This window comes from Camelus dromedarius, chromosome 11 (genome assembly GCF_036321535.1).
Source record: "Camelus dromedarius isolate mCamDro1 chromosome 11, mCamDro1.pat, whole genome shotgun sequence".
In the NCBI taxonomy this organism is placed as follows: Eukaryota; Metazoa; Chordata; class Mammalia; order Artiodactyla; family Camelidae; genus Camelus; species Camelus dromedarius.
The window spans coordinates 45,566,101-45,638,189 of NC_087446.1; the positions used below are offsets into that span (position 1 = coordinate 45,566,101).

General features: G+C 42.5%; 1 protein-coding gene and 1 pseudogene across 1 annotated transcript; one reads left to right on the forward strand and one right to left on the reverse strand.

Moving 5' to 3' along the window:
• The first annotated feature begins 12,692 nt into the window (after positions 1-12,692).
• LOC105089268 (transport and Golgi organization protein 1 homolog) lies at positions 12,693-42,203 on the forward strand. Its single transcript, XM_064491747.1, has 16 exons — positions 12,693-12,940; positions 15,728-15,850; positions 16,279-16,407; positions 17,613-17,754; positions 19,559-19,699; positions 27,054-27,185; positions 28,063-28,084; positions 29,574-29,662; positions 30,117-30,194; positions 32,068-32,140; positions 34,196-34,322; positions 35,722-35,820; positions 36,521-36,581; positions 36,694-36,729; positions 36,805-36,872; positions 37,180-42,203. The coding sequence occupies exons 9-16, from the start codon at positions 30,165-30,167 to the stop codon at positions 37,187-37,189; spliced, it is 504 nt and encodes a 167-aa protein (XP_064347817.1). The 5' UTR covers positions 12,693-12,940; positions 15,728-15,850; positions 16,279-16,407; positions 17,613-17,754; positions 19,559-19,699; positions 27,054-27,185; positions 28,063-28,084; positions 29,574-29,662; positions 30,117-30,164; the 3' UTR covers positions 37,190-42,203.
• A 12,640-nt stretch (positions 42,204-54,843) lies between these two features.
• On the reverse strand, positions 54,844-55,783 carry LOC105089269 (calponin-2-like; annotated as a pseudogene).
• Between the last annotated feature and the right edge of the window lie 16,306 nt (positions 55,784-72,089).

The window sequence follows — 72,089 nt, forward strand, 5'->3', positions numbered from 1 at the left end:
AAGAACAAATATTGCCTCATACATTCCTGGTCTTAATTACACACATTATTAGGTTACCAATATGATTTGGAGGTGGGAGCAGAGGACTAGAGGGCTGGAAGGTGGAAGGAGGAAGAAGCTAAATGCATGTAGGAAAAAAATGACTGAATGAAGAAAACAATTTTACAATATCATCACATTTATACATCTGTAAAATTAGCATATGTATGTAAAACCATTTTTGATAAAAAGAAAATTAAGTACTATAAGAAAATATATTGGAACCTTTAAAAATTGGTTTCTCCCACACTAAGAGAAAACTGTCTTAATTATAACTAATTCAGTTATAATTATATATATATATATAACTATAACTGTAGTTCCTACTTTTATTAATATTTCATTCAGTCAACAAATATTTAATGAGCACCTACTATATGCCAGGCAGTATAACAGATGCTGGGCTAAACGGTGAGTAAGATATAGCCTCGATCTACTCAAGGCATGGACAGTAGCAAGAGATGGAGATCACCAAATTTGCCATATAATGAAATTGCGCGGCCCTCCACACACCTGTAACCTCACCAGGACAGATATTTGTTTTCAAGTCACACTAAAAAAATAATAATAATGTGTACATTGATATCTGTGAATCAAGTATGCTAGCCACTTACCACTGCTAACTTTCCTCAATTCCTCCTACTAAACCTTTCTAGGCAGCTAGGTTCAACTGTACTAGACTGTACTACAGGTGTACCTAGCTAGCATTAACCCCACAGGCTCCAGTGAACATAAAACCTAAACCAAAAGGGAATAAAAACAAGAAGAAAATAATACTTGATTTGTAAGTCTTTTTGCAATTTCTCAGGTTCAGTCCACGATCAGAGCTTTGGCCATAGCAGTAAAAAAAGAAGTCATATATACATATTTACATCTCCTTTGATCCAGGATTTAAGTTAAGTGGTTTGGATTTATACACAGAGGCTAAACCCATAAATGCACAAATCTATGCTGATCCCATTTGGATGGAGACCTTCTGCAGTGTCATTTATCAGGGTTCACACAGGGATTGGTCAGAGACTCTCTTCAGAACCACTCTTCAAATTACTTTATACATTGAAGCCGATTATACTAACAAAGTATTTGCTGAATGAGTGTCTCAGAATACTAAATGCTGTCTTTGCAAAAACCCTGGCAATTATAATCCCTTTGTGGAAGCCAAAAATCTGCCAAGCAAGGGTGCATTTGATTATTAGAGACTCACTGGAACAAACTGCTCGTATTCATTCCTATTTCATAAACTGCCTTTAAAACAGGCATGGAATCATGTTCTAGGGTTTTTTCTTTTTCTATGAAAGTACATTAAGGCAAAATAAGGTCATGAAGTGCCTCAGTGCAGAACAAGCAAGAGAGAAACAAGAGACTGAGGCTCGTTGGGTGGGGCATTTTCTCTCTTCAATTTTATATTTCTGGGCAATATTGCAAATGAGCCAACTAGAGAAAGAAGGTATAGAACTTTCCACTGAAGCAGCTCCTAGGGCATTGACTGGCATGGCATATTTAATCTTTTTTTTCTTTTTTGAATAAATGACTGGTTCGCCAACTGCTTCTCCTACCACTTACCTTATTTCTCTTGACAATCCAGTCACATGGTTTCTTTTTGTTGGTCCTGTCCCTATCTACCTCAGGGCCTTTGCACTTGCAGACCTCACCAAGAATCCATCCCTGATTTTCTCCAGCTCTCTACTCCTACTTCACGTTTGAAAGAGTCCTTCCCTGGCTACTTTCTCTGAAAGAATCCCACCCTCCAGATTTACATCCTTTCCCTTTCCCCTGCTCTGCTTCCTACAACAGGCCCCCTCTCTGTGGTTCTCGTCTTCATTTCTTTTTGACTTGTTTATTGCCTGTGTCTCTCCCTGTAGGAGGTGAGCTCCGTGAGAGCAGAGCCTTGCCTGGTTGAGTCACTCACCACTCTATTCCTGGTGCCTCACACTGTGCCAGGCACGTGATAAGACACTCAACCAGTATTTGTCAAATCAATGAAGGCACGAATGAGGACACAGAGACTGCTCATGCCTGTCTAGCTCCGGTGAGATACTCTTATTGGATTTTCTTTGCAAATCCACTGAAATATTTAATGTAGACTCAGAAATCATCCTTTTTTTTTTAATTAGGTGACTACATCCTGCTGGGTTTTGCCACTTGAATATCAACAGGCCCACAGCCATTTTGTGCCCCAGTGCCAGCAAATGGAAATTAACCTGAATTTATAAAAATAAGTATGATTTAAATAAGAGGGAATAAGGGAGGGTATAAAGAAGATGGTCACTGAGAATGTGATGAATGGAAGCCCATGTCTTGCAACAGGATGAAGAGGAGAGAGAGAGAGAAAGAAAAAGTTGGGAAGAGAGGCAGTGAGAGAGAGACAGAGAGAAAGATGTTTCAGTCTCAGGCTTCAAATTACAAAAGGATGCTAAAAGCACCCCTTCACAAGTACACGCTCCCCAACACCTCCAGCCATTGAGCTGAAAAACAATTAATTTGAGACTACTTGAGATGCTGAAATGTCAGTGGTTACCATTGCTTGACTACTGAAGTGTATTTGGAATTGTTAAGAGATGGAATCATTCTCAGTAGGAGTCCTACTGAAATGCAGTAATGTTGTTTCATACTTTTCAGATTCTTCATGTTTTTAAGAGTCTCAGACAATCTTTCACACCCCAGTGCCTCATTCTGATGTTGGTGTCTTCTAGAATCCAGCCCTACACCTGGTCTGTCTTTTCCTCTGTGGTTGCTCTGTCCCTCCATTCTCTTAAGGGTTACCTCAAACAGTTCCCCATAAAAGTAAACCAGACATTCTCACCTCTTCCTTTTAAAAGATATTTATGGTTTATCAAATAAATATGTGTATATAGTTTTAATTCATAGGCAGTATCAGAGGGACCATAACAAGAAATAGCAGCGCCCTGCCTCACACCTTCCCACCCGAGTGCTGCTCTGCTCACTAACAACTTAACTGCCCATTTCTGAACCGTAATAATAGAACTTCAGAAGATGTGTATATATATGTGTGTGTGTGTGTGTGTGTGTGTGTGTGTGTGTATTCATACATACACAATGGAATATTACTCAGCCTTGAGAAAAAAGGAAATCCTGCCTTTCCATGGATGGACTTGAAAGGCATTATGCTACATGAAATAAGACAGGCAGAGAAAGACAAATGCTACATGGTATCACTAACATGTAGAATCTAAAAAGAAAAAAAAAAAAGTCAAATTCTTAGAAACGGAGAGTAAAAAGAGGTTGCCGGGGCTGGGGCTGGGGGAAATAGGGAGACAATGGTAAGAGAGTTCAAACTTTCAGCTCTGCAGTGAACAAGGTCTAAGGAGTTAATGCAAACCATGGTGACCACAGTTGATGACACTGGACTGTATAACTGAAATTTGCTAAGAGAGTACAACTTAAATGTTCTCACCAAAAAACAAAAGAAAAACAAAAACCCAGGACTTCAAGTTCCCACCACATCTCCCACCTACCACTGTTTCTCCTATTACTCTGGATAAGCTTGGATGAGGCCAGGCCCCAGTCTGTGCACCAGACCCTGTCCCCTTTCACTGCTCAATAACAACAACCCTCTCTCTCCTGCAGCATCCATTTTTCCCCTCTCTACCAAAACATTCCTGTTAGCACATAAACACGCCATTAATCTTTCCACCTAAAAAAATTGAAACTTATTTTGACCCCGTCTGCTACCTCCAAGTTCCACTGCTTTTCTCTTTTTTGGTCACACACACCCATAAAAAACACCAGAAACAGTTGTCCATACTCACTGTCTCCCATTCTCTCCTCCTGCCTCTCTTGAACCCAAATGCAGCCAGACTTTCACACAATCCACTCCACTGAAATTGCTCTCATCAGCTTAACAAGGACAATCTGATGCCACATTCCTCTCCTAAATTGACCTGGCAGCAGTGTTCAGCACAGCTGATCGCTCTCCTTCTGGAAATACTGTCTTCACTTGGCTTCCAGAACACCACACTCCTCTGGTTTCTTCTCCTCCCTCTCGGTCCTTTCCTTCTCAATCTCTTGCTCTTCGTCTGACATTTCAGTGTTGGAGTTCCTTTAGGTCCAGTCCCTAGACCTCCCATTTTACCTGCCTGCATGCATTTCCTGCATAATCCCATACAAGGCTTTAAGTCCATCTATGCATTGATGACTGCCAAATTTTTATCTCCAACCCAAACCTGTTCCCTTAAACTCCAGACTCATCTCTAGCCAACCGTCTACTTGGTATCTTCACGAGACAAACTCAATTCATTCAAACCTGACTTCCTGACTTTCCCTGGCACCTTGTCTTCCAGCATCTGCTCCCCATCTCACTCACTGGCCCCCTATTCTTCCAGCTGCTCAGACAATAACCACAGAGTCACCATTAAATTCTTTTCTACATCTCAAATCAAATCCATCAATAACCCTTGTAAGATTTACCTTCTAATTACATCCAGAATTCAGCCATGTCTCACCATGCTCACTGTCACCGCCTAAATCAGTTCAACAGCCTCCTACCTAGAGTCTCCCCATCAATAGCCTCCCACACTTCTGTCCTTTTCCCTTCCAGTTTAGTCTTAACAGAGAGGCCCTTTTAAAGCACCAAGCAGGTCACGATATTCTCGTGTTTGCAGCCCTCCAAGGGCATCTCCTCTCACACAGTGCAAACCAAAGTCCTCACTAAACCATTAAAGCCCTTTCGTCTAGCCCTCCAGGGCCTCCCTGCGTCACCTGCTTCTCCTCCCATCCATCTACTTAAGCTTCTTCAACCATGCTGGCCTTCCTGAACTTCTGTACAGCCCAGACATGATCTCACCTTGGTGTCTTTGTATTTACCACTTCCTCTGCTCTGACTGCCCCTCCCCAAACATCCACAGGGCTAGTTGCCTTACTTCTTGCAAGCTCTGTGCAGGTATTTTCTGTGAGGCTTTCCCTGGCTATGCTATCCAAAAGTTCAGTTTTCCCTCCTGACACGTCCTCTTACCTTTGGCTGCTTTATTAATTTTTTTCCTTGCCACTTATCTAACATACTAAATACTTTACTTTGTTCTCATGTTTCTTGTAGGTTTTTCTGATTAAAATGTAAGCTCCCTCATAGCAGGGATTCTCTGATTTGGATTCCTGCTGCTTCTCAGGCATACTGAACAGTGCCTGTACACAGGAACTCAATCTTGGTCAGAGTCATACATTACAGTTCTCTATTTGATAGACTGAAAAACTGGTGCACACACAAGAAAACAAATGTTGCCCAAGGTAAATGGCAAAGCCTGAATTGGAACATGAGTCCTGACTCCCAAGGCTGAGCTTTTTCCATTTTGCCAAGATATTTTCCACCATTATATTTAGACTTTTCTACATAAATGTCACTTGACAATGGAAGAAATCAGCTCCAGTTAGAAGATGAGCAACACTTTCCCCTCTGATTGGTTCTGTTCATACATTTAAATTGTTGCTTCATATTTGTACAATTACATGAAAACAAACACACACAAAGATGATCACCACAACAGAGCAGAAATTGGAAAATCCTGAACATTCATCAATAGAAGACTGGTTAAATAAATTACGTTATATTCATGCAGTGGAATACTTCTGCAGACACAAAAAAGATCGAAGTAAATCTATAAGTACTGATTTGGCAATCATATCTCCAAGGTATATTACATGTGCTAACAATTTCTTATCCACAATTCCAAAATCCAAAACACACACTGGAAACTAAAAGTTTTGTAATTTAACTGGGGGCAAAACCTCACCAGTCCTAAACTCACTTGACAGCAAATATTTACCTGTCTTGAAGTGAAGATATGTACAGTCTCACTTGGTGTGCATAGAATATTCATACTTTCCAGTGCAAAAACCATTTATTGTGTTTAATTATGGGGTGCCGCCTCAGACCAGCTGTATTATGTGAAATTTGGTGTAAGCACTATATCAGTACTCTAAAATCCAAAAGACTCTGAGCTCCTAAACTCAACTGGCCCCAAAGCTCCCAACAAGGAATTACAGCCTACACGAAGTGAACACACAAGATGCAGAAGAGTGTCTGTGGAATGAACCAATTTGCAGAATTTAAAAAAGACACATACACTGGTTTACGCCTGGAAATTCTGAAATGAGTATGTCTTTTTCATAAAGAAAGAATTGACATTGATTATTTCTAAGGATCGGAACAGAAGGAAGTGCTGAACATCTATCATCACAGAAACCAGCTCATCTCCTAGGGCCTGGGGCAGCAGGAGGGAGCTTCGGGGTTTCTCCCTGCAGGGCTGCCATGAGATGATTTGACTACAAGCACCTTGTGTCCCTGTGTGTTTCAACTAAAGATCTCAGGCTCTAGCAACAGAAGCTGATGGACCCATCTTCAGTCACATCCCCTGTGGGTGTGGGCAGGGTGGAGAGGTGGGAGGAAGTCTCCTTCGACTGGTGGTGCAGTTGGTACCTCCCTGAAGGAGGCAGTGATAAGGCTCTTATACAAGGGAGAGGAATGACCTGGTGGGCAGACAACGAAAACAAAAGTAACACAGTAACACAGGAGGTGGGACCTGACCTGAATACATACCTATCACCAGCTACTTGCCTGTGAGTCACTGGGTAAACTTCTTAATCCTTCTGGGCTTTGCTTTCTCACTGACGAGGAAGAGAGATCTCCACGCTCTAACAGTTTGCTGCTGGACTAGACACAAGGTCTCTTAGACTTGAAAATGCATACAAACCACCTAGGGATCTTGTTAAAAATACAGATTCTGTCTCAGCAGGTCTGGAGTGGTTTGCACAAGCTCCCAGGTGATGTTGAAGGTGCTGGTCAATTAGACCACACTTTCAGCAGCAAAGCCGCCAGAGGACTGTGCTGTGGCTTGCAGGTGATGAGACACTAAACCCAAGTGAGCAAAATTGGAGCTCTGAAGGATCTACTTTATAGTAATGATACTCGGTTCAAAACTTCCTTTGTGGCCCAGTTTATTGCAAATATTGAAAGTAGGGACAGCACCACTAATGGGGTTTGTCCTTTGTGAAAGCAAGCAACTTTCATTTCATCATGATTCTAATCATTAAACAATAAACCAAGAATTTGTCCACTTAATAATACTCTGAAGCATAACCTAAGAGCTTTACCATCAACCATATTAGGTACTTAAGAAACAAATGATTCTAACTTTTGCATAGAGCTAATACAAAAGATAATCACTTTTCAAGGTTTTCATAATTAATATAAGATTCAGAGAATTTTTTTGAGCTATGGACCAAGCCATCCTCCAATCATACCAGGATATTAACCAACAGAATTTAGCTTGGGAGGTCTCTGGGAAAGGCCTAGGTTTTCATTTATGGCTGTGTAGAGTCAAGTACACAGATGGGTTTCAATAAATAATCAAATATAATGGAAATGGGGGGCTCTGAGTTGAGTACAAGTCCTAAAGGGATCGCAATGAGTTTATTTAAGGTTTTGCCTGCATTAGGAAGTCAAATCCCCCTCTGATAGGCTTGATGTTGTTTAGTCTACATTAGGTATAATTTTAGAAGTCAAGTACTCTCATGTCAGACAGTTTCCTTTTAGACCAGAAACCACATCAGAAACCCGAACTGACTGTGACATTAATTACCCCCCAATCAAACATTTCCGTCCTCCGCCGGCTTCCTTGATTCTGTGTCCTCTCACTGGCAGGACCCTGGCATGCCTGGGGAACACAGGAGGCTGGGAGAGCCAAATAAGATAATCACGTGCGAATTATTGAATAGGATGGTGTCCTGGACATTTCCAGTTATAATTCACCTTTCACACACAAAGCAGTTGACATTTTATTAAAATCCTCAAAAGGCAGCATTTTGTCCCAAGTGGACAGCTTAAAATCTCAGGTGCTGTAGAACACTAGACAGGGAGAGCTAAAAATAACTATAAGGACGGGGCTTCTAAGTAGTAAGAAACAAAAATAAAAACAAATGAATAAATATTTAATGTGACAAATGGTCACAAGGGACATCTGGAAGCACTCAGTCCAAAAGGCAAGTTTTTCCCGTCAAACCCTCGGTCACTGGTTATGGCAGGTGTTTCCAGAAGGCTTTCAAGGTAGCCAGAGCAACACAGCGGAGTCCGCCGGAGAAGCGGTGCCCCTCCAGCAGGTGAAAAGTGGAGGGGCACTGAAGGTCTCCTCACCTGACTTTCAAGAATATATTTGTTAATCCTAATCCCAGTGCTGTGCGTCACGTCCCCAGAATTTACTCATCTTCTCTCTGGAAGTTTGTGCCCTTTGACTAACCTCTCGCCATTTCTCCCATTTCTCCCACCCCTCCCCCAGCCCCTGGTAACCACCATTCTACCCTTTGTTTCTATGTGTTCGGCTTTTATCTTACAGGCAGCAGAGAAGGCAGCAGCTTGGTAAAGTCGCCTCCGCTGGTAACACGATAAAATTGTCCGAAAGCAGCTGGGACCCTGACGGCTGGCTGGAGTCTGCGCAGGGCTGACTTGCTTGCGCCGTTGGTGACCTTTGACCTAATTTGCATTGCACATGTTTCATACCAACGTCCACGGAAGGTGCACGTGACCCTTTAAGGATGAAGCTCTGTTTGCGCCTGCGCATAAGAATGCATCGCGCTCTCAAACTTTGCAACCAACCGATTTTTTTCCCCTTTTCTTCACCGCCCCCAAACTCTTAAGTGTTAAACTACCCACCTCACCTTGCTGTCAGGGAGACAGATTTGAGCCCTGCCGCCTGTCTCCTTGCTGGTGGACTTCAGAATAAAGCTTTTCGTTTCTCAAAAGCTGGTGCCTTAGTACTGGCTTCTATGCGCCCCAGGCAGTGAGAGCTTTGTTCAGTAACAACAGGGTATTTGTCTTTGACTTCCTTCACTTAGCATGATGACCTCCAGGTCCATGTTGTCACAAAGGCGGGATTTCCTTCTTTCTCGTGGCTTAATAATATTCCATTGTATTTGAATACTATTCTGTTATCCATTCATCTGAAAGTCATCAAGAAAGTAGATCTAAAACAGCATGATATTGGTACAAAAACAGACATATGGACCAGTGGAACAGAATAGAGAGACCAGAAATGAACCCACAAACTTTTGTTCAACTAATCTTCGACAAAGGAGGCAAGAATATACAATGGAATAAAGACAGTCTCTTCAGCAAATGGTGTTGGGAAAACTGGACAGCAGCATGTAAATGAATGAAGCTAGAACACTCCCTTATGCCATACACAAAAATAAACTGAAAATGGATCTAAGACTTAAACATAAGACAAGATACAATAAACCTCCTAGAAGAAAATATAGGCAAAACATTATCTGACATACATCTCAAAAATGTTTTCCTAGGGCAGTCTACCCAAGCAATAGAAATAAAAGCAAGAATAAACAAATGGGACCTAACTAAGCTTACAAGCTTCTACACAGCAAAGGAAACCATAAGTAAAACAAAACGACAACCTATGGAATGGGAGAAAATTTTTGCAAATGAAACCAACAAAGGCTTGATCTCCAGAATATTTAAGCAGCTCATACGACTTAATAAGAAAAAAACAAACAACCCAATCCAAAAATGGTTAGAAAACCTAAACAAGCAATTTTCCAAGGAAGAAATACAGATGATCAATAGGCACATGAAAAAATGCTCAATATCACTAATTATGAGAGAAATGCAACTCAAAACTACAATGATGTATCACCTCACACCAGTCAGAATGGCTATCATTCAAAAGTCCACAAATGACAAATGCTGGAGAGGCTGTGGAGAAAAGGGAACCCTCCTACACTGCTGGTGGAAATTCAGTTTGGTGCAGCCACTGTGGAAAACAGTATGGAGATTCCTCAAAAGACTAGGAATAGACTTACCATATGACCCAGGAATCCCACTCCTGGGCATATATCCAGAAGGAACCCTACTTCAAAAAGACACCTGCACCCCAATGTTCATAGCGGCATTACTTACAATAGCCAAGACATGGAGACAGCCTAAATGTCCATCAACAGCTGACTGGATAAAGAAGCTGTGGTAATATTTATACAATGGAATACTATTCAGCCATAAAAACCGACAACATAACACAATTTGCAGCAACATGGATGTTCCTGGAGAATGTCATTCTAAGTAAAGTAAGCCAGAAAGAGAAAGAAATATACCATATGAGATCATTCATATGTGAAATCTAAAAAAAAAAAAAAAAAAAAAAAAGACCATAAATACAAAACAGAAACAGACTCATAGACATAGAACACAAACTTGTGGTTGCCAAGATGGATGGGTGTGGGAAGGGATAGACTAGGAGTTCAAAATTTGTAGATACTGACAGGCATATGTAGAATAGATAAACAAAATTATACTGTATAGCACAGGGAAATATATACAAGATCTTGTGGTAGCTCACAGCGAAAAAAAATGTGACAATGAATATATGTATGTTCATGTATAACTGAAAAATTGTGCTCTACACTGGAATTTGACACAACATTGTAAAATGACTATAACTCAATAAAAAATGTTTAAAAAAAGAAAGTAGATTTTTTTTTAGGTTTCTTCTGTATAGCACAAGGAACTATGTTCAATATCTTGTAATAACTTCTAACGGAAAAAATATGGAAATTAATATACGTATGTATATGCATGACTGGAATATTGTGCTGTACACCAGAGATTGACACATTGTAACTGACTATACTTCAGTTTTAAAAAATAAATAAATAAAAAAGAAAGTAGACCTTAAGTGTTCTCACCACACACACACACACACAGAAGGTCATTGTGTAATGTAATGTGATAGAGGTGTTAGCTCACACTATAGTGTGTTGGTTCGAAAACTCAGAAGTTCCCCGAATCAAATCTGAAACTGGCCCCCATATATGGATGGCAAGGAGAGACAGAAGGAAGAGGCAGACCACTCCAGACTGGTACAAAGCAGGTTTAACAAGCAAGGGAACTTACACACGAGGCTTGTCTTGGGCGGTCTCAAGATGAGGAGATCTCCATACCCACCCGCCAGAATCTTAAAGGTTTCTGTAGAGGCCTTACCAGGATTTAGTTGCATATTCAGTACACGTGACCTCAACAACACATTATTTTCTAAAGGCTTCACCCTTGAAAATGTCTCCTACTGTGGGCACGGTGGACAGAAGATACATTCCAAGGACAAGGGAGGGGGTGACGAGCCTTCGATGCCTGGGTGCAGCTCATGGGTCAAAAGGCAGTGACGTCGTCTTGATTACCTCGGGTAATCATCTTGTAATATACAAGTGTGTGCCTTAAGCTTACACAATGTACTATGTCAATTATAGCTCAATGAAGCTGGAAAAAAAGTTTTAAATCGAATATATAAACAAATATACACACGTTCTACAACCTGTAATTTCCATCTCCATATAGATTCTTTTCTGTAAACTGGAGGAAACTGAACACATCTGCATAAGGGAATGTGTACAAGGAAGTTTACTGAAGCTTTCTTTATAAAATATGGAAATTATCCTTATTGCCAATAAACAGAAGATGGATGACAATCTAAGGCATATTCATGTAATGGGAAGCTATTTAGTAGATAAAATTTACGACATACAGCCACAAGAATATGTGTAGAGAAACCTTTAAAACAATACTGGGGGGAAAAAGCTTCCTGCTATGGTAAACTGAAAACATCAATTCCCTGCCACATCTCATGGCCTTTCTCTCGCCTTTTGAAACAGCCGACATTCTACGCAGTGTGTATCTCTCTAAATAAATCTACCTTAGTAAACAAATATAAATAAATAAATTCCCTATATTGATGAAACACATAGATGTAGTGAATGGGGTAAAAACATTGGTGGAAATGTTGCCGGTAGATGCAACCGGTGTTCCAAGTTCTTGTCCCGTCCCAGAAAGAATTCAGAGACGAGATGCAGTGGTTAAAAAAGTAAAGTGAGGATTTATTAAAGGATGGATAGTACACTCTCAAGGGTCAGGCAGGCTCAGGTGAGCAGCTGCCCTGTTTCTTTGGCAAATTAGCTACATAGGGTGTAAAAATGAATGGGCGGAATATTATTGGGGAGGGAACGGTTTGGGGTCGCATTCTCTGATTATTGTCCCAACTCCACCTTCCCAAAGGGCGAAGGGATTTTTGTCTTTAGTCAGGCTTGGAAGTGTCATGGCATCAGTGCATGATGGGTACTCTTAATCTGCCAGGCTAATTTTATTGAAATGAAGGCATAATGAGCAAAAGGTTACATTCGGACACTGGAAATTCCTACCTTTTCTTAACTTTCTTTGTTCATTATCAGCCCAAAGGTTCCTGCTTTTCTTTATCCGTCCAGGGACCCCTGGTGCTTACATAATGTGTCGTTTCCAGCATTTGGCCTGTGCCCCTCCTTTCTGCCCAATTCCTGCCATTTGGTCTGTGTCCCCCTTTCTCTGCTCATATCTAGCTATCTGCCTGCTCTAACAGGGCAGCAAGTACTCCGGGAATTTTCTCCTGAACCCTTCAGTCTGCCAGCCCAGAGGCCCTCCATGCTGCCTCAGCTCCAACCTGCCAGAGCTCCTAGCACCTTGGGGCCTTATGGCTGGCGCCTGCGCACTGGGCGCCCCTGAGGCACTGCGCTCAGGGGGCGGGGGGCAGGTAGCGGCATCCTTGGGTGTCTGGAGAATCGGGCTTTCCCCGCCTTACCGGCGTCCCCCACACAACAGTTTGTGGGCTGGAAAGTGCGAGCGCTCCCAAGACAGAGTCTGCCAAGTGTGCTGGGCGGCCAGGGTGAATGCGAGTGCCTGGGTAACGGACTGGAGGCCTGACGCTCTCCCACGCGCGAGCCCCGCCCCTGTACAGACTTCCTCTCGCGCTGGCGTCCCCGTCTATGCGCCGTGCTCCGTGCCTCCCCGTGAGCCCAGTGCTTAGGCGCCAGGCATAAAGCCAGAAGGTACAGGGAACCCCAGCAGGTCAGAGTGGCAGCAGCGGTGAGTATCTCTGGGCTGGCTGACTGATGTAGGATCGGGCCATGTCCTTGGGCATCTGCTGAACTGGAGCGCCCCCCTCCAGGATGTCTACACTGAGGAAGGCGCGAGTCATCGGGCCAAAATGGCGCGAGGACTCCGTTAGGTGCGCGGGAGCCGTTGGGGGTTGAAGGGTGGGGGAGTGCTGCACCACTGGACGGACAGCTGGGGCACCGGGAGGGCGGCTGGGTTGGGGGCGGGGAACCCGGGTCAGCCTTGCGCGTGGACCCTGCACCCGGATGCGGGAGCGAGCACCAAGCAAAGCTCCGCAGAGAGGACCCGCGGAGACCCGGGAGGGGCGCCGGCCAGCGAGGGGCTGGGCGCCCCGGTCAAGTTAGGCACCTCGAGGGGGTGGGGGCGGCAGCAAACTGCACCCTGTCTCTGTGTCCAGCGCCGGCCTGTAAGCCGACAGCTCCTGGGAATGGATGGAAGGCGCCGGGAGCCTGGGCTGCGTGCAGGGGGCACAGAGTGCCCTGAGGGTGGGGGGCGCGGCTGGGAGGAGGGAGGGGTCACTCCTGCTGGGTGCACCTTCCGCCTCAACCAGGGGTCTGACTGACCGCCCCGGTAATGCAGCCAGGGGCTCTCAAAGTGGAAGGGGAGTACGGAGGCTTTTTCAGGGGTGGTTGCTGAGTGAGACTCAGAATCCAGTAAGGACCCTCCCCTGGCAGCAGCGGCTGTTTCCTTTCTGGGCTGGCTGGCTAAGGGTAGCATGAAGATGTAATTATTACAGTCTTCCCAGAGATGGGTGGGGGCGGCAGGCATGGTGGCCCCTGCCTGGCCAGGTGTGTGCCCGTGCTCCTGGCCCCCTGGTTGGGAGTGCTGCAGCGGAGAGACGTGGAGCAGAGTACATGTGATCCAGGAGGGGCGGGAAAAGAATCCGAGGTAGAGAGGGGCGGCAGGGCGCAGAGCCCAGGCTCTGCGGTTTTGCAGGGGGAGAGCACAGGAGAATAAGCCTGGAGGGGCGACTCGTGTCAGAAACTCAGGAGCGGCTCCCTTGGCGCTCGCTCTCCTCCTAGAAGTGTTCTGGCTGACAGCCTCTCACTTCCCCCATGAATGGCGATTTGGCGCGTCTCCGGATTCGGACTTTTCTGAGCGACTGGCTTCTATGGAGCAAAAATAAACTGATCCGCAGTGATTCCTTCCTGTGATTAATGCTGCCAGTTCAGGCTGTGGGTGGTTTTTGAGCCAGAAATGTAAAGCACCTGCTTTTTCTGTCATCCATGGAGTCCAGACAATGGCTTTCCTGAGGGGCCTTAGCCCCTGGGGTCTTGGGGCTTTGTTCACAGTAGCCGTGCATCCTGGTGAACAGTGTGTGTGATTGGAACTCACAGGCCTGGTAACCTGTGACTTCAAGAGGACTCTTATTTGCAGATGTGCATTAATTGTATTAGTTACTAGAAAATCCTCCGGCATCTCAGCATGGCCTGAAGAAGCCCAAGAGCCTCAACCAAAAGGAGTCTTTGACTCCCTCAATGCTGACACCACAGAACGCTTTCCCCTTTTCCACACCTTGGAAGGAACAGCATTTGGATTTGAGGTTAATGTACATTAAAAACAGCATTTTCATTTTACTTCCTTTATATTATCTGCAGAAGATAATAGATAACCAAAACAAAAAATGGTGACATGATGAAAACATGGTCATTTTTGGCAGGTCAAATTGTTACTCTGGTGTTTTTAAAAAGTCATTAATCAGGATTTTCCAGTAGGCAAACTATCTGGTGCAGGCAGCTGGGTGACTCACAGATGTGGCTCTGATAGTAATTGTAGACTGTGTGACTTTCTCATGGCTTGGGAGGGAATGACTTAGAATGTTTCATACCCCACATCTGGCAGCATGACCAGCAGGCTGTGGGGAATACTCTGTCTAGGCGCAGTTGGGCTGGGAGGGCTATAGACCTACTGAACCGGAAGTACTAAACACTCCTATCCTGGAGCACACTGCCCCTTTCCCACACCACCTCGAGTACTGTCCGAGGTCAGGAGTTCCACATGTGAGAACCTTCATTCTCCCTGATCACCTGTCAAGGGAGACAGCTTTGTGTCTGTGAGCCCCTCCTGCCCCTTGTGGCCTCCCCTCACTAATTTCCTCTGCTCTTGGTTAAGAAGTCGATAAGCATTGAATGACTTACCCCAGTGATCAGGGTTAGCTTCAAGAGAACTGTGAATTCTTTATCAGTTCATATAAAGTGATGACATAATTGGAGGTTTCTCACCACAAAGATACTTTCTGAAATATGATGTCTAAGTCAGCTTTCAATGCTGTTAATCATTTTCTCCCTTTCCTTCCAAAGAGCTTTGCACTTACAGTGAAATAAACATGGATTTATTTAGCAATCTTTTTGTGAGCTTTAGGTTTCCTGAGTTGTAAATGAATTAATAACAAACTTTATTTTTATGAAGTTCAGATTACTTTGCATGACTTCTCCCCCTAAGATCTTAATTGTCTTTAATATCCTTACTGGGCTTATCTGTCTCTGGTCTTGGAGAAAGGTGCTTATTACTTTCTAGGATAGCACAGACAAATAAACAAACTATGCTCTGGGGACAAAATACCTTGTGGAGGGTTGAGACATGACCCAGATGATCACAGACATTTTTTCCCTTATTCACTACTTCTGCAGATATTTGTGGGTGCCTGCTACAGGGATCCTGCTGTGTTCTAGGGTTCCCGGGACCCCTCAGTAAACCTGGGCTTCAGGTGTGCTGGGCTGTTAGGATCATATGTGATGTGCTTTCTGTGCATTTCAGAACCTCTGACTACTGTGAGGAACCTCAGAGCGTATGACCCTGCCACCAACACTTTGAACATTCTCTGGGACCGTGTGGAGGGAAATCCTCATCAGTACAAGCTCTTCTATGCACCACCAGCAGGTAGTCTGGAGGAACTGGTCATTTTTTCCTGTAGAGAAAAGTGCATGTTTCAGCTGTAGATTGCAAAGTGGAGATTGAGTCAATCAGCTTACAGTAGTGCTGAGTAAGTTCATGTTCCTTCAGTAGAACTTGACTGAGCGTAGTTGGTTGGTGCCTTAGAGCCTGGGTGATGGGGGCTTTTGAGAGATTGGGGCTGGGGAATTGAATCATTCCAGGGACTTTTCAAGAAGGAGCTAGGATGTGTGCAGAGAATTCTTCATCAGCTCTTACAATAGTTTGTATGGGGGCACATCCTTAGGTCCCAGGATTGCAGAACCTGCTTCTTGACTTGGTCTTGAGTTAATATTTTGAGTATTTTATTGTTTGAAGTATTATTTCTTGCACAAGTTTTTCAAATCAAGTACTTTACATTTTATTAAAATCTTTAGGTGCAATCCCTGGGAATTTCAATTATGCTATTCTTAGGAATCTGCAGCCAGATACCACACACACCGTTACAGTAGTTCCTGTTTATCCTGAGGGCGTTGGAGGGCATACACCAGACGCTGGAAGGACATGTAAGTAAGAAAGCAGGAAAATTTAGCTTTTTCATGATGCATTTTGCTTTTCAGTATACAGGCCATATAGGCCCATTAAAGAAAATTTGAGAATTTCATGATGGAATAAAAATGTAACAATTACCCATAGTTTACCTCCCAACTCCCATCAGTTGTTAATATTTTGGTGTATGAGATAAAAAATGTATAATGACATTCTTCTGAAATGATAACTTCAGGATTTGTAGGTGTGTATACAGTTATCAGTGTACTTTTTCACTGACAAATGTTCATGAGCTTTGCTTTGTGCTTGATAAACTTGTGTGAAGCAGTGTTTTGTCACTGGCTTTCAGTGTCAGTTGTTGAAATCTGTTCATCACGTTACTTGACAGCACATTTCTCTGTTTGCCAATAAAGTGCTTTTTGGCACTGAAAATCTGTGTGCTTTCATTTGCTATTAACATCTTCAGAAACCAGTTTATAGTGGTTTTATAATTCTTTGTAGTGTTTAAAGGCTTTGGTGCATACCTCTAAATATTTTTTTGGCTTAAAAATATACGTACTGATGGCTAAAAGAAAGCAGGTGTGGATGACTTCTTTTAACAAAAGATTAGTGGTCTAGAAAAATGATGTTATTGGCTAAACTGGAGTTTGGGGTTAATACATGGATTTAATTTGTATGTCTTTCTAAGTCCTTATTGGGGCAGTTATTTGAGAACTGAGTGTATCTTTAACTTCTCCCTGTGTTTGCCTTTTCTTTTAATCACACAAGACTCAGTATCTGTTTGTTGAATGAGAAGAAATGAATGATTGAAACCAGCTAACCTAGCTGCCTGGATTAGATGGGCATCCTCGGTGTTGTCAGTTTTCATTTAGAGGCAGAAATGATAGAATCCTCTTGTCTATCTCTCTGTGACCTGTGTTTGAAAGCTGAAGCTTTTCCAGTTTCTTGCCCTTGTCCTTTGTTCTTTTATGGCCAATGCAGTATTAGTACTTTTACTCCCTTGTTTTTATTGGCACCAACTTAGCTTCTGTATAGGCCAAGGCCCTAGTTGGCTAAGTTTGGCTAAATATGGATTTGGAGAGTTTTTGTGTGTAGATAATTCAAAGTTTAAGGAGGACAGTATTTTATCCTACTACAGAGTGGAATTTGAGACGAAGTGATAACAAAAGTTCAACATGTATAAATAGACATAAAAAATATGTGTTGGCTTTTCTTTCCTCAGTGGTGAGAGGACTGGCCAGAAATGTCCAAGTGTACAATCTGATGCCAAACAGCATGGATGTTCGCTGGGAATCTGCCCCGGACCGGTGCAGCAGTACCGTGTTCTGTGTTCTCACCTGGCTGGCATGAGACCCTCGGAACCTGTAAGTACTGTTGTCAGCTGAGAGCTCAGCAGAAGAATTTTGCAGATTTTGTGGTGCCTCTTGCTGTAGTTGCTGGCACAGGACAGTAGATGAGTTGGTGTGGCACTGGGTCACATGCACACTCATTTCCTGATGAACTTAGTCTTATGTTTGTGTCATGCTTGGCAGCCTGTGAGAATGCAGGCCATGAACATGCCTGCGTACAATGCTTAAGTGATTGCTTTTGATGAATTAAGTCATAAGAGTATTAACTGTAGGGTTAGTAAGCAAAAATGAATTTGGGGAAAATGCAAATTAGCTATATGAGTTAAAAAAACCCAGTAGTAAATGCAAATCATTCATAGACCTTGTCAATATGGGCTTTTATTATAACACACACCTCTTTGTTAGGAAGCTACCTGAAAGTTTGCCTGCATTATCTCTTAACAGAGTGCTCATCTATCTTAGTATTATTCCATTTTCTAAGTAGATTGATAATATAGAGAGCAGAAATTACCAATGTGAGTAGGGAGAGTATCAGAGCACCTGAGGGAAAGCAAGTTTACAAGACTTTACAAAAAGCAGCAAGGACCATGCACAAAGATAAACACATGATAAGCATGTCTGAGTGTTGATTTGCATCCTTGTGTGTGGCAGGACGTGTTCAGACAACACTGCCCTTATCCATCGCATGGAGGAGCTCTCTATTTTATTAGAAAATCTCTCCTCGAGAAGTGTATCTTATGTGTCTCTAACATTCGGGGTGCTTTTTTACTATTGTAAGCCCTGGATGTTGTAGTTGAGAGCCTCCCCAAGGGACCTAAATGGGAGGTTGTTGAAGTTGCTAAGCGTCAAGTGTGAGTTCACATTTGTGTGGGAGAGGGAATTCCCAAGGGTATCTGCATCTAACGCTGTGGCTTGGGCAGATGTCATGAGGTAGCACAGAGGTTGGCTTCTGCTGTGTCTGGGCTCAGCCCTTTACTATAAATGTTATTATGCTGACTAACAGAAGACTCGGTAAGCATTTGGGTTGTTGTCAGAATTTGGCATGTCCTCCCCTCCAGATTTTGGTGCCAGGAAACACCCACATGGGGCACTTGGAGTGGCTGATTCCAGACACATCTTTTTCTGTGAACGTCATTGCCCTCCACTCAGATAGGGAGGGGAATCCCAGCCCCACCCAGGGCCAAACACATGAGGCTGAAATCCTTTCAACCCAGGTCCCTTGTGACTCAGTGAGGAAGGCTGGGCAGGTGGGTGGTGAGGGAGGGGTGCTGAGAGCTGCCTCCACCTTGTGCAGGTGAGGGGAGGCCTGGCGCCCACTTCTGCCTGGGTTTCCCACGTTCACATTCAGGCTGAAGGCCCTCTGGGCTGAGTGAGTGTCATTGGGCCATTTTCTCATCTGGGACCTGGGTTAAGGAGAGGTTTCTTCCTTTCTCCTGCCCTGCCATGAGTCTTCTCACCAACTGGGCACTTTTGAAACATGAAGGCTCGGCCTCTGTGTTTCATTAAACAGGAAGCGGTCAGAGTAGTTAAAATCCCTTTCTCTCCCAGTCTGCACATTTAGGTTCCAACCTAGTCTCTGTCCCGGGAAGCGCAGCACATAACCGTAGCTCTGAATGGAGCACTTTCTACTGCTTATGGGTCCACGTGAGAAAGGTAGGAGATGCGGATTTTATCACAAGGAAGGAAACACCCCAGAGAGTGGTGAAACCCCTGGGTGCATGACTCTGACCTGCTTACAGTTCTTTCATACCCCTCCCTCCACCCCATGTCCATCATGCTTACAGACAGGCCACTGACTCTATTGTGTTGATTTATTTAGGACCATGAAGTGGACTGAGGAATCTGAGTCTCTGGGGAGACAACCAACAGCATCTCCACACCCTGGGATCACACTGATGGGCCAGTTCAGCAGTACAGGATCACTTTTTCTCCCACCATTGGTGACCCAGTCAGTGAATATGTGAGTCTGATACTCATTCGTTTGAGCATTTTGTAACCTCTTGCCTGGTTGGAGGGTGAAATTAAGCTTTCTTCTTTAGGAAGTGCTGTGATGACAGTTGAGCCCTCCCCTCTTATCTGGCAGTCTTAAAGTCTCTCCTGTGTGACTCTTGTGTGACAGTCTAATTTTATATGACTTTCTCTGACCTGGCCAATCAGAATCCTCCCCAGCTTGAGGGTGGTGACTTGGGGCTGTGCATGGCAGTGCAGTGAAGTTCTAAGCCCCACATCAGGCTCTCCAGCCTGGGGTTCTGGCATTGGAAGTAGGAGGAGACCCCAGGACATCTAGTTTTGAAGGCTAGCAGGGCTTAGCTCTAGGAGCCCCAAAGGACTGGGGGAGACAGAGACTTCATTCTCCTTGGAAGCATACACACAATCTCATGTGCACCAGATCCAGTTTGTCATGGACGAATGCAGTGCATCCATTTATAGTTCATAAAGTTATTTATATTTTAAATAAAAAGTACTCATATGTATGATGGATTTTATATTTTTACTTTTATTTACCTTGGTGCCCGACTTAATGATATTAGAAGACCCATTTCCTGAGACAAAGTTGACTAGCTGTTAGGAGTCAGGATCACTCATGAACACATCCTCACCCTGTTTGTCCTGACTGATGTGTGACCTCATGTCATTGGAAGAGGAATTTTCCAAGATAAAACCAACAATCTTCCTAAAAACCTCAGGAAACAGGTCACAGGATGGGCTCCAGGTGGAATCCCTTTCCAAGGTAGAGCTTGGTTCAAGGTAAAGTTACAGCATTCACCAGCCCTGAGACCCTTAGGCGGTTCACATCCCCTCTGTCTTCTCACTCATAAAATGGATTATTGAGAATGTTGCATAATTGGAAAACTGCACTTTGAATTTGATCAGTTGGCACATTTTATTGCTCAATGTGAGACCTCAATACCTTTGATCTGATGTTAATTTGTAATTTATCAGGGGTCCCTGCTCCTGAGAGTTGGAGGGAATTTTTGTTGACATTAGGAGGAGACCCCGTATCCTTGAAGCCTGCTCACCCTGGATGGGATTCAGTCCCTCCAGGCTGGGGGATCCTGGGGCCAGCACAGCGCCTGAAGCCCGGCTGTGAGACCAGGAAGGCCCAGCAGTGTGGTTGGAAACCAGCACCGCTGGGTCTGTGAGGAGTCGGGGATATCGGGGATATCAACTCCCCACAGGGCAGGATCTGGAGTTTCCTCCCAAAGGGCAGCCCACTCTCCTGGAAGTCAGCCCTGACAGGGACAGACATAGAGGCTGGGACCAGCAGTCCCAAGAAAAATGGGACTTTCCAAGTATGGTGACCCCTGGGGAGCTCAGCTCCAGGGAGATCAGAGCCTCATAGTGGGAGGGATTGTGATGCCAGGATTCCTGCCTTTACTGCCCCCTCCACTCTCAGCCCCTTCCCAGAGTCGCTCCACCCTGGCCCTTCGTCCCCACCATGCACCCTGGCTCCCTCTTTCCTTCTTGCCTCATCTTGTCTCTGCTTATCCCTATCCAGTCCCCCTCTGTCTCCTCCTGTCACTCTCTAGGATTTGAGCCCCACCTCTCTCTCTCAATCACTCACACACTGTCCCTCTCCCTGCCTGTCTCTTTCTCTGTCTCTCCCCTAGGCCTCAGGCCCTGGGCTCTGGTCCAGCCCTGTCCAGGGCCACAGGGCCCCACCTCTCCCAGCCCTCCCACCCTCACTGCTGCGTTGTGGCCCCGGCCCTGCTCACAGTGGAGGACCCAGTTACAGAGGCTGCTCATGCTGGTATTTACTGCTGCACCACTGTTCCCCCTCCTCCTGGGCAGCACAGCCCCACCTTGACCTGTTGGTGGCCCAGCCTGGACCCCAGCGCTGCTGCAGGGCTGGCTGCCTCCCCCAGCTGGAAGGAGTGAGGGGCCTGTGGGCTTAGGGGGCTACTGGGGATTGGACTGAGGGACCTGTGAGGAGCCAGATATTTTCACCCAACTCCTCTATGTGAATGGCAGAGAGTCCCAAACCACTGACTGTCCCCTGTCCGTTTCTCACTAAGAAAATTATGGGCAGATTATGGGAGCTCCTGAGACAGGAGGGAGCTGCTGCCCTCAGTCCCCCTCAGAGTTTGCCTGGAATCAGGGCTCCTGGGGGCAGCTGGCAGGGCCGGGCCGGGGCACAAAGCCTGGACTAGTGCGGGACCCTCTCACTGGATTCTCACAGCCACTCCTGGCACCTCATCCTTTCCTCACCGTCAGCAGTTGCCCACTTCACGAGGACAGATATGAGGGTCTCTCTGACCCTTGGGACTAGCAGGCCCTGCATGCTCAGTATTTCTTGATTGAATGAACACAACCACCCCCCATATCTAGACACCAAATCTTCCCACCACTCCAGAAGGATTTCTCAGGCCCCCTCACAGCCAATGCTACCCCAAAGCCTAACTTTGCTCCTGCCCCACCCGGGTAGTTTCTGCCTCTTTGGACCTGTTTGTACATGAATCACCCAAGTGCAATGTAGGTGGTGTGACAATATATAATTATATTTTATAGTTATATATATTTTTGGCCATAATAATAGGGTTTATTTTCATGTATGTATCATGTACCTAAGGTTAATGTGTCATCTACTGGTGTACTACAGATAAGGATGGCCATATAGGTGTGGCAATGTGGTTAAGATGGTTTGCTGTTAAGATCTTCTCCATCTTGTGAACGCTGTGTCTGCCTTTTGTATGAAGTGCTGAGCGAGGGGGAGTGAAGACCTCCCACTCTGCTTGTGTAATTGATTCCTCTTTGTTCTGTCATTCTTTACATGTTTTTCAGCCACTGCCCAAGGGAAACCCTGGGAATTTGGAGAAGGAAGGAGCACCCAGAAGTAGGGAGCAGGGGACCAGGGTTGGGAAGGACAAGAAAGCATAAGGTCGGAAAAGTTTGCATTGAGGACCCAGGGTTGGATGGCAGTTGGTGGTGGGGGATCAGGTAGGGGGGGCCCATTCTAAAAGTGAGGTCACCCGGAATGTCCACTGTGAGGTGCCAGCGGTGAAGGCAGGTGATTGGTTGAAAGAGAGTATAAAGCATCATCCCCTCCAACTGCTCCTGAGAGTCCGTTTGACCTGCTTACCGGCTGACCTACTGACCTGACTGAACCCTCCTTCCTCCCCTCAAGAGCTTGATTGACCTTCATCCTTTCTGTGCCCCCTTCTTCTCCTACTAAGTGCCCAACCCCTCTTCCTGTCACACTCCCTCCCCAGTCCCATCCCCAACCCCTCCCCTCCCCCCTGCTCCCCTACCCCTTCCTTCTTCCCCTCCCCTCCCACCCTTCCTCCTGCATGGGGACCTGAGGGCCCCTGAGAGGACCAGGACATGGAGGGGATGAGGTCCCACTTGCTGGGGTATCCCACATCTGTGAGTAACCCATACCCCGTGAGCTGTGAGTAAACATTGGGCGTCAGGGGCTTCCTCCTTTTCCCTGGGCTCTTTCACGCTGTGGTTAAGTAACTGCTTTCTCATGGGGTCCTTGATGGGAACTCATCATTGGTGAAGACTGAGGCCCTCAGGACAGGTTTCTTGACCAGCCTGAAGTAGCCCTGGCCACCGGCGTCCTCATCAAGATCTGGGTCCTGTCAGGACCTCTTGGGCCAAACACAGCACGGTTGACGGGATGAAACCTGAAATTGTTACTTTATTGCAGCAAAGAAGGAAGTGTGAATATACTAAAAGCCATTGAGTTGTATGTCTAAAATGGGGGGATGTGTTAATTATATCTCAATAAAGCTGTTTTTTAAAAAGTGAGCAACTCTTATTTACTAGAAGTCATAGTTAGACTGGCTCCTGGAAAGCTTGTGAAGATCCTGCTTCAAGCTGTACACATTTGGGGTCCAGCCCCTGTGCAGTGTGTGTTCCTTGGAGCACACTCTTCCTAGTGGTGAAGCTCGGCAGCCCTGGGAGCAGTGGGATCTAAGCATTGGGTTTGTGCTAGTCTGTTAAACAGTGAAATGTCATTTGTGCTCTGTGCTTTCCGGTTTGTTAACATCTAACAACTGTTTTTTTTCTCTTTGAAGTGTGTTCTTTCCAGAAATTTTAATGTAATGAAAATATTCAATAGCCCTATAATTTAAAAAATATTTTTATTGAAGTATAGTTAGTTTACAATGTTGTGTCAATTTCTGGTATACAACAGAATGCTTCAGTCATATAGGAACATACATATATTCATTTTCATATTCCTTTTTACCATAAATTACTACAAGATATTGAATATAGTTCCCTGTGCTCTACAGTATAAGCTAGTTGTTCATCTACTTTATATAGAGAAGTATCCATGAATCTCAAACTCCCAAGTTTTCCCTACTCACCCCTTTCCACCCCTGGTAACCATAAGTTTGTTTTCTATGTCTGTGAGTCTGTTTTTGTTTTGTAAATAAGTTCATTTGTCTTTTTTTTTTTTTTTGATTCCACATATAAGTGATATCATATGGTATTTTTTCTTTTGCTTTCTGACTTACTTCACTTAGAATGACATTCTCCAGGTCCATCCATGTTGGTATAAATGGCATCATTTTATTATTTTTTATGGCCAAGTAGTATTCCATTGCATGAATATGCCACAGCTTCTTTATCCTGTCATCTGTCAATGGACACATAGGTTGTTTTCATGTCTTTGCTATTATAAATCATGCTGCTATGAACATTGGGGTGCAGGTGTCTCTTTGAATTAAGGTTCCCTCTGGATATATGCCCAAGAGTGGGATTGCTTGATCATATGTTAAGTCTATATTTAGTCTTTTGACAAATCTCCATACTATTTTCCATAATGGCTGCACCAAACTACATTCCTACCAGCAGTGTAGGAGGATTCCCTTTTCTCCACACCCTCTTCAGCATTTACTGTTTGTGGACTTTTGAATGATGGCCCTTCTGACTGGTGTAAGGTGATACCTCATTGTAGTTTTGATTTTCATTTCTCTCATAATTAGTGATATTGAGCATTTTTTCATGTGTCTATTGGCCATTTGTATGTCTTCCTTGGAGAATTGCTTGTTTAGGTCTTCTGCCCATTTTTGGATTGGCTTGTTTGTTTTTTTTCTTATTCAGTTGTGTGACCTATTTATATATTCTGGCAATTAAGCCCATGTCAGTCTCATCTTTTGCAAATATTTTCTCCCATTCCATAGGTTGTCTTTTTGTTTTGCTTATTATTTCCTTTACTATGCAAAAGCTTCCAAGTTTAATTAAGTTCCATATGTTTATTTTTGCTTTTATTTCTATCAGACTTCTAGCAAATTCTGGGTCACCCCTTTCCTTCTCATCTTGGAGGCTGCCCCCAGGGACTCTGTGTCCAACTAGGTTGATGGGAGCCTTGAGAGCCCAGTCAATGTGAAAATCAGTGGCAACAACCTGCTGGGATATTTATAATGGGGAAATGCCTAGGAGTGACATGACCAGGAGGTGGACGAGTTGTCCTCCCTTTAGTGAAGTGTCCATGTGCAGAGAGTTGATTTCCCCAAAGCAGAGAGTGTCCTTTATGTCCTTAGAATTGTCCAAATATAAAGAAAATTCAGGTACATACTGTGAAATTTTCACTCTGTCAGGAAAAAACACCTCCACACCCAAGAAAAAGAGACTGAGAACACCTCATGGATTAAAGTGGGTTTGTTCTGATGGGCAAGCACCAGATTCTTAGGGTTATGGAAAAATCAAGTGTCAGGAACAACCTTTGCACTGAGGCAGAATCATGCCATATGAATCCTCCAACTCAAGAGGAATCTATTCTGTTTCTTTTGAGCCTACTAAGGAGGACATTTCTAGGTAATCTTTGTTGGAATTTTTTTCCCTCAAAGGGAATGAGGCTGAGTTCTCATAGGTTAGTTAAGCCCTCTTTCCCTACCACATCTTTGAGCATTTGGATAAACTAACTTGTCCTCCTCCACCATTGCTCATGGCCACTGACTGTCAGAACCTGGGTTCATTGGCCCTGGTGGATACAGTCTAGGTAGGAGTCAGCTACTTATGTCAGCATTTAGACAGTGCCGTGTGTAACAAGCATACCCATGACAGACAGTGTTTTACCAGTTAGTGACCAGATGGTGTTTGTCTTTTTGTGCCTTTGATCTGCATGTCTGTCCTTTGTGCCGAGAGCCACTGCTCTCTCAGACAGCAGCTACACAAAGACCGTGCATGTTTCCCACCAGCACACATTTTACTGACCTCAACTGTGAGAGCTGACAACAACAATGTTACCAATTTCAGACGCTGCTTTCTAGAGAGGTTTTATTTGCACAAAACTGAAGCTTGATGTCTTGATGTTGAATTAGTACAAATTGCATTGTGCATTTATTCCCTCCTGCAATACTTAGAAATCTAGTTTTGACAAAACTATGTGTTTGCCTTTTGTTTTGGTGACCATACATTCCAGAAATACTAATTAGCTCTCATGGTTGCTGTTAATTGACGTAGGTGCAACACTATGAAATATGCATGTGAATTATTTGTACTGACTGTTTTGAATCCTGTTTTTATGTAACTTCATTCTCATAGTTTTAATCATTATACAAGACTGCTGAATTATACAAATCCTTATATATTTCAGAAGTCTGACATTAGGTGCTCTGGTTCAGAGTCAAAGTGAACATTGAAAGAAAACCTCCATGGTTTTTAGAAAGTTGGGCTAAAATAAATTATAATTAATTTTTGTTGGAATAGTAACTTTGGTATTATGATAACAGTAGCTGATCCACGTTCTCAGTCATGTCCAATCTATAAACGTAAAGGTATATCTCTCTGTGTATTAATCTCAGTTTTATTTTAACACATTTTCATTGCTATTTTCCCATACGTTTTGGGTATATTTTTGGAGATATTTCATAGGAGTTTATTCAGTTACTTCATGAACATACAATAGAAGATGAAGGCTTCCCATCCCCTGTAGGCTTGTGCTTGCTTATTTTCAGTTTCAAGTTGGCTTCTACATTCATAAGTTAAGTTCTTTAACTATTTTTAAGATATTTGCAATGTGTCCGTCAGCAAAATCAAACCTCTAACATTTTGTGGATCAGGCTTTTTTGTATAGCTTTAGTGTGGTGTATTTACTTGTAATATCAGCACCTTTCCAATGAGTACAGTTTGTTGATATTTGACGTATGTGTGCAGCAATGAAACTTATCTCCAAACAAAGGCAGTAAACATACCCACAGTCCCAAGAGCTTCCTCCTGCTCCATTTGAACTCAAGTGTCCCTTCTCTCCTCTCTGAGGAGATACTTGAGGGGTGTGGTTTAGGGTTTCTAAAGAGGATTCTTTGTGACAGATATACTGTGAGTGTCTCTGAGATTCCTCATTATCTCCAATATTATTTCAGGTCGTCCACACTCTGATTCTCCTTTCCCATCCTGGGCCTGATGTTCATGGAATTCTGCAGGGTGCTACTGTTCTTACTGCCTGCTGGAGAATTTTTGCTTTCCTGGTGTTCATCTGGAGGACCGTCCTTGCTGTGAGTATTACTAAAGTACCTTACACGGTCCTTTTAATCACACCTGCCAGGAATTTTTATAGTCACTGGACATTTTATTTGCACGCCTAGGCCAGAATCCAGAAGTCCAGACCTTTTCTTTGTTTCCTTTTATGTTACTAACTTGAACAGAAGTTAGTTAAGTGGAAATTTTGCTTCTTGAAAATGGTAGCTGTCTTTCCTGCTGTTGCTTGTGCTTTTGTTACAGCCATTGCCCACTATCATTCTCATCTGATGTCTCATTTCATGTCCCCCCCTTTTTTAGTGGTCTTGAAAAATCTGAGGAACTCACATGTTACAGTTGTTTATCAATTCAGTCAACTCTGTATAAGATTTCCAAACAACTTTCATTGAATGATAGGGGTGTATCTTAGTATAAAGATTTTCCCTTTATTTTTCTTTTAGTTTGTCCTCTCTCTCTCTCTCTGACATTTATACAACAATCCAGGTTCTGGACTACAGTATGGATGTTTGGTTTGACAAAAACAAATTAGATAAATGATGCATTAGTGTATTTATGACAATATATTATGAAAGTAAAATAGTTCACTGTAATCAAACATAAATATGCATTATGAAAATTAAGTAGATTTGTGTTTATTTAATAGAATGTAAAGAGATCTTTTGTTCTAAAGTAAATTATTTGCTTTTGTGCTCTCTATCAGAAATGGTGAGTGAAAGATCATGCCTTAAGTAGGAAATTCTGATTTTTCCTGATTTTTTAATTATATGAATCATTATGCTGAACCAAAGTGATACTTGTAATTTCAATGGATTACTGTTCTTATATTTTATTAGAAACTATATATTTACTAATTACATGTTTTGACATCAAATTTAATGTTTCTTCCTCTCCTAGGAAAAGCCTCAAAAGTATCAAGGTAAGATATTCGGGTCTAGTTTTCTTTGTAATATTTTCTCAATACTGGGATTTGATGTGGGTTTTAACTCAACTAAGAGCAAACACAGTGACTTCTGATGTCTAACTGACTTCATAACTCTTGAAAGTTTTACTCCTGGGGATGGTGTATAAATGACACCGTGGAGGAAGTTGGCATCTATTGAGTTAAGAGACCAGGAGGGTCACAGGAGTAGGGAGACTAGGATGAGTTTAATTTTGTATAGAAACCTTTAGGAAGTAGGTGATGAGAAGAGTCTTAACATTTGGAGTGAGTACCTGACATGACCTGGCTCTTGGTAAAAACTAAAGGTGCTGAAACACTACTTGAGCCTATCAGGACTCTCCAGGCTTAGGGAGGGATGCAGATGTAGCCAGCTGGTGTGTGTCACAGCCGAAGGGAAACCATGGACTGTGACTCAGAAGTGAAGGGAGCCATTCATGCCAGCGGGGACTTCATGAAAGTGATTCAGCCTGAGGACACAGCTTTCTTCACAGACCCTGCTGACTGAGTGGGGCTGTGTGCGGCAGGCACAGTGGCTGCCTGGCGCTCAGCAGGCCCTCGAATGCTGGTGTTGGTCACAACGGATGCAGAAGTGCTGGTGTTGAGAAGAGGGATCTCAGCATCAGAGCTTCCACACTGGGCAGAGAGAAGATGCATGTGTGCTGTGTGGTCAGATGAGAGAATTAAATGCCTGAGAGAGGAGTCTGGAATTGAGGGCTGCATTCTAGAGCTTTACATGTGGGCTCCTCTGTGACTGGGTGCTTTTTGTGTGCTGTTTTCCTGAAGCAGTGATGGGAACATTCTCTTCCTGGCAATGGAAAACTTGTCATTTAGGTACTGTGCATTATCCAGGTCCTCCAGTGACATTGTACCAAGTGTTTAATCCCAATGACCTTGTCCTTCAGGGCCCCCAGCATGTTTTTCATGAAAGATGATCCGCCAGGCAGCAGGAAGACATTGGAGGCCTGTGCAGGTCCAATCAGGAGACATTTTGAACTTGCCTTCTGTGGTGCTGCCAATAGGGCCTGGATGTGGGATGAACCTGCATGGAATAAGGGTTTTTTTGTTTGTTTGTTTTTTAAACAGGGACACGTTTACTTACCTTAATAATTGGAGGAGAGAATGTTAAGGGGATAGGATGCTTGGTTTTTCTATTTCATCTCTGGTGATGTCAAAAGTATTTGAATTGAATTTTCTAAGAATGGTGCTTATAGCTGGGAGAGAACTTAGGAGAAGACTTTTTATTGTGTTTCTGCATCTTTGAAAATAATTGAACTAGGAGTCTCAGTGATCTCACATTTAAAATGCCACTGACTAAAATTTGCTTTCTTTAGGCACAATAGTAAAGCTAAAAAGTTAATTACACTCATAGTGCCAGCCAGGTTTGTCTCTGCCACTAATCTATTGGGATAATTCAATTCTACTGGGTTTTCCTACCAATATGAGAAATTGCTTTATCTCCTTTTAGTTACTATAAAGCACATAACTGAGAAGATCAATAATTTAAAGAATGAAAACAGAGAACTTGCAGAAAATATATCCACTTGGGAGCAGAAGGTATCATTGTCCTTTTGATATTTTTTGTGACTTCACCTTCAATCCCTTCCCCCTCTGGTAGTTCAGTTATTTGGCTCTCTTTTCTTTCATCCCACTGTCCTGTCCCATATTTTCTATAAGAGATCTAGATTCAAAGCAAGTGTCCTAGATAAAAAACAAATTTCTTCTGTAGAGCATAGGGAACTCTACTTGATATCTTATAGTAACCTATAATGAAAAATAATGTGAAGACAAATATAGGTACATATATGTGTGTGACTGAATCAGTATACTGTATACCAGAAATTGACACACTGTAACTGATTATACTTCAATAAAAAAATAAATAAAGCAAGTGTCATAGATGTAAAGCACTACTTTCTGTATTAGTGGGAGGGGTTACACACAAGATAGGTTAAACTAGCAGTGTAATTAATAATTGTAATTCTGTTTCCTTTATTGCATATTTGCATAGACAAATGATTCAAAGAAATGCTTAGAGGAGACCATTAGGCAGAAGAAGATGCTCTCTGACGAAGCACTTAAGTTTAAGGTACAAACATCTTCTTTTCCTAGATTACATTCTGAAAACAGAAATGAAAGTAGTGAGTAATTGTTACTGATTCAATATGTTTTTGTTGAAGGAGAACATCAAAACCATGGAGAGGGTTAATGAATATTTGAATTACTTCATTCAAATTGTTCAAGTTAAACTGCAGTCAGCAAGGGATCAGAATGCCAAGCGTCAGTGCTCAGTTAAGAGTTTGGCTGCCACGTTGACCATGATTGGGTTTCTGAGGCTTTTTGTGCACTGGATAAGCTGAGAGCTCCAGCTCCTCTTGCTTTTGGGCACAGTAGACTGTGGGAGCTTGGGAGCTGAACCTCCCTATGAACAATGATCCAGAATTTCACGGACTAAGACCTCCGTGACTTTTTTCTATGGAAATATGTCTTATTTTCACAACCTAGGGGGTTTTCTCACCACTCACACTGCCCTCCAAGATACATAGAAAATGCCAGGAAATACCTGAGAGGTCAAGGAAGTTATCTAGCTGAGTTGTACAGCCCTTGCTCTGTTGATGTTAAACAGAATTTTCCATGTGAATTTGGGGAAACTTTCTTTATATTCCACTAGGAACACTCATTTATGAGCTCTTTGACATGAGCAGTTTCCCACCCTTGCTTTCCCCTTGTCACCCAGGCATGTCTTCCATTGTCCAGTGAGGAGGAAGTTTGTGGAAGCCAGGCAGTATTTGTGCCTGAAGGCCTGTCTTTGTTCTGCATTTTTTATGGGCTTGACATTTGTCCTGGGCCCAACCTGGATCAGCTGCCATCACAGGAAACTTAGGGGTGGCTGTGGATACAGGCTGAGAAGGGACAGGATTCCAAATGGGATGAAGAGAAGTGACTGCCCATCAGAACAAACCAAGACTTGCTGGAAGAGATTGACAGGCTGGCAATGAACGAGGACCAGCTGAAGAAGGAAATGCAAGACACAAAGGGTCAGAACGAGCTGTTTGGAGTCCCATTGCTAGAACCTGAAGTAAGAGACCCTGTCTGCTGTAAACTCTCAACTGGATCAGACACTGCCTTTGACCCCAAGCCAAAATTCATGGAACGTCCCAGATGCTTTCAAGCATGTGTAAGGGGATGTATGACACTTGTTTTCTTTTATTTTTAAAATTTGTATGTTCAGAATCCTTTCACTGCCTTAATATCTTGTAGAGAGAATGCTCACCAAAGTCTTTGGACATGTACCAGAGCTAATATATTTATTTTCTGTGGTTTGTTTTGCACTTAATGAAATAATTTATTTTTGAAAAAAAAAGTTACACTTTTTAAGCATATCACCCTGAGTTTTCATTGAAATCTTAGTACATGCTTTGTTTCTATCCTGTATGAAGATACCAGAAAAAGGAACATCTCCTCAGAACTTGAAAGATGCTGTTTCAATGAACTCTTCAGGAATCTCAGAGATAAGTGCCTCCAGTTGCAACAGGATTTCCACTGTACACATTAGCTTTCACAAGGAACAACAATTTCACGTCTTAGAAAACTAAATGTTGATAACTATTCAAATTATTTTTCTTAGGAATTTAGTCATCAATGAGAATGTTTTAGGTTGAAATTGCTCTTAATAAAGCTCATGTCCATGAAGCCAAAATGAAATCTGAAGAAATGCATGTACAGGAGGATGTTCTGCTCAGCAGCAAGAAGAAGAGAGTAAGAAATGTTACTGACCCCCAGAGATACTTACATCAGAGAACTGAACATCACTTTGTCAATGTTTCATTGTACTGTGATGCACATAAATCAGATGACCCGTCTTAGCTGTTTCCAAATGTATGATCCTTCTTGTGTTAAGTACATTCACATTGCTGTGGATCATTACTTTTTGAACATGTTTTCTCACATCTGTCTTACAGCCAGGCATTTTGAATGCAAGATCTGAGGATTCGATGCAGAGAGCCGTGAATACTGAGGAATGTAACCTGGAAGGTATGTTGCTTGTTGGGAAGAAAACCTCACATGTCAGCTTCCTGGGAGATGTTATGGCCTCTGTTCTAGACCCTCGAATGAAATAAATATCATAATAAAGAGAGTCAAGTTTTTTTTGTTTGTTTTCCAGTGCATATAACAGTTATCTTTACACTATACTATAGTCTATTAAAGTGAGCAATACCGCTATGTCTAAAAACCCCAATGTTGATAACTTAATTAAAATATACTTTATTACTAAAAACTACTAGCCATCATCTGAGCCTTCAGTGAGGTGTTATCTTTTTGTTGGTGGATGGCCTTGAATTGATGTTGGTGGCTTCTGACCAATCATTGTGGCAGTTGCTGAAGATTGGTGTGGCTTTTGCAATTTCTTAACATAAGACCACAGTGAATTTTGTCACAGGATTAACTCTTCCTTTCAGGAACAATTCCTCTGTAGCAGGCAATGCTATTTGATACATTTTACACACAGTAGAACTTCTTTCAAACTGGAGTCAATCCTCTCAAACCCTGCAGTAGTTTATCAGCCAAGTTCATGCACTCTTGTAAGTCCTTTGTTATTGCAACATTTTTCACAGCATCTTCACCAGTAGATTCCATCTCGAGAAAACAATCTCTTTGCTCGTCCATAAGAAGCCGTTCCTCATTTGTGCACAATTTATCATGAGATTGCAGCCATTCTGTCACGTCTTCAGGCTCCAATTCCAACTCTAGTTCTTTTGCTATTTTCAGCACATCTGCATTTCCCTTTTGCACTGAAGTCTTGAGCCCCTCAAAGTCACACATTGAGATTGGACTCAGTTCATTCCAGACCATGGTTCATGTTGATATTTTGACTTCTTCCCATGAATCACAAATGTTCTTAATGGCATTTAAAGTGGTGAATCCTTCTCAGAAAGTTTTCCATTTATTTGCCCAGACCCATCAGTGGTATCACTATCTGTGGCAGCTAAAGCCTTCCAAAATGTATTTCTTAAATAATAAGACTTGAAAGTCATAATTACTCCTGATCCATGGGCTGCAGAATGGATGTCATGTTAAGCATGGAAACGGCACTCATCTCATACGTCTCCATCAGAGCTCCTGGGTGACTGGGTGCATTAACCAAGAGCAATAATATTTTGAAAGAAGTGTTTTGGGTTTTTGCTTGTTTGTTTGTTTGTTTGTTTTTCTGAGCAGTAGGTCTCAACAGTGGGCTAAAATATTCATGTTGTAAACAGATGTGCTGTCATCCAGGCCTTGTTCCATATATAGAGCACAGAGTAGATTTCCCATAATTCGCATGGGACATAGGATTTTCAGACTGTTACATGAGCATTGGCTTCAACTTACTGTCACCAGCTGCATTAGCCCCTAACAAGAGAATCAGCCTGTCCATTGAAGCTTTGATGCCAGGTGCTGAATTCTCTCCAGCTATGAAGGTGCTGGATGGCCTCCTCTTCCAATTTTCTGCATTGAAAGTCTGTTGTTTAGTGTAGCCACCTTCATTAATTGTCTTAGCTTGATCTCCTGGATAACTTGCAGCAGCTCCTGGATTAGCTCTTCCTGCCTTACCTCGCACATGTATGCAATGGAGATGGAATCTTGCCTTAAACTTCATGGGCCAACCCCTACTGGCTTCAGACTTTTCTTTTGTAGCCTCTTCCTCTCTCTAAGGGTTTGCAGAATTGCTGAGAATTAGGGACTTCCTCTGGATTAGGCTTTGCCTTAAAGGAATGTCATGCTTATTTTAATTAAAATGATAATGAAATATTTCAAGAATTACCAAAATGTGACACAGAGATAAGAAATGAGCGAATGCTGTCAGAAAAAAAGTGTTACCGATAAAATTTCTGGACTCAGGGTTGCTACAAATCTTTAATTTGTTTTAAAAAAATGCATTACCATGAAGGGCAATAAAATGAGACATGCCTGTAGTAAAAATGAGTTTGCACTGGGAAGGCAAAAAGTGGATTCCTGCCTTCAGGATTCTCTCCTTTCTCCACTCCCCACCAGAGCCAACCTCTTGAGTGCACATGTACACACACAAAGACAATTGTTTTATATTTACAGAACGTGAAGGTAAAGTGGAAGACCACCGTGCTGCATCGGGATCTGTGAAACTGGGAGAGGAAGCGAAATTCCAAAGGCTGGAGCAAAGAATACGCTTCCTTAAAGAAATTGCTGGACAGTTAAATAGGTACATTGAAGAGTAAGACGTTCCCATGTTAATTATGACAGATAATGTCATGTAAATGAATGTGTGGAATTACGTAGATATAATGTTTCAGGATACTTACCACCATATTTTCTTTACCATATTCAATCAGTTCAGATTTGTGTTTACTTTTCTGCCTTGATTTCTGTAATCTGCTTCTGTTCATTCTAACTGGTTACCAGAGTTCTTGTTTGTATTTAGTTTGAGATCTTAGTGGGTTCTTGGACCAGACTTAATCACTTCATTATCTGGATCCCCCAGATCCATTTTTATTGTCCTTAGGTTTCAACCGCATCATATTGTCAATGACCTGCCATGCGTCTATCATTTTTATTAAATTCTAGACATTGGGTATAAAATAGAGAAAATTTGAGGCCTAGAGTGAGGTTAACTTGCTGCAGAGAAGATGGGCATTACAGCTGGCAGGTGATCAGGGAGCCAGCAGTGCTGCATCCTGTCAACCCAGTTAGTTACCAGTTACCAACTGAGATCAGTCAGCGTAGTCAGCCCTCTTGAGGCCAGTGTGTCTCCTGTCCACCTTTATTCCTGGCATGTAACTCTCATGGAACCCAGCTAAGGTCTGTGGGTCTCTCTAGGGATCACCTGCACTGATGGACCGTGAGCTCCAGCTGTCTGACTGCGGTGCCCGTGGTGGGGTAGGGAGTGGGTGTGGCACAAGCTGCTGGACTGCTCTGCATCTCAGTAGTTTCCTCTGCAGTTAACGGATGACCCTTGGGGAAGGTGGACCCAGTCCTGGGCTTCCTTCTTCTCCATCTTGGCCTCATTTTCCTTCCTGGCTTGTTAGCAGTTTGGTAATTGTGGAGGTCATAATTTGTCCAGAGTTTTCTGTCATTCTCAGGGGGAGGTCATGGACTTCACACCCATTAACCCACATTCAAAAACAAACATTTTCTTATATTTCCTAAAGAATCAGGTTTTCCCCCAAGCTTCAGCTGAAATCAGGGCTCTCCATGGGAGAAATCAAACAGGTCATGAATGCTTGCTTCATCCTAATGTGTTTGGTTGTGATGACTTGGTCAGGCCTTGTTTCCCACATTGGAACACAGTGAGCTCACGCTGTCCCAGTCACAGAAGACTGGGCCTGGGAGGGCACAGAGTGCATCTCACATGGGCTTTTCATGTGTTTACTTTATGTCCAAATGAACAGGGATGGAGACGCTGAAGAGAAGCCCAAATACCAAACACTTGCCAGAGGCCTGAGTTTAATTTTTGATCTCTATTAGTGGGGGCCTTTAATTCCTTCCTCTGTATTTGTCAGTCTGTGCATTTATGGGGAAGGGTGAAAGGAACATTGAATTCTTCCCTTCCAATTTCTGGGATGGAAAACTGGCAGAATTTCAGAGTGTCTTTCCCCTCTCAGGAAGCTGGACATGAAAAGATGTGAGCTGGTGGAAAAGAAGCAGCTATTAGCAGTAGAAGAGAAGTTGAAATTGGGTGAAGAAGAGACACAAAAGTACAAGTGAGTTCAGCTCCTGAACACCTGTGGCTCAGAAAACCCCTGATGGATTTTTAAAAAACTTTTCTCAAACGTTTAGACACAATATCATACACAGACCAAAACAAATGTTCAGAAGTCATTTGTATAGATACTTCACACAGGAAAAAAATGTTAAATTTTACACATGTTAAGTTAAAGTTTTAACTTGAAAAAGTATTAAGTGACTAAGAATTCCCTGATCCCCAGTGCTGGCCAGCCTGTGTGGAAAGAAGGTTCACAGAGATGTTTCTGAAGGTGCCATAAATTACTATCAACCTTAGGAAAGCGGTTTGGTGTAACATCAGTCACATCAATACGCATGACCGCGCCACTGGAGAGACCCACTTGTTGTGAGCCTGAGAAACAGGATAAGGATGCAAGGAAAAGACGAATCAGACTTGATGGTGAAAGAGACTCAGTACAGGATAAATTAGGGAAACGCTGAGGACGGGAAAGGAAATTATGCCAGGCAGAACCTGGCAGGCATTAAGTAATAATGAAGGAAGGAATTAATGCAGCAACAGCTTTGAACCTACTGCGCATTTATGGTCATATGAAATGTGTCTTGTACGAGTAGATAATGTGTGTAAGTGTGTAGTTTGGATAATGTGGACTTGGGCAGGCTATTTAAAATCATACCCAGCATTGTGTTTTATCTGATGAAATAATTTGTAACTCATAGGAGAAGACTTGAAGAATGCCAAAGGCAAATGCAGGAAGCAGAGATCGCCTGGAGACACCAGGTAACCTGCCTTCCTCCTGACACACTGAGTCCTTAGCACATGATGCAGACAGTTATTGTTGCCCTGAGAATCCCTAGCCGTGGGGTGTTTCTTGATGTGTTGAATTTTTCAGATCGCTCTTGCTGAGAAGAAGGCCCAAGACAACTGGGTAAGAATTTGTTTCCTTCCTTCCCTTTGTGCACAGTTGGCCACAACTGAGCATCGATGTGTTTTTCTCCTACAGCTCAGGGCTCAGGCGTTGGAGAGGGAAAATGCTGAGATGAGAAGGGAAGTCGCCTACCTGAAACAAAGGTACAGAATTTTGACACATTTTTAAGGGTGTTTTGAGATTTTTAAGGATTGGTTGTTTCGTGTCTAGTAGAGGAGTTGGTGATGTAATTCTTACTGAAGCCATTCTTTCTCTATCTTTAAGACTGGAAGCAATCTCCAGACAGAGGCAGGCAGAGGAATACATGAGGCAGGAGGCCATCCTAGGAGGGGTGGGCGGAGTGTGTGGGATGGTGCTGGGGTGGGCGGAGTGTGTGGGATGGTGCTGCTCCCTGGGAACCTGGTGGAGGGGACGGTGCCAGGTGCTGATAACTGCTGCGTGGGGTTTCAGCTTTGGTTGATGTTGGTGCTTTTGTCTGTCATCCGACACACCTCTCCCTTCTGTTCTGCGGATCAATACGTATGCAAGTGGGGCCTCAGCAACAGCCACAGCCACCAGTTTCTCTACCTGGTAAGATGAAAGCATATTCCTCTGTTCCCTTGCTGAGTCTTTGCAGAAGAAGGGGAGGTGTCACTCCAGGGCTTTGCAGTGCCCGGGAAAACCTGACTGAAGACATTGTAACATTCCTCTAGTTTCTTAGCACACATGTTTGATGGACTGTGTCATTTCCCCATCCTAATCTGGGAAGCAGGTGTCTCATGTAGGGGAAAAAAATGGCCTTCTGACAGAAGGCAGAAATGTCAGTTCTGTACATGTGCCTTCAATATAGACCTCGTTCTGGGCTCTGGGAGGGATGAAGCGCACCCCGAACTTCAAGGGCTTAAGATGTTCCTTCAAGGGATGGAGGTGAGAGAGAGGGAGACAGAGACACTCATAACAGACAGCTTGTCATCACCATAACAGACATGCCAGTACAGGGCCCCGGAGCACAAAAGTGGGACACGTGAGCCACCCAGGAGTATACAGGAGGGTGTGGAGGGGAAGGAAGAAATTGAGGGGGTGCCCAGTGGGGGGTTGTTGGATTCACTTAGATGGATCTGGAAGGCCATTCCCGGCAGGACGGGCAGTTGGGGTGGGACGTGTGAAGGCAGCATGAGGGCCTCACAGAGCCATGTATGTGTTCAGGGGACTCAGTGTTTCCGTGCAGGGATCCCCATCAGAACCCACTGCTGCCAGAAATCCCTTGGTTCACAATGTCATATAAAGATGACTGTTTCTCTTAGATTTCTGAAAGTTCTGGATCTGGGTGAAAGAAAGCTCTGGATATCAGAGAAACTGAAACTTAACTTGGTTTACTCAGGATATTTTGTGTGGCTGAAGGTTATTTTTGCCCCAGTGATTTGAAAAGTGCAGGCAGGATTTAGATCAGCTGAGCAGCTGCCTCGGTCTTCAGCGTGAGGTAGGTTCTTTGGGGGAAGTCAGGGGTGATCAGGGGACCCCCCTGCAGGACCCCTCTCCCCACACCCCTGCTCCCTCTAGTCACCACCCCGACTGTCAGCTTGGCGTCTGCCACATTTATGTCACAATATCTGATTTCTGATTCTTTGCTTGAATTCCTACAGTTCAGCCCCTAACACCAAGACTCAGTGGGACTTCCACAGAGTCTCGGCTTTGTTGTCCATGAACCAAGGGTAATATTGGTTTCTGATGTCATTGTGAGGAAGATCGGGTCAAGAACACATATTATTTTGCAAAATGACTGGGACATATCTCTCACTCAGCATTCTCATAGTTTAAAAGAAAACGTCTGCACACAGAATCATCAAACGATATCCCGGGAAGTACATCAACTTAAACTAAAGATAAAAAAGCTCAGGCCCAGAGTTTACCGTTCTCTGCTTTAAAGATAAGGTGAAGAGTCCTTTCTTCTATTAAAACTCACGCCCTACTAGTTAAAAAAGGAAATATAAGAATGAGAATGTGCACATTCCGCGATCTGTGTCTGAGATGTGAAAACAATTATTTTCATTATATATAGACATGGATATGCACACATGAACTACAGTGTCCATCAGAGGCCATACGTACATTTGAGAAGACAAAATTGGAAAAAAATAAGATCCCATTAAAATAAATAAAACTCTCTTTGTCTTACAGCACAGTCAGTATGAAATTTGAAGAGGACCCTGAGCTGCGGCAGTGATACATTTAGAGAAGATGTCAGAGGTTCATTATGGCCCAAATGTCTCCCTGCTCCATCCTGCCCCCTCTGACATTGTCTCTCCTATTGTCACCCCAGTGAACCTGTCACAGGTCTCTGTGTCAGTGTCTGCATCCTGGAGTACCAGTGGTCACACCCTCTCAAGGGCTCACAGTATGATTCATGGGCGCACAATTCACAAACCAGCAGAAGCTAGGGTGATGGGACAGATAGATGCAAGGTTACCCCTTTGGGGCAGCAGTGACTGCAGGGGGGCCCAGGAGATCCTTCTGAGGCGGTGGACACAGCCTATGTCTAGATCCAGTGATGATTGTTTCTTCAGTCTATAAACACTCACTTGGGCATGTGAAGCCTGTCGGTCACAGGGGCGCCTGGTCATGAGATAGATGACCAGAATGCAGTGGCCATGTCTCATGGTGAGGAATGGACAAGGTGCAGGAGTGGCCGTGGGAGTCCAGCGAGAGGGCCCCACATTAACCCAGTCTTGTGCCCCTGCCCCACGTGTCAGCTGCCCCAGCAGCCCCATTTCCAGGCAGACTCTGAGGGGGACTGAAGGCAGCAGTTTTCTTAGTAAGTCCTGTGAGCTGCCTTAATCCTGTGACAATTTCCTTATTGTGAAATGAGCAAGGCAGGGGTCAGTGGTTGGGACACCAGCACTGCCAAGGAGAAGGTGTTGGGTAGAAAAATCTGGCTCCCTTCTGGCCTCCCACACCACTCCCTTCTGCCCCAGCTGCCCCTGGAGCCTGCGGGGCCCTCCCTCCTTCCAGGTTGGGGAGGTGGCCAGCCCTGCAGCAGTGCTGGGGTCCAGGCTGGGTCACCAGCAGGTCAAGGTGGGACTGTGCTGCCCAGGAAGAGGGGAACAGCAGTGCAGCAGTAAAGGCCAGCATGAGCAGCCTCTGTAACCGGATCCTCCACTGTGAGCAGGGCCGGGGCCACAACGCGGCAGTGCAGGTGGGAGGGCCGGGAGAGGGGGGGCCCTGTGGTCCTGGACAGGGCTGGACCGGAGCCCAGGGCTTGAGGGCCTAGGGGAGAGAGAGAGAAAGAGACAAGCAGGGAGAGAGACAGTGCATGAGTGACTGAGAGGGAGAGGTGGGGGTCAAATCCTAGAGAGTGACAGGAGGTGATAGAGGGGGACTGGGTAGGGAGAAGCAGAGACAAGATGAGGCAAGAAGGAAAGAGGGAGCCAACCCAGGGTGCATGGTGGGGATGAAAGGCCAGGGTGGAGCGACTCTGGGAAGGGGGCTTGGCCCAACCTTCACCAAGTCCCACAGCTGCCACTATCAGGGCCCCAGGGACCAGCAGCCCAGCCTGACAGGCACCATCAGCCCTCAGGACGGGGCTGAGAGCCGCGCCCACTGGCCACTGGCCACTTCCTGGTAAGGAGGACCAGGAGGGCTCCCCCCCAGCACCACAGCGGCGCCATCTGTAGCTTCAAAAAGACCCTGTGAGCAGGCACCATCCCGTCCCCATTTCACAGCCAGCTGACTTGGCCCTGTCTGCAGGGCTATTCACTTTCCTGATGCTTCTTTCCCAGTCAGGCCGGTGCCCCTGTCCTGAGAAGGGAGCCTGTGACAGGCCCGCAGGCCTGGGTCCCACCTGACTGCCCTCCTGTGCTGGGTGACCTGGGCGGGTCTCTTCCCCTCCCTGGGCCTCTACTGTATGACCGACAGCCCTTCTCCCCAGCTTTCAGGGAAGTGGGACCCCAGCAGGCCCACCGCTCCTGGCCTCCCAGGCCCCTGGGCGAGCATGGGGTGAGCTCTGGCTCTCGTGGGAACTCCTCTATGTGTGGGGTGATGGCCCACGTGTGCTTATCATTTTTTATGGGGTCACATCCTGCTATTTCCATCTAGAATGGGACTATCTACCCCGGAGCCTGAAACTTGGTTTTCCAGATTTTTCTAAATTGGCCCTTGTACAAAAGAGCCGCTCCCCTGGCCAGGATGACAAACCCAGTCCTGGTGAGGAGGCCTTGGCCCTTCCTACTCCCCTCACCTCGCTGCTGCTGGTCACCCCCAAACTCCAGAGACATGCCCACCCCCTGGAATTCCCTGCTCCCCCTCCCCATGCCAAGCCCAGCCCCTCTCTCCCCACCTTGGAGGCCCTGCCTCCTGAGGGAAATTGTGGGGCTAGTAGGGTCAGGACTCCAAGCCCTGTATCACAGCAGGGGGCACCCCCGCTGAGTCGTGAGAGGCCTGGAGGCGAGGGTGGGGCTCTGAGCCCCAAGATGGGCTGTGTATCCTTCATCAGGTCACAGCCTCTCAGCCCAGCATCATAACCTCACATAGCCTTCTGGACCCACATGGCCGGGATGTCACTCACTCACACACTCAGGCTCCAGCCCCTCTCCCCACCCCCATGCAGGCACTTACAAGGCACACATGCACATACAGGGACATGTACACACATATGCATGGGGATACACACATACAGGGGCACACACACACAGACACTAGTACACACACAAGGACACAAACACAGGCTCACCTGCCCAGCTGCCAGGATGCCACTTTTTCATTATCTTACATGTCACTGCTTTAATAAAATTCTTTAATTAATACATGAATATTCAAATGTAAATGCTGGAGAAGGTGTGGAGAAAAGGAACCCTTGTACACTGCTGGTGGGAATGTAGTTTGGTGCAGCCATTATGGAAAACGGCACAGATTCCTCAAAAAACTAATAACAGGTTTACCATATGATCCAACAATCCCACTCCAGGGCATATATCCAGAGGGAACCTTAATTCAAAAAGATACATGCACCCCAATGTTCATAGCAGCACTATTTACAATAGCCAAGACATGGAAACAGCCTAAATGTGCATCGACAGATGACTGGATAAAGCAGCTGTGGTATATTTATACAATGGAATACTACTCAGCCATAAAAAATGATGAAATAATGCCATTTGCAGCAACATAGATAGCCCTGGAGAATGTCATTCTAAATCAAGTAAGTCAGAAAGAGAAAGTAAAATACCATATGATATCACTCATATGTGGAATCTAAAAGGAAAAAAAAGACAAATGACTTATGTGTAAAACAGAAACAGACTCACAGACATAGAAAAGAAACTTATGGTTACCACTGGGGAAGTGGGTGGAAAGGGATAAATTGGGAGTTTGAGATTTGCAGATACTGACTGGTATATGTAAACAGAAAATAAGTTTATACTGTATAGCACAGGGAACTATATTCAATATCTTGTAGCTTATGGTGAAAAGGAATATGAAAATGAATATATGTATACTTATGTATGACTGAATCACTATGCCGTACACCAGAAATTGACACAACAATGTGAACTGACTATACTTCAATTTAAAAAAAGTGAGTATTTAAAGCAACCCTTGAGAGAAATGGCTCAATCTCACCAAAGGCAGGAAAATGCAGAGAGACTACAGGGAGAGGGAGAGAGAGATGGTACTGAGAGGCTGGGGGATCAGGAGGGCAGCTGCAGAGGGGCTGCCAGGTGGGGTAGAGGCAGAGGAAAGGGGACAGTTGCTCTGGCCCAAGAAACACTTGCCAGCCAGATGTGTGACGTGACCTTGTGGCATTTGGACAGGCCGGGAGGAGGCAGGACTGAAAATGGGCCACGGGCTGGCCTGGGCCTCCTGCTGGCTTCCAGCTGAGCTGGGGATAGAGGGACATGTATGACCCACCCTCCCCTAGCCAGTGTAAGGGGCAGAGCTCCCTGGGCATGGGCTCAGCTGGCGAGATCTGGGGCTTGGCACTTGCCTGGCTCAGCTGTGTGTCTTCTGAATGACTGCTGGACCTCTCTGGTCTGTGTGCCATCCCACCCTGACACACATGTGTACACGCATGCACGCACCCTCCCAGTAGAGTGCCTTGCAGGAGATGCCCCAGGAGAGACCACCAGGTGACACGAGCTGGCTCCACCCTCTGTCTCCCCCTTACAAGCTGTGTGACCCTGGCCACTGCCTTAACCTCTCTGTGTTTCATTCCACTAAGTAAATATTAATCCAGGGCCTGCAGTGTGCTGGGTTTCATCAGCCAGCAGGGCGAAGTCCCTTGCCCTGTTGAGGGGGTACATCCCGGCAGACCAGAGAATAAGTACACAGGAAATTATCCAGTTGTTCACAGGCAATGCCATGTGGAAAGAGAAAAAGAGACGAAATGCGGTGAGAGCATAGCTGGGGCTGCCGCCACTTGAAGCAGCATGGTCAGGGGGTCAGGGCGGCCAGGGCAGGAGCAAGCTGAGGGAGGGAGCCCTGTGGGTGTGTGGAGAAGAGTGTTCCAGCCCAGGGAACAGCCCATGCAAAGGCCCTGAGCAGGTGGCTGCCTCGCTAGGGAGCCATCTCCCGGGCTGCTGGGAGGAATAAACTGGTTGACAGGCGGTGCTTCCTGCACAAAGGAGACACTCGGGCTGCTGACACCACCACCAAGATGAGTTTTACTCCCAAGGTCTCAGAGCATAAAGGCCTTCGGGGTCCAGGGCACGCGCACAGGGGTCTGAGCTGCCTCTGGGCCTGGGCAACCCCGTCCTGCCTCCCAGCCAAGTTCCCCACATCACACTGTGGCAGCTCGAGCCCATGGGCCCTGCAAGCTGTCTTTCCCCAAGGCCTCCAGCCCTGCCACACAGCCTAGACCTGTACTTTGTCACAAGTGCTGAAATTGGCCTACACACGCACAGCGTATGGGAGTACCTACCACGCACATGCACACAAGAACCCGATGCGCACATGCACATACTGAGACACACGCAGGTGTGACCATGTGAACACACATGCCCCATGCACTGCACACATGCACACACACCCCATGCGCACACAACACCTGCTGGCAATGCACGTGTGAACGTGCGCACACACGTGCCATATACATGCACATGCACAGTCCTTGTACACGTGGATGCATGATCACAGACATGCTTGCACAACACACAGCACACGTCCACACACATGGATGCAGGAGCACAAGTATGTGCACACACACAGAGCACAGATCTGCCTGCCTTCTTCCACCATCACTCCCCAGCATTTCTGTTCTCAGAATCTCTGAGCATGGACACAGTATCCAACCCCGTCTCCCAACCTCCCTCCTCCTGTCCCAGCCCTCTAGATTCCCTACCTGATAATGAACAAAGATACCAGTGCAGTGTCATCAGCAACATCACTTAGAAACACTTTCACCCCAGTTCTCATTCCTCATGACAGTCAAGGAAAAAGATGTTTTTACTTTTTCCATTTTAAAGATAAGGAGTCTGAGGGGTGGAAGAGCTGATGGGATGGGCCCCTGGGACACTCAGTGCGTGTGGGTCAGGCTAGTATTTGAACCTGACCTGGTCCTATCCTGGGGCACCAGGTCCAGAGCTCCCTTCTCCAATGATATTCCCGAAGGATAACCCATGGGCCTCTCATACCCAAGTCCCACTCTGACCTCTGGATCTTCCTCCCCAGCCCGTTCCTCCAGCTGCTTCCTCACCTTGGCTGACGTCCTCAGTTCCAGCTCCCCAGCCTGGGCCTCCCCAATACCCATGGGGTTTCCCTCTCCTCTCTCTCCAGGACAACTGGGGTGAGGGAGGTTGACAGAGAGAGTGTGGGCTGGGTGGGCCTAGGGCCACCACCAGCTGCATCTCAAGTGCCAGGCTGGGCAGGGTGGAGATAGGACAAGCCAGACCTGCAGCCTAGGCTGAGCTCCAGGGAGGAGGCTGAGCCAGCAACTGGGAACAGAACTGTGGGGCCCCTCGGCCTGGACAGGCTGGGACTGAGGGACAGCAAATTGGGGCACATCTGCATGTGTGTGTGTGTGGAGGCATGGGAGTGAGGGAGTGTGTGCACAGGCAGCAGTGAGTCGTATTGTGTGTGTAAGTCTGTGCACTTGTGCACGTGCTGCTGTTGAGGGGAAACCTTTCTAAAGGTGCCCCGGGTGAGGGGGGACCAGACAGTCAGGGTTTGGGCTGGGAGCAGGGACAGCAGGTGATGGAGGTCACTCTCTCACGTGCCCCAGCTGGCTCGGGGCACCGGCTCTAGGGGGTGGGCCCTGGGCTTGGAGGGGCCCCCTCTGCCCCAGCCAGGTTTGGATCCGTGACTTGGCCAGGCCACTTGGGTCACCTGCAGAGTTCCGAGGCCCCCGCTTGCCAGCACCTCAGGACCTCTGACTGCAGCCGTTCCTCCGCCAGGTCTCAGGTGAGAGTCGGCATGCCCAGAACTGGCCACAGCTGGGAGGTGGTGGGGACAGCCGGGGTTTCATTGCACCGTCTACTACAGCCTCTGAGCTTCTGGCAACCACCAGCCCTGGAGGCTTCTCTGGGACCCACGGTCATCCAGCAGAGCCCTGAGGGCCTTGGGAAACCCATCTGCGCCCCAAGTGAGCCCTCGAGGATGCCCACAGACCCCATGGGCATGGAGGTGGGTGGTGGGATCAGCAGAAACATAATGGAGAGGCATGAGGGGGTGGGAGGTGTCAGGGGAGATGGGGGTGAGGGTCAGGTGGTGTTGGGGGTGAGATGGGTGGTGAGATGGTGGGGAGTGGGTGATGGTGGGCAATGGTGGGAGTGGGTTACAGGGCAATAGTGGGGAATGGGGTGGGGGTGAGATGGTGGGAAGTGAGATGGTGTTGGGGGTGAGAGGGTGTCGGGCTATGGCAATGGTGGGGTGGGGAGTGATGGTGTGGTGGCAGTGGTAGGGAGTGAGCCAGGTGCCCCTGCCACACATGGAACGCTTCCATTTGTCTAAAGCACTTACAAGACAAATGCAGTTTGCTTGTGGAGGCATAGAACATTTTAGAAGGACAACTGGGACCCATTTACAGCAGGACCTGGGGCCTGGGGTGGGAAGGAGACCCCCTTGCACTCAAGCCCCTTGCTGCTGCTCTCATCACATGTCACTTTTCAATTAGTAGAGATGAAGTAGGGAAAAAAGGAGAGAGTGGAGGCAGTGCAGGCCATCAGGAACCCCTTAGTGTGCTTCGGGCTCTATCCGGGAGCTCCAGTCCTCCCCTACCCTGTGAGGCAGGAGGAGAAGGCAGTGCAGGGAAGGCTCTGTGTGGTCCCATGGCAGAAGGAGGTCTGGACCCAGGGTTCACATCCAGCTGCGTCCACAGGTCCTAGGGCCTCCCTGTGGGGGCAGGGGGCTTGTGCCTGTGTCCCCTGTATCTGTGCCCAGGATGAGGTGGGGACTCAGAGTTCCAGCTGAAGCTCTTCCTGCCTGAGGCCTTGCTTTTCCAACAACTATAAATGGGCAGTGGGTAGGAAGAGGGGTTCTTGGTGCCCTGCAGCCCCGGTGTCCTCAGAGAGACCTCATGTCCTGGGACATGAGCGCCCATCACCGGGCCCAGATTCCAGGACAGTGCACAGCTGCAATCTGTTCTGTGCATCCTTGCTTTTGTGGGATATGTGTGCTGTGTTATGAGTCTGTTCACAGTGCACACTGATGGAGATCGTGAGTGGTGACAGGCTAGGGGCCATTCTGTGATGGTGAGTGAAGTCTGGAGTCCAGTGCAGGTGTGGATGGGGGCAGCCCTGGGCCACTCAGTGTGTACCCTGCTGCAGGAGCAACCACCATCTCTTTGGTATGTCCATCAGGCCAAGTCACCACCCTCTCCATGGCCCCCACCATTCCCAGGACATTGCCTGAGGCCTACAGGGCTCTGTAGTCTGGCCTGGTTCCCTCTGAAGCCCTGGATGGTTCTGCCATTCACCTCCTCTCCAGCTTCTGTCTATGCCTCACATCTGTAGTCTCACCTGCCACAGGGCCTTTGTTTGGCTGCTCCCCCTACTGAGACTCTCCTCACCCTCACCACCAACCCTCTTTGGTGGGCCCCAGCTTAGCTGCCATTTCCCTATGCAGGGCTCTCAGGGAGCCCCACCTCTGGGCTCCTGCAGGCCACTGTCTTCCACCTCCAGGGCCCATTCACTGAGCCAATCAGGGACTCTTTCCGTTTGTATTCCCACCAGCCTTCGCACTGGGTCGGGGCATGCCCTCTGCCTCTCCCATGCTGCATCCCAGGGCAGTGTGTACACACAGGCACCCACATGTTCAGTCTGTGTGTGCACGCTGGCTGTGCACAAGGATGTGGGGCCGTGTGTTTACCCATAATCTCAGCTCTGTCCAATGGCGCAGTTGCAGCCACGGAGGCTGGAGGCCAGAAGGTTCCAGAGGACAATGGCATAGGGTGGGTTTGCTGGTGGATGGGGTTAACAAAACCCTCCAGGTTTAGGGCCTTGGTGGGGGAGGGTTAGAGCTTTGCTCCCAGGTACTCACTTCTTGCACACAGCCAAACACAGAACTGCCACAGGTAAAACGTGGTTTGACTAAATACTGCCTTCAGGGGTGCACATTCACACAAGCCCTGCTCCACGCCACGCACACACGTGGCAGTTTGCATGCCTGCCTGCCCACCCATGCTGGCAACCTGCCTGCCGGACATGCACTTGCCACATGGCACACCTGTACACAAATACGCCTTGCTCTCACCTATACATGGCGAGTGTGGGGAGAAATGGGGGATGGCTCTTCGGCCCTGGCTGGGGAGCTCAGGGACTGATGAGAGGGCTGGGGTGGTCGGGGCTGCCAAGGATGGGGCGGGAGCCTGGGCTGAGGAGGAGATGGAAGGTGCGGACAGGCAGCCGGTGTCCTGGGCGCCCTCTTGCAACAGAATGAGGCAGCTCGCCGCCCTCTGCCACCGCAGCCCAGGTAGGAGCTGGTCCCAATGCATCTGTGGGTATGTTACCGAGTCCAAACTCTCTCTGCTTGCGGCACGACAGACCAATAAATCGGGAGATGAGGTGTTGGGTCAAGGAATAGTGACTTTATTCAGAAAACCAGCAGACTGAGAGGATGGCAGGCTAATGTCTTTGAGAACCATCTCACCCAAGTCAGAATTCAGGCTCCTTTTATACTAAAAAGGCGAAGGTGTGTGGTTGGTTGTTGCAAACTTCTTGGTGTAAGAATTCTTTGTTCTTTGAGCTGTCCATCTGGGTCAGATCATGGAGCCCCTGTAAAACCTCCAACAAAACAAATGTTATTTTCCATTCTTCAACTTGTTATCTTTATATAGTACAAAAGTATTAACATCCTTAAAGGCCAGAGCCTTGAGAATAGGCTCTCCGGTATATTTCAGGCTAAAGGCAACATTCTTTTGCAGAAGGTGAAGAGCTAGTAAGACTGAGCCTAGAAAACTAGGGCTCAGGGTAAAGCCAAAGAAACAGATCTAATATGGAGTCAGATTTGTTCTTTTCTGTTACATAATGATGCTTACAAATTTGAAAACTCATACAGCATTGTATCGGTCACTATTTTAAGTGCTTTATCCACGTTATCATGTTTATCCCTCAATAATAACTATGTGATCAGTACTGTTGTTATATTTCCACTCTACACATGAGGAAACTGAGTAGAGTTTAAATATTTCCACCCAGGATAACAAGATAACAGGCTGAGCTGGGATTCAACCTTAGGCAATTGTTAACTACCAACTGGTCCCCTGGTGGGGAGGGTGGAAGGAAGAGCACAAAGTCTACCTGCAAATTTGTAGTGTTTTAGAAAGAAAAATGACCATAGAGAATGCGGTTATACTCCTGTTTTTGTAGATCAGAAAAATGAGGCCCACACTAATTTTGGCTCTTTCAGAAGCAGGCAATCTTCCATCTGCCATTGTGCTTTCCATTTCTGTTTTGTGGTGGTGCCTCAAAGTGATACATATGCATGAGTACTTACGAATTTAAGAGAGGAAACAAAGAAGATAACTCAGCATTGGAGTATTTGGCTAAATGAATTCACATTGAAATAAAGACCTTTGGTTTAACTAGAATGATTCCAGATACCGAAAGAAGGAGAGTAACTCTTTGAAAATTGATCCTTAGTTTCTCCAAGGAGATTCCTATTTGGAAGCAAACTTGACTACACCTGGCATACTTTGGAATTTTTTTTTTTTTAATTTGACTGGAAAAGCTTAGTTTTTAAAAAAATCTATAAATATATATTCTAGATACTTTTTAAGTTTTGATTTTTTTTTTTAGATACTATTCTGTAAAATGGAGAGGTTTTTGACTTCTAAAATTATATTGTGGGTTCATGTCATTTAAAAGTAAATTTTAGGTAAACCTATTCTTTATAAGAAAAAAGATAGGCTTTTTTTCCCCCTGTTTAAAAAGTTTCTTCAAATATCATGGTTCCATTTTATTTATAAATAAATTCATGTTTTATAATATTTTATAATTTATTGTATCTATTTAACATATTTTCTTATTCTGAACTGGGTACTAGTGTCTTTTTCTTTCACTCACTCTACTAGTGGCCATTTTTACTGTCGGCCACACACTCGATCCTATACTGTATAAGTCTTCCTGAAATAGTAGAAGTGAATAATAACTTTAAGTGTCTGCAAGAAGTGCCCAGCATTATTTTATTCTCATAATAGTGGAAGGCAGTTAAATTACTGGCTGATCATCTTGAACATGTGGAAGCTTGGGTTTCTTTCTTAGTCCAGGTTTGTAAGAAGCCCAAAGTATTTTCCTAACACTTGTAACTTGGCAGGACTCAAATCCCAGATTTCGATCCCTTGCAGTGAGGAGAGGAAACCCCCGCTCTGTGTTTTCAGACTGCCAGCGCTCGCTTTCTGCAGGGCTTCTTGGGAGCTTCCCCTGCTTATATCACGACTCAGAGGTCAGCGGAGGGGTTTGCACACAGACCCGGGCCTTCCTCCTCTGTGACTTTTCCTTCCTAGGGTTTCCCTTCTTCATTTACAGCTAGGCTGGCAGTCCTAAATTCCACGTTCTCACGTGTCAAGCCAGTGATTCCACAGCTTTCTGGCTAGGGGGTGCCCTCGGGGGAAAAGTCGTATAAATGTGGATCTCACCCAGTGAACTTGCAGTGATCAAATCCTGTCCGGTTCCTGCCTATTTTGTTTGCTCTTCAGCCCCTTCAAGTAGTTTTTTTTTCCCTATTTAAGTTAGTGAATCTGCAGAAGAGTTAATACAGTATAAAATTTCCTCATCTATTACTGGCCTAGGAACCTTATGTATACGTATACATATACACGTATAGTTGTCACGTATTTTGTGTGGTCATGTATTTTGTATGTATAAGGAAGATTGTTTTACTACTTTTGCTTTGAATAACTAAAAAGAAGAGTTCCTGAAAGTAGCACATTCCAGGCAGAATAAAGGGGCATGAATAGAAAACTGCACAGTAAAGCTATCACACACTTACGCAGTAGGAAACAGTAACAGTGGATAACATTTATGGAGTGTTTGCTATATGCTAGGCACTAGTCCAGTTGTTAAATATGGATTAATTTATTTAAGCCTCATAATAACTCTATAAGGCAAATACTATTATTCTTCCCATTTTATTGATGAGAAAAGTGAGGCACAGGGAATGGAAACCATTTGCAAACTTAGGTAGTATGGCTCCAGGACCTGGCCCCTCAAATAGGGGACTATGCTAACTCCCTTTAACATCCTCTGCTTCAAAGGAGCTGAGGTGAGTTTTAGGTAGAAAATAGATAGAAAAAGAACAATGTTCTGCTACAGGCAGTGAGAGCAAGGAGAACACACATCCCACACACAGACCCTCTGGGAAGTGGGGCTGGAGAGAAGCAGCTCTTGTTGGAGAGAGGATAACCCGTTTCTGTTAAAACAAAAAGATAAAGGGAATCTCTTTGTGCTCACTCACCCCCTTAAATCCAGTTGTAGAAGGGGCAAGGACATTCCTAATTAGGAACATTGAGGGTTTGAGTGGCCAGCCTGAAATGTTTGGCCTGAAAGGTTTTGAACACAAGAGAGGGGAAGTCTTCTCAGGAGAAACGTTTCTTGAGGGGAAGCAGGTACCATATCAGTCTCCTCAGTAGGTACTGTTATGTGGCATTTTTATACTCGTTTCTCTTACAACCAGTCAGTCTCTAAAAATATGGTGAAAGAAGAATATTTAGATGAAGAAACCTGGCCTGACTTGAAATGTTGGCTCCTAGTAACTCCTCTGTACGTGTTTGGTCTTGGGACAGGATGACCAAACATACTGAAAAATTTCAGAGGCATAAGGAGGCCTTGGCCAAGGGAGAGCCACAGAAAGGGGAGACCTTTCTGATAGAAGAGAGAAATTTTTAATTAACCCCACCTAGAAATTGATGTCTTGGTGTTAGGATTTTGTCCCTTTTTGAGATGCAGGGAAAAGTAACATATTAAGGCTGATCAGCCATTAGCATCATAGTATCATATGAGAATATCTATGTGTTTCCTCCAACCCACCAACCACCACCTCCCCCTACTTCTACCTCATTGCCTGGCTACATATGTGCAAGTATTTCTGGGGAAGATAAGCATGAGAATTTTAGGAACATTGCTAGGAAAAGAAGGACAAAAAAATGAAATAGGAAGACTGAAGATAGAGAAAAGGTCAAAAAGAAAAGGCAGCCTGGAGAGGAATCATTTCTTCATTACTGATGACTCTCAGAAATCACTTTCTCCTTGGAAATATGAAATTTCATAAGAAGACATTTCTTATGGAACGCATACAGAATACTAATATACAAAGAAAGAAGAATGTAATAGGATGTGAATTGAAAGACCATGCTTGCACAATAAAAATTTAGAGTGATGTTAATATTTTAATGGGGATAATAACTGTGCTGCACAAATTTTAATCCCTTTTTGCTCATCTTGTTCTCAAAATGCACTATCCTAAATTTCACTCAAGGTGGCAATCTTGGACATCTTTTCCAGTTGTTAGTCTAACAGAAGTTTTCTACCATTTCATTTACCTTTATAATGTCACAAATACTATAGATTTTTTCATTGTTTTTCTTTGAAAGACATTCTTTGAACATGTTTAGCTCTTAAGCAAATATATTTGTTTATTTTTGTCATGGAGTATTTTGAAAAAGTGACCAGTGGAAACAAATCAGATAATTACAACTGCATCTCATTTCCCATTATTAAGAATATGTGGAAAACTTTATATTTTCTACTTTTTTTTTCATTTGGAATGCCAGTCAAACCTGAAACTTAAAAATAGTTTCTATTCCTGTGAAATGTGTTATGTATATATAATGACAAAAGAATTCCCCATAGCTTCTGTTGGCCATTAGGTTAAGAAGTCAGCCATTCTCTAACAGCTTTGCTAGAGAGCAGGTTTCTTGATAAGAAAAGAAAGCAAAATAATTGTATTTGCAATGCTCTGTGAGTGACATAGGAAGTGAATTTTTAAGTAGTCATTCATTTTAGCTAAAATAAATGCAATTTGAAATTTTTTGCAAGTCTCCAAATGGTTTTCACTTGTATATTGCATGACTGGTTGTGTAGCTTTTCATGTGTTTGAATTCTGTGTACCTAGAAAGCTGATCAGCTATATAGGGGTTTTTTGTTTTTCATAATGCTTGATATTATAGTAGATCTTTCCTTATGTTAGTTTTTCCATATATGTGTGTACATATACAGGTAAGGAATATACATGCAAACATATATCCATTGTGTGTGTATATTTGTATATATATGCATATTGTGTATGTACTTACATAAAAAATTTTATGGAGGTTGATCATCCAGTGATATTTCTCAGTCTTAAATAATTCAGTTTGGAAGTCATTAACGTATTAGCTATAAATCTCTAGCTATAATTTGTTATTTTCTTAATAAATTCCCAGTTAAATATTTATTATTAAAAATATAAGGATTAGTATAATTTTCCTTTTTTCCTAATTCAGTTTTCCTCTAACAGGAGCAAATTCTTATCAGTTGAATTTGAAATAATGGTAGTTTTTGAAATAAAAGTAGTTCATTATGAGAAATAATTGGCAAGCATCTAAAAAGAAAAATTGCCAGAGTGGCCAAGATGATGGTGTAGAAGGATGCTCATATCTCACCCTCTCCCATGAATACACATAGACATCCACGGATCCATCCAGCCAATCTGAGCACCCACTGAACTTTGACAGAACATTGCCTTCTTCAAAAGACAAAATTCATCACAAATCTGTTAGGAGAAAAGGAAAAAGAAAGAAGAAAAAGGAAATTAGAGTGGGACCAGTCCCATGGGGAGGGAGCAAAGGAGGAATAACGCTCCTACTCTGGGTCTCCCGCTCTCTAATGCTGAGGTCAGTGGGACGGGGGTGGGGGTGGGGGGGACTTCGAGGCTTGGATCTGTACGGAATAGCCCTTGACCGACAGAACTAAGTTAAATGGGCACAAAGTTTCCTCGCTACCCCCAGCCCTAGATGCAAACTGGCAGCAATGGGATGGGACAGGCTGTCCAAGCCGGGCGGAGAACTCAGGCCGGCTGTACAGGGGCAACTTCAGGGGACTGCAGTATGCTGTGCGCGTGGCTGGGAGGGTGTACAGAAAAGAACAGCCTGGGTCCCCCATAAAATAAATAAAAAGAAGCAAAGCAACACTGCTGGCGTGCCCTGGGGGGAGCACCACCATAGCCTTTGTCTCCTCAGACTTCCGGTGCCACTGCTGGTACATCTTCGGGAGAAGAGAGGTGGGGCTCAGCCACAGCCACCATATTCGTGCCTGGCTCCCAGGCAGGGGTGGGGTTGAAACCTGAATCCTTACCCAGGGGCTCTACAACCTCATAGATGACAGGACTGAAATTTATTTATAGAAGGGACCATTCTGCTCTGGTGCCTGTGCCTCTAAGACAAACGAGCAAGGAGCAGAGTTTTGGCATACAGTGGGGGCAAGGGCTGGTGCAGCTGTTTTCGGGGAGCCTGCTTACCGGGCACGGACTCAGCACTGGAAGTGGCACTGTCCAGGGGTGCGAGCTGCCCACGTACCTCACGTGGACACGGCACTGGGAACACTGAATGGGGGCTCGACCCGAGGGCCTCTGTAATGAGTGAGCGGAGTTTGAGCTTGTGCAGCGAGGCGAGGACATGAACCACCACAACCACAGAACAGAAACGAGGCCCCGATCAATAGCCAGGGCAGGCTCTGGCCAACGCAACACCGGCCACACCACCAGCCAAAGGGATAACAGCCAAAAGGCACTGAAGGAAGACTTGGCAACCATCCATACTTAAAACAGACCTCGCGCCAAAATTATTAGGAGCTTACAGTCTATATGGGAATATATTCTCTTTTTTCCCCTCTTTTTCCTTTTTTGTTTTCTTTTTTAATTTTTAATTTTAATTTTTAATTTTTTAGCCTTTTTATTTTTAATTTAAAAATTTCTTTTCTACTTTTTAATTAAAAATATTTTTAACTTGTTTTTTCTGTTTTGTTCTGTTATTTGTGGTATTGTTTTTAAATCCTTTTTTCTTTTTAAAACTTTTGAAAAAAATTTAAAAAAATTTTAAATTTGCTTTTATCTTAATTTTTTCATTTATTTTATTTTAATTTGCTTTTTAAGTTTTTCCTCTTTTTAAACTTTAAAATAATTCTTAATTAAACGTTTTTTTCATGTGTTGTTGTTGGGCTGTAGTTGTTTTGTTTTGTTTTTTGCTTTTCAGTTTTCTGCTTTTTTTTTTTTTTCCCCCAGAACTCACTGTCCTGTCTGGGCCTCAGTGTCCCCAGAGGCCCCTGGGAGGGGCCAGGGTTGCTGGTCGGAGGGTCCTAGGGAAATCCAGTACTTCATGAGGCTTAAAATATTTGGGGACTGTGGCCTGGCCTTCACTTAGGGAACCTTCTTCCTTCAGCACCCCCCCACCATCCCCCACACTGTTCCCCTGGAAAAAAAGTACTTTCAAAAGTACCTGAAAGTTTTGTGGGTACAGAAACCACAAACTGATTAGCAGAGGAAAGGGAAAAGTGGAAGAAGCAACCGGAAACCATTTGGGGCCTGTCCCCCTCCAGGCCAAGGTTTCTTCTCCCATGGCAGCTGCTTGGCCCAAAGTCTGCTAGGAAACTGCTATCTGGAGCACTCAGACATGTAAGGAAACAACACAAAAACACAGAAAAACCAGAAAACCCAGATGGGGCAATGATGTGGGGAGATTGCTTGCCTGGGCACCTCAGAAGCCCGCCTCCTCCTGGTAGTAGTAGGGGTATTCTGGGGCCTCCCTTGGGCTGGGGCAGTCACCAGCAGCCACTGGAGTGCCATTGGCTGCTGGGCCTTGCGACAGAATTTGGGGTCATATAACTGTCGGCCCAGGCTGAAGACCTGGCCACTCTGGTTGGCGCCCTGCATGTAGCCCATCTGCAAGGACATGGAGGAATTGTCACGTTTGTCCGTCCCCAGCTTGGTGTCATATATGTGCTGCTGGGTCCCTGGAGCCATCATGCCCACCGGGCTGGCACACTTGTTTGTGCTCATCTGGAGGCTGATGGTTGAGTGGTCCAAGGGTGGCTGGATATGGTTCTTGGGGTCATACCGACACCTCCAGGTGCCATAAACTGTCATGCCCGACTGGCTGGCACATTTGTTGGTGCCCATCTGCAGCCCGATGACGCACTGGCCCGCCTCCAAGGTGGCATTGTTGAAGTTCCGCTCCTGCTTCCCTGAGTATTTGACACCAATGTCCACACCACTCAGCAGCCCCTTCGTCTTGGCCTTCTGGCCAGGGTGAGAAAAGACACCTGCACCTGTGTCATGCTCCTACCCTTTCGAACAGGTAGTTGGCCTCGAACAGGTCCATGCCGTAGCTGACCATGGCCTTGATGAAATTGGAGAGGCTTTCTAGCTGGCACTAGTTCTGCATGGAGCAGTTGATCTTGGGGACTGAGCCTGGCTGCAGCTTATTCATGAGTGTGCACAAGATAAGCCCATCCTTTAGACTCTTCTGGAAGTCAGGGCCTGTGAAGAGGCCGGTGAGTCCCTCAATCCAGCTGAGGAGTTCTGCCTCCTTCTGAGGGTCAGATTTGGACAGGAGCCAGTTCTTGACCTCCTCAGAGAGTCCATAGGAGTGTCCCTTATTGAACTGCATGGAGCTCATGGCTGGCAGGCATGGTGGGCATGGGACAAAATGGGACCAGTCCTTTTTTTTTTTTTTTTAGACTCTTAGATTTTTAGATTTAAAAAATGAACTTATTTAACAAGAGAAACAGACTCACAAACATAGAAAACAAATTTATGGTTAAGAAAGGGAAAAGAGGGAGTGTGGTGGGATAAATTGGGAGCTCGGAATTCTTAGATACTAACTACTATCTATAAAATAGATAAACAACAAGGTCCTACTGTATAACACAGGGAATTACATTCATTACCTTGCAATGGCCTATAATGAAAAATAATATGAAAAGGAATATATATATGTACTATTTATATATATATGAATCACTATGCTGTGCACCAGAAATTAACACAACATTGTAAATCAACAATACTTCAATAAAAAAAGAAAGTTTTCCAACATACCCAAAATTCCTAGAAGAAAAACAGTAAATTTAAAGTAAAAAGAATATTTTGAAATAAGCTCATCATCCTTAATAGCCCAAATTGAGACCATACCTTCCAAATGAAAATTTTGTCTAGCCATTATGATTTGCTTTGCTTGCTCCAGATATATTTTTGTATCACAAATTATATACGGATTGAATGTTTGTATGTCCCCACTTCCAATTCACTCAAGTGTGGGTGTATTTAGAGAGGGGACCTATAAGGCAATATTTAGGGTTAAATGAGGTCATAAGATGCCCTAATCTGATAGGCTTGTTGACCTCAATAAAAAGAGACACCAGAGAGCTTGCTCCTTCCACACACACTGAGGAAAGGCCATGTGAGGACACAGAGAGAAGGTGGCTGTCTGCGTGCCAGGAAGGCCTCATCAGAAACCAAACGGTCCAGAACCTTGGTCTTAAGACTTAGTCTCCAGAACTGTGAGAAAGTAAATTTCTATTGTTTCATACCTACCCAGTTTATGGTACTTTGTTATGGCAGTCTGAGGAGACTAAGACATATAATCTATAACATTTGCAGTTAATATTTCCCACCACTCTTTTTTTTAATTAAGGTGTAATTGACATACATTATGTTAGTTTTTAGATGTGCAAAGTAATGATTTGATATTTTTATATATTGTGAAATGATCACCACAATAAATCTAGTTAATATCTGTCACCACATGCAATTATATATATATTTTTCTTATTACCACAACACGCATTCTTGTTTTGCTGGCTAAATAGTAAATCAGGGGAACAGAAACTGATTCACCTCCCTTGTTCATTTGCTTAAGCTTGTATTACTTAGAAGTAGTAAGCATTTAAATTTCTTGAGTAACATGCCATTTTTTATAAGTAAATCAAAGTTTCTTTCCTTTTTTTCTCTTTTTATGTATGTTCTTTTGGCAGATTTAATATTGTATTCCTCATCTATTTTAATTATTATAGAAATTAGTGGGAATGTCTATGGCAGTGTGAGAACATCTCTGCCCTTGCTATTTACTAATATTTGGCTATTCCTCTTATCCCTGCTTATCCAGAGTGAGAAGTTAGAAATTCATATTACTCCAAACATAGACCATAGGCAGTGAAATATTAACAATTTTGTGTTCATGGTCCTTGTTAAGATTTTAATGAAAACTAATATCTTTTTACAATAATGGACAAGGGCAAATATATGTATAATTTTATGTGCTCATGGACATCTTGAAGCCCATTCAAAGACTGTCCTGGGTGTTCTTGAATCCCAAGTTAAGAACCTCTATTCTAGGTAATGTAATTAATTCTGTTCATCACCCTAGGTAGGACTTAACCTGAGCTGTCTCGAAAGACTTGGCAGAAGAGAGGTGGTGGGGAGTCACATAATCTGAAATAGCATTTCAATTTCAACATCAATACTTCTTAGGATAAGTGTGAGTTTCTGATATTGTAAATTTTATAGTACTGAGTAAACTAAGAATTTTGTAAGCTCCCTAAAATGGCCTGCAGCTTTCCTGATGGAATTGGCCAAGTAGGTTGCCTGTGATATTTATAAAATCATGTGGGGAATATTTCAAGGCCTGATCACAGACTACACATTAAAATGAGTCATGATGGTGACCTATACTTTGAGCCATGGAGGCAAACAGCCTCAAGGGAAGTCAGAGCTTCTGAAAAGCAGCTTGTACATTCTAATACATGTTATGTTATCCTAATAGAAGTAAGGGAAGAGGAGTGATCAGAGGACTTCTTGAGTTGCATCTCCAACTACTGGAAGACTGTCTCAAATTCTGGTAGGGAGGGATTTTATTTTTCTCATCTTCATGGGCACAACTTACACAGCATTAAAGCTGGAGACCCCTGCTGTACCATGACTTTCCCACTAACTCCGCAAGGGAAGATGAGAAAGCTTATGGTATTTAGTCTCACTTTTTTTTTTCAACTAACCATACAAACTCGAATTTATTACGACTTTAGTTTGAATGTAACAAACCAATCCATATGAAAAAGAATAATAATTGAAAATTCTTTCAATGGTACTTCAATTACAGTGAAAGGTCCTAAAGAAGTCCCTCAGTAACCCTCTTTATTATTAGATACTAAAAAGCAAACCCAAACAAAATGATACTTTTCTGTTACTGAAGGGATGCTCTGATGGGCAAAAAAATGCATAATGCACAGTATGGATAATAATGCTGCGTGTTTATTGATCATCAAGATATTACTACTCCTTTCAGAAGTTCATCTGATACCAATGCTTTGTAAGTGTGGTATCAGAGGTACCAAATGTTGATGATGCTCTGTGGGTGACAGTGTGCTGAGGACACCTTTGATATGTAGGACAAAAGTTTTAAATGCATTCAGAATCGTGGTAAAATATACATTTTTTTTACAGAGATCAAGGATCTTCTGCTAAATCTTCAGAAATAACAACTTTGATGCTGCACAAGCTGTATTTTCTCATGTGACTGCAACAGAAATCTCAGTTTCTCCTGAGTCCTGTGATATTTATGAATGCAAATAAGAACAGAACTTTCTTTCCTTAATTGCATCTGGTAAATGGTCAGAATGATAGATTGGAAATGTTCTTAGTCAATAAATTCCTTAGACAGAGCCAAACACCATTACATACCACCATTAAACCGTCACTTCCACTTGCCACATATACAATCACCATGACTGTCATTCCTTCCACCACTAAGAAATACTTAAGATCTTCTCTCTATTCATATGTCTTTACTTCCTAGCCTCATTTTTTTCAATAAATATTTGTTGATAGATATCCTTTGGGATTTTACAGTCATGCCAGTTTTGAGATATTCCACCTGTTACTTCGGGCCAGAAATAAAATGATACGTTTCAGAATATTTTCTAAAAGTCCTTGTGAGATTGGCTTGGTGACTGATCAAAAGCAATTTGACACTGTCAAAATTGGTTTGACACTGGTTTTGAATCCTGGTTCTGCTAATTGCATGGCCTAAACAATGGAAGCTTTCTGAAACTATGTTTTCATATTTGCAAAAATGGGAGTGATAATGTTTGCAATACCTTTCTCAAAGAATTACTGTATTGACAAAAATCAAGTAACATGTGTGAAGGTACCTGGTAAACTTAAAAGATGCTTTTTAAATAATAATAATATTGTTATTATTTCCATAGATCATAACTCCTTATTTCCATTGACAAAGATTGAATTTACATCTGCCATTTGAGGCATTTTATGTTTGTACAATAGCACAAAAAGTTTCTTTTTACTTTATACTATGTGTCTTTATCTCCATGTAATTTAGCAGAAAAGCAGTGGCTAAAGCAGTCCTTGGTCTAGGGTATGGAACAAATCAGCGGAAAATCTAGGCTTAGAATAAGGCTGCTCTTTAGAGTATATATAGTAACTGTTCACTTTCAATATTTAAAAATTATTATCATATTTCATCAATCAAAATTGACCATTTAAATGAACATTTTTATCTGACCCAGGACTCAGATATTTAAAAATCTTGGTGGGTTATTATCTCTTTGTTTTCTTTCTTTGTTCTTTTGGTCAACATTTTTGGCAGAAATTCAGTTAATTTTAATAATTACTTGGTAGACATGTGTGCCTTTCTGGGTCTCAGGTCTATTATCTATGAACCAAGATTAATACTAATATTTACTTCATAGGTTTCCTGTAAAGATTCAAAGAAGTAATGGAATTAAAATGTTCAGAACTCTCCCAAGGACAAGTAAATACTGATAAAATATAATTTCTTTTGCTTTAGTATCAATCATTCATTCAGAAAATTGGCTTATCACTTGCTCTGTGCAAACTGCTGTTCTATGGGTGTAGAATATAAAAATTAATACAATGGACAAGATTCCAGCTCTCATGGAGTATATATTCTAGTTTGAGGAGAGGAGAGACAGATAATAATCAATAAGCATAAAAACAAAGAGAATATGATATTGCTATGGGAAAAGTGTAGAGAAGGGGGAGGGCAATTTATGAGTGCCTCATCAGGAATGAGGGGAATTAGCAAATTTAAACAGAGTAGTCAGAGGGGGAAGGGTATAGCTCAAAGTGGTAGAGCACATGATTAGCATGCATGAGGTCCTGGGTTCAATTCCCAGTACCTCCTCTTAAAAAGTAAATAAATAAACCTAAGTATCTCCCTCCCCCACAAAACAAAATAAGTAAATAAACAGAGTAGTCAGCCTAATGGAGAAAATACAAACAAGGAACAATTTGAAGAAATGCGCTAGCCAAAACACATTTGGTGGAAGAATGTTCTAGATGGAGTGCACAGCCAGTGCAAAGGCCCTAAAAGCCTGTCACATGGAAGAATTTAAAGAGCTCAATGTGACTAGAGTAGAGTGAGTTGTGAGAACAGTGGCAGGGGATGAAGTCAGGGAGAGAACTGAAGACAGACCGTGTAAATCCCTGAAAAGACCTGCACTTTGGAGCAACCGCAAGGTTTCAAGAAAAGGAATAATGCCACCAGGCTTATGTTTTTAACCAGATCACATTGCCTGTTATGTTGAGGACATGCCCCAGGTAGGTGAAGGCAGACACAGGGAGATAAGTTACAAAGCAATCAGAACATCTAATGATGGAAGCTTGGACCAGGAGAGAGCAGCAGGAATGGTGATGAATGTTTAGGTTGTAGATAGATCCTGAAGGTAGAGCCAATAGGATCACCTTACAGCAAATAATTCTTACAATGCCTTACTTCAATTTTTATGCCACCGAAAGCTCCAAGAAGTGATCAGAGACACAAAGATTTTGAAGTTTCCTAAGAAAGGTGGGAATTAACTATAAAGATTAGTTTCAGGTCTCTACAAACAGATTCTATATTGAAAAAAGATTACCATAAAAGAAGGTTTGATTATTTTATGAAGGCTAGAGGGTACTATCATCAAATATTGATTTTATGACCCACAACTTATGCTATTCCCAGAGAGACAAAGCAGAATGTAGGTGCAAACACAAGAAAAGAGGGAAGGGTCTATAGAGCTGAGGCCGTAGATTCTTGGTTTAACTGTAGAATGTAGGAGTAAGCTACTTGGTTGTGAATTCTGTTCTGCTACTTACTAGCTGGAATTCCTTCATATGTAAAATGGAGGTGGTGATAAATTTGGTAAAGAACTCACAAGGTTGTTATAAGGATTAATGAATTATTTTAAGGAAAGGGCTTAGAGTAGTGCCTAGCAGTTAGTGTTATGTAAGTGTTAGGTGTTATGTTTGTCTGGTGGCAGGGCTGGGTTCTCTGTTCTGGTTAGCTCTCGTTGCCATTTTACGGTTCCATGACTCAGCGAGTTTGCAAAAGTGTATGTTTGTTAAGATGTGGGTGATCAGACTGTGAAGGACTGATTCAACTTCAAAAGACTCAAATCAATTCTATTCATAAACCAAAATAACCAATTAATTATTTTCTCTGAAACAGATGCCAAAGGGACGAAATAGACATGTCAGCAAGGACAAAATTCTCTTCCAGAATTTTTATTCCTCCATAGTGATCAAAAAGTAGAGTTAGCTTCTCTTTGAATCATTAAACATTCTTCCTGTATTCTGTTTTTCTCTTTATCTGTTTTAGACCCACCCGGATTTTTTTGTTTTCCTTTGGAGTGCTCCTAAGCATTTATTTTTCTCAATGCAATTAAAAATTTTTATTATGTAATCCACAGGGTTCTTCTGGATTTGGCATTGCTTTGGAAGTTTCAATTATTTTCCTGGGCCAAGAGGAACTCTGTTGAGAAGATAAAATATAGGATTTTAGCAATAATGTTATTCCCTTGGGTGGTGTAAGTAACTAAATTATGTTGCAGGAAAACACATCATTAACTTTTAATAACAGTATTTTCTGGAACAGGAACTCTGGTACACCAAGTTAATGTACTTTAAAATAAATTTAAAACAAAGATATGTGTATACATGCACACTAATAAAATTATGGGGAGTCATTGTAAAAGAAAAATCATTATAAAAGAAAAGCGAGCACCCCAAAGTAAAATTGATTATATTTCTTAGATCATGTTATTAGTACAATTTGAAATAGTGTTCATTGGATCTGATGTTCTGATCCAGTTCCATAAGTTACTCAAAGGTGTAATGTTTGTTTTAAAGACACCACACTCATATCTTACCAATTGTTGGAAATATACAATGTTAGTAACAAAATATTCTTCACACCAATACAGCAGGAAGAATATAGTTTATTATTGGGGAAGCATTGTCAGATTTACATACATGTAGGTTACTATGAAAATGACTACAAACTCTGTACAGAATTGTACAAAAATCTGTAAAGTAGAAGAAAGAACAATAAGAATGTATCTCCCTGAGAGATAAATGGATGTACCTTGAGATTGTCTCCTGTAAAGCCCATGAAAAAATAGTGAATTAAATTTGGAAGTGTGTTTTTACAGGTTCAAAGATCAGAAAGGCCCATGGCCTTGCATTATAAAATCAGAAGTTCAGGCCTCTGATTGGGCCTATTATGTTTATAAGGAGATGCTCTAAGGAGGAGAGGATAGGAAGGCAGCTGCCTTCTTCCTTTTTATCAAAGATAATTTCATCATGTTACCCTTACATGATTCAAAAGAACAACTTTAATAATATTTATTAAGAAACTGAATACCTGAGGGGACTCTATGTAAATATGTATGTATGTATATATATATGTGTATTTATGTACCTTTCTGTCTCTAGTTCTTTTTTCTGCTCATTACTGACTTTAATGACTGGATCAGGAGAAATAAATATAACTAACTTTACAGAGTTTTAATATGAGCAGTGAATATATGGCTAAAATCCCTTTCCATATATTTGAAAGTCATCTGTATGGTGATATCAACTATACCATCTACTGATTAAATTAGGCTCAAAAAAGAATATATATGTGATACCACTTAATTTGTGCAAGAATGACTTAAAATGAAAATTAAAACAAAGTCCTCAACAATTCTTTCCTAAAAGTGTGCTTAAAATTAAAGTTTTGAAATATTAGAATGAAGTAGCAGAATTATCATTATATACATATGGTATGATATTACTGAATACCTGGGAAATCTAGGATAGTTTAATAGGGTAATGAATCACTACTCAAAAATGACCAATTTTTATTAATTAAAAATAACCAGTTAGAAATTTTAATAGAAATGATGAAAAATGCTACTTAAAACAGAAGAACAACTTACTCAACAAATGCATACAAAAACATATGTAGGCCTTATGAGGGAAATATTAAGATCTATTCAGGGGCATCAATATTTGTATAAGGGAGAACTAACTATAACTTATTCTTGGCAAGGAGGGCTCAACACTGTAAAGATAGGACTTAATCCCTAAGTGCAATAAAATTTCAGTGAAAACACCAAAAAAAATTTTTTTGACTAGACAAAGTGTTTCTACAGTTCATCCAGAAATATATATTTATGAGAAGTCAGGAAATTCTGAAAAAGTGAGAAACTTGTGAGTCTTTCACTCTTTTATAATAAAATACACAGTGAAGTCTCAGAAATTAAAGTAATGTGGTACTGCAATAGACATAGATGAGATAATCAGTGGAGCAGGCTTTAAATATAAAAAGCAGTAGATTTAAATGTAAATTAAAACCAAAATTATAGGAAAAATGTATGATGAATTTTTAAGGTAGAATGAAATAAAGAATGTCTATCCAACATATCACTAAAGCCAGATAATATTGGTAGACTTAATTACAAAATATGTCAAAAAATACACCTTTAATAAAATTGCAAGACAAATTCTGAATTGAGAGAAAATAATATTTGCAGCATATCTGACAAAAGATTGATTAATATGCAAAGTGCTCTTATAAGTTGATAGAAAAAAGAACTCAGAAGACATTCAAGCAAATTGTGGGAAATGTAATCCTAATACTATATTAAAAATCAATTTCACTAATAGAGAAAAGAAAATAAATACAAAATTGATTATCTATATTCCGCTTACCTGATTAACCAAAATGTAATAATAAAAAATAGCAAAATGATATACAAAACCACTAAATTGTAAAATATCTTGTTGATAAGAATGTTAATACAAACTTTTGAAAAGTGATTTGGAAATATTCATGAAAATTTACATACACCATCATTCAGGAAATAATTTCAAAGAGATACTTAAAATGATTAAATATGTATAGTGTATGAATTTTTGTTGTTTTTAACAGTGAAATATTGCAAACAAGCTTAGTATTCATAAATAATGACTAGTTAAATAGCAATATTAACAATATTTTGTATTTTTGTATTTTAATTTATTTGAATAAATATATTTATCCTGGAATCCTGTGAAGAACATTTAAAGTGACGAGATATATCTGTATTGGTAGTGACATAAAAATAACTCTCTGATACATTGTTTAGCAAAAAAAAGTAACAATTTAGTATTTACAAAATAATCTCACTTACAAAAAATTTTATATGTGTGTGAGTGTAGATGTGTCTGAAGAGAGCCATTTTGAAAGATGAGAGATTTTAATATTTCTTCATTTAATTTTCTTTATTTCAATGATTATTTTTAAAAAATAAATTTAAAATTATAAATAATAATGCTTTAAATGTTTAAAGTTAATTAAGTTAAAAATTTATGTCCAATTGTATCCAGTATTGTTCAGAGTATGGACAGTGGTTACTTTATATGCTGCTTGAGGGAGTATAAACTCTTTTACAATTTTTGAGGCAATATGACAGTATACATCAAAAGTATTAAAGAAAATAAACAAATGGGACCTAATCAAACTTACAAGATTTTGCACGCAATGGAAACCATAAACAAAATTAAAAGACAACCAATGGAATGGGAGAAAATATTCACAAATAATGCAGACAAGGGCTTCATATCCAAAATATTACAAACAGCACATACAACTAAGTAACAAATAACAAACAATCCAATCAAAAACTGGGCAGAAGACATAAACAGACATTTCTCCAAAGAAAACATACAGATGGCCAACAGGCACATGAAAAGATGCTCAACATTGCTAATTATTAGAGAAATACAAATCAAAACTACAATGAGGTATCAGCTCACACCAGTCAGAATAGCCATCATCAACAAATCTACAAATAATAGATGCTGGAGAGGATGTACTGAAAAAGGAAAACTCCTGTGCTGTTGATGTGAATGTAAACTGGTGCAGCCACAATGGGGTGCAGCCACTATGGAGGACAGTATGGAGGTTCCTTAAAAAACTAAAAATATTCTTGACTCCTTTGTCATAGATTAATTGACCAAACATGCGTAGGTTTACTTCTAGACTTCCTATCCTGTTCCATTGATCTATGTATCTTTTTTGTGCAAGTACCACACTGTTTTGGTTACTGTAGCTTTGTAGTATAGTCTGAAGACAGAGAGCATTATTCCCCAGTTCTGTTCTTTTTTCTCAAGATTGTGTTGGCTATTCAGGATCTTCTGTGTTTCCATACAAATTTTAACATTTCTTGTTTCAGTTCTGGGAAAAAGTATCACTGATAATTTGATAGGGCTTGCACTGAATCTGTAGATTGCCATGGGTAGTATGGCTATTTTAACAATATTGATTCTTCCAATCCAAGAACAGCATATATCTTTCCATTTGTGTCATCTTCAATTTCTTTCATCAGGATCTTATAGTTTTCAGAGTACAGGTCTTTTGTCTCCCTAGGTAGGTTTGTTCCTAGGTATTTTATTATTTTTGATGTGATGGTAAATTAGGATTGTTTCCTTAATTTCTTTTTCTGATATTTTGTTGCTAGTGTATAGAAATGCAATTTATTTCTGTGTATTATTTTCATATCTTGCAATCTTAATGAATTCATTGATGAACTCTAGTAGTTTTCTGGTAGTGATTTTAAGATTTTCTAAGTATGATATCATGCCATCTGCAAACAGAATATACAATGGAGGAAAAACAGTCTCTTCAATAAGTGGTACTGGGAAATTGGACAGCTTAGTGTAAAACAATGAAACTAGAACATTCTCTAATACCACATACAAAAATAAACTCAAAATGGATTAAAGACCTAACTGTAAGACCATAAAATTCCTAGAGGAAAACATGGGCATAACACTCTTTGACATAAATTGCAGCAATATTTTTTTCAAACCAGCTCTATTAATGGAAATTAAAGCAAAAATAAACAAATGGGACCTCATTAAACTTAAAAGCTTTTGCACAGCTAAGGATACCATAAACAAGAAGACAACCCACAGAATGGGAGAAAATATTTGCAAATGATGTGACCGATAAGGGACTAATTTCCACAGTATACAAACAGCTCATACAGCTTAATATCAAAAAACAAACAACTCAATCAAAAAATGGGCAGAGGACCTAAAAAGACATTTCTCCAAAGAAGACATCCAGATGGCCAACAGGCACATGAAAAGATGCTCAATATTGCTAATTACCAGAGAAATGCAAATCAAAACTACACTTAACACCAATCAGAATAACCATCATTAAAAAGTCCACAGAAGATAAATGCTGGAGAGAGTGTAGAGAAAAGGGAACTCTCCTACAGTGTTGGTGGGAATGTAGTTTGGTGCAGCCATTGTGGAAAACAGTATGGAGATTCTTTAAAAAGATAAAAATAGAGTTATCCTGTGATCCAGCAATCTCATTCCTGGCCATGGATCCAGAGAAAGCTTAATTTGAAAAGATACATGCACCCCAATGTTCATATCAGCACTATTTACAATAGCCAAGACATGGAAACAACCTAAATGTCCATTGGTAGGTGAATGGATAAAGCAACTGTGGGGTGTATATATATATAATGGAATACCACTCAGCCATAAAAAAGAATGAGATGATGCCATTTGCAGCATCATAGATGGACCTAGAGATTATCATATTAAGTAAAATAAGTCAAACAAAGAAAGAAAAATATCATATGATGTCATATATGTGGAATCTAAAAAAAATGTGAATTTTATTTACAAACCAGAAATAAACTCATGGACATGGAAAACAAACTGTGGTTACCAGGGGGACGAACTTTGGTTACCAGGGGGGAAAAGAGGGAAGGGATAGATTTGGAGTTTGGGATTAATAAATACACATTACTATATACAAAATAGATAAGCATGGTACTGTATAGCATAGGGAATTATATTCAATTTCTTGTAATGAGCTGTAATGGAAAAGAATCTGAAAAAATATAAATACATATGTATGTATATATATAACTGAATAACTTTGCTATACACCTATCATTGTAAATTGACTACAATTCAATAAAAAAAATAAGAATTATAAAAAGAGACTACACTTTGATAAAAAAAGAAAATGGCGGGGAAAAAAGAAAGAAATCTATAATTTCACTATCCAGAAACAACCACTGTTATTTTTTCTGCCCTTTTCTTATATATAGTATTATGTAGTTAAATTTACTATATATAGAACTTGGTTACCATTATGATATAAGTATTTCCCCATATTTATAAACTCTACAAATCCTTATATATATGTGTGTGTGTATGTGTCTGTGTGTGTGTCTGTGTGTGTGTGTATGTGTTAATTAGAGTAGCATTATTTGTTATGATGAAAAATTATGAAGTTTGATGTATTTTAGATAGGGAATGGTTAAATAGATTATGTTCATCTTGTGGGATTTTGTAGGGCATTTAAAAATTAATGAAGTAGATCCATGTGTGGTGAGATGAAAAGATTGCCCAGAAATATTTACATGATTTACAGAGTAATATAAGTAGTGTGATAAAAAAAAAAAACACTAAAAATAGAGTTACCATATGATCCAACAGTCCTACTCCTGGGCATATATTCAAAAAAAGACAAAAAGTTTAATTTGAAAAGATGCATGCACACCAATGTGCATAGCAGCACTATTTACTATAGCCCAAACATAGAAACAATCTAAATGTCTGTCTACAGATTAATGGATAAAGAAGATGTGGTGTATATACAAAGGAATATTACTCAACAATAAAAAAGAATGAAATAATGCCATTTGCAGCAACATAAATGGATGTAGAGGTTATCATACTAAGTGAAGTAAGACAGACACAGAAAGATAAACATCATATGGTATCAGTTATTTGTGGAATCTTAAAAAAAAAAGATATAAATGAACTTATTTACAAAATAGAAACAGACTCAGACATAGAAAACAATCCTGTGGTTATCAAAGGGGAAAGGGCAAGGAGGGATAAATTAGTAGTTTGGGATTAACAGATACAGACTATTTAAATATAGATCAATTAGAAATAGGACCTACTGAATAGCACAGGGTGCTAATTCAATAACTTGTAATAACCTATAATGGAAAAGAATCTGAAAAAGAATATATATGTGTGTCTATATATGTATATGTATAACTGAATCACTATGCTACATACCTGAAAGTAACAAAATATTGTAAATCCACTATACTTCAATGAATTTTTTAAAATTATTAAAACATGTAAATTCTTGACCCAACAATTCCAAATCTAGGGATTTCTTTTGCAAATAGTCATCTGAAGCTGGTGCTGTCCCTATCATGAATGAGGTTTGAACAAAGTAGTGGCTGCAACTTTGAGACATGTTTTGCGCCAGGAAGTTCACCCGAGACCCTACCACATCTGTACTTAGCCCACTTCGTTTACTTTTCCCAGCCTGGCTTTTGGGTTTGCAGTTCCTGAGTTAAGGTACTTGCTAATCAACCCCCCAAAAAAGACAGTTCAATACCAGCTTTTCTACCTGCATGTCTGAGAATCACTGTACTTCTGTTTAGAAGGAGCTTTTTTTTAAAAAAAAAATTATGCTTTTTTCTTGATCTCAGATCACTGACTTCTCCGTTGGTTTAATAATCTTATACTGCCTAAATCAATCAGATTTCCTTTTCAGTTTAGAGCCTGGAATTCTGAAGAGAAGAAATGAGTAGCTTCAGTGTTTAGTGTAACTCTCAGTTTATCAAATGTATTGCCTCTGCATGTGGTGAAAGTTCCTGGCTCTCATCATCAGATACTTTCCTAATTACTTTTTTCCAATTCAATTTGATTTGGCTGGAGACCAGATCTATTAACTCTCAATTTCATCAGGAGCTCCAGCAAAATTTTCAGTCTGCCACCGCTTCTCCTTAAAGTTATGAGTTTCTGTGCTGGGGATTTTTTCCCCTAAAATAATAACATAGCTCAATTTTTACTGGAAATCTGTCAGATTGCATTAAATAGTACTAGATTAAATTAGCAGTTTCCAATCCTCTTTCTCAAAGCTGTCACAGAGTAGAACCACACAATCTGTTCAGTTGGTTCTAGGGAAGATGTTTTGTCCTGACAAAAGTTTTTTTTTCCTTATTCCAGCCTGTCTGGAGATTGAAATTTTTCTTAGGAGGACTGTAAGAGGAACTTAAGGAGAAAGTTTCTTTTTTTTTTGTTGTTCACATCAGCAACCTCACTTTGTGTTTATTAGTTAGCCCACACTCCATGAGCTACCTGCCTAGTAGCTCAGCAAAACCAAAACTGTGATTTCTGAACAACAGGTTGCAAAATGGGAACTAATCCAGAGCTCTAGAAAATGAGATGCTTTTAAAAGAAACATGTAAACAATAGAAAGGTCTGACATTTAACCACCAGCCCTGTGAGTTGAGAATTAAACCTTCCAGTTTGATGATGCCCATAATGATGTTTTGAGGAACATCAGATTTACGGTAAAGAATTGGATTTAATGCTGAAGGGGAATTAGAGAAAGAAATAGCTTATTTAACACATAAGGAAACTATACAAAGGAAGTTAAGGAACATGCTAATAGACACACAGGTGGCTAATGGTAGAACCAGGGTAATAATACTAATCCTGTGAATTCGGGTCACCGTGTAAAGAGTGAATCCTGTAAAGCATAAAGCTCCTGTTTTTCAGGAGCCTAAAACCAAGAAGGGATCATGGGACATGCATGGTGCACACGGACAGGCACACCCTAGAACAAATGCCACGTGAAGACAACAGCCCTCTTTCATCTCAACAAACCTTAGCAGGAGTGTGTTAACTAACAAACTCTAATGTGTTCATCAGAAGTAACCACGGGGAAAGGCGACTAGGCCATTCAAAAGTAAGTGAAAAGCCAACAACTTTGGGAGAAGTTTATTAGCAATACAAGTGATCACTAATTGTGAGGAAAGAGGAACAAAACAACAGATTCAGCATTTGAAAAACGACAGTTTCCGCTTGTTGAGACAGGTAAGTTTGAATGTGAAGCATCCCTACAGATCAGTCTGTGGGCTGAGGGGGGCCTTGAAAGAAGGCAAATTAAGTAAAAGAATGCGGAACACAACAAAAGAAAGGAACCCATCTACAGAGATGAGATCCAGATAAAGTACCTCCAGGATTCTCAGCTGAGGTATTTTGACATTATGAGCATAAAGATGTCCCATCTGATGAACAGAGTGTGTTAAGAGAGATATCCCAGTTGCATATTCTCTTCGTAATTCCAGAGAAGAGGCAGCAATGTGAGAACCGCCCCCCCACGCCCCCCCATATGTAATAGGATCCTGCCATTCAAGTGGCAGGTGTAGGACAGAGTCCAGGTCTGGGGAAACAAGGTTGGTAAGAGGAACACAGTGCAGGTTCAGTCTTATAGGAGAATTAGGGTCCTGGGGAGAAGAATTAGATCAATTGTGAATACATCCTTTGACCATATGGATAGAGGTGGACGATGGACCAATTCTAAGGAGTTAATTAGGTGATAGACTGACAATCCAGTATTGGCTCACTGCGGAACTGGTTTTATGATCTTTATATGTACGTACACTGATATATATCACTGATAAAGTCTAGTTTACATGATAATTACAAGTATTAAATAAGATATCAAATGTAAAATGCTTCATGTAGTTACTAGTCCAAAACAGACCTTCAATAAATGTTAGATTGCTCTGAAATAAGGACACATATTGGTCTTCATTAGCCCTAAATTTTAATCAACATGTGCACATTTATCTATAATAGGTTATGTATACTTACTTCTATGTTGTTATTATTAATGTAAATGATGTAGTGAGATGTTTTAGCTCGTTGAGATACAAACATGAAATGATTTTACATATTTTAACTATGCAAAAATCTCTCTTTCTGGCTGAGTATTTATTCTCTCACTTAATAAAAAAGTTTGATGTGTTTGTCTTAAGGAAGGAGGTCAGAGTATGGGAAGGGAGGCGGGTTATAAAAAGTCCTGTGGGAGATCATTACTTTTCTTTACAAGCCCTTCTAAAAAAGATTTGAGGGATTACCCATGGTGGTTACCCATGTGCACATATTACTGTGTTTAAAAGGAAAAAAAAAAAATTGAATGGTGGCAACTCAGCCACCCTACTCCTGATATGCTGAGCACAAGGAGGGGCTATTAAAAATATTTAACAAATCTTATGGTACTCACTAGTCAATATATGAACCAATATAAACTAAATTTTAAAAATTTTTAATTATTTTCTAGGTGAGCTAAATTCTATATTATAAACACTGTATAAATTAATTTTATTGTATATGTGCTTGTCAATGGAAGTGTTTCAGTGTTTTAACACACCATAGTCCAGCCTGTGAACTACATCATTTGACCCTCATTCAGTTGCTTACTTAGCTTTTTTTCTTGCCAACTGCCTTCTCTACTCTGCTTTCCAGGCTCATCAAAATTGCTTGCATTTCCCTCAATGTGCCATACCTTTCTGCTTTTCTCATACCATTTCCTTTGCCCAGGATAGACTCAGTCTACGTTTCCTGCCTGGGAACTGTCTCATTACCTTTCAAAAGCTCTCGTGCCATTTTATTAATGAATGTAGTCCTGGCTGTTCAGCATTGAGATCTTGGTTTATTCTTATCTTTTTTTCATTGATAACTGAGTCTGTGATATGAAATGTCAGAACACTTCTAAAATAGTTATTGTAAAGCTGGAATCCATGTGC

Bases quoted from the DNA above. Each gene is read 5' to 3' on its own strand.
- LOC105089268 (XM_064491747.1), top strand. From the start codon at position 30,165: ATGCTCTCTGACGAAGCACTTAAGTTTAAG. The intron at 30,195-32,067 runs GTACAAACATCT...TCTGTCTTACAG, and splicing joins ACGAAGCACTTAAGTTTAAG to CCAGGCATTTTGAATGCAAG. The intron at 36,730-36,804 runs GTAAGAATTTGT...TTTCTCCTACAG, and splicing joins AGAAGGCCCAAGACAACTGG to CTCAGGGCTCAGGCGTTGGA.